The sequence below is a fragment of the Toxotes jaculatrix genome, chromosome 8 (assembly GCF_017976425.1).
Source record: "Toxotes jaculatrix isolate fToxJac2 chromosome 8, fToxJac2.pri, whole genome shotgun sequence".
NCBI lineage: Eukaryota > Metazoa > Chordata > Actinopteri > Toxotidae > Toxotes > Toxotes jaculatrix.
This window is the reverse complement of record NC_054401.1, coordinates 15,193,665-15,244,603: the sequence shown is the minus strand read 5'-3', so window position 1 is coordinate 15,244,603 and position 50,939 is coordinate 15,193,665. Positions and strand designations below refer to the sequence as shown.

At 43.9% G+C, this 50,939-nt stretch overlaps 2 protein-coding genes across 2 annotated transcripts; both read right to left on the bottom strand.

The window, feature by feature from the left end:
- Positions 1 to 1,426: 1,426 nt before the first annotated feature.
- Positions 1,427 to 39,070, bottom strand: LOC121186420 (transcription factor HIVEP3). The gene is made up of 9 exons (XM_041045146.1): positions 38,858 to 39,070; positions 11,750 to 14,111; positions 11,142 to 11,434; positions 8,938 to 10,965; positions 8,168 to 8,313; positions 4,738 to 4,913; positions 4,449 to 4,550; positions 3,023 to 3,669; positions 1,427 to 2,695 (listed from the first exon to the last, which is right to left on the bottom strand). Exons 2-9 carry the CDS (start codon positions 13,758 to 13,760, stop codon positions 2,036 to 2,038), a joined length of 6,063 nt encoding a protein of 2,020 aa, XP_040901080.1. The 5' UTR covers positions 13,761 to 14,111; positions 38,858 to 39,070; the 3' UTR covers positions 1,427 to 2,035.
- A 4,455-nt stretch (positions 39,071 to 43,525) lies between these two features.
- serinc2l (serine incorporator 2, like) lies at positions 43,526 to 49,942 on the bottom strand. The gene is made up of 10 exons (XM_041045162.1): positions 49,815 to 49,942; positions 48,838 to 48,999; positions 48,476 to 48,663; positions 48,277 to 48,356; positions 47,965 to 48,102; positions 47,662 to 47,831; positions 47,090 to 47,180; positions 46,047 to 46,197; positions 45,742 to 45,951; positions 43,526 to 45,355 (listed from the first exon to the last, which is right to left on the bottom strand). The coding sequence occupies exons 1-10, from the start codon at positions 49,851 to 49,853 to the stop codon at positions 45,217 to 45,219; spliced, it is 1,368 nt and encodes a 455-aa protein (XP_040901096.1). The 5' UTR covers positions 49,854 to 49,942; the 3' UTR covers positions 43,526 to 45,216.
- Between the last annotated feature and the right edge of the window lie 997 nt (positions 49,943 to 50,939).

Sequence of the window (50,939 nt, the reverse complement as noted above, 5' to 3'; positions counted from 1 at the left end):
ATGGGAGTGATTTACTTTATGTGAACATTGTTTTATTTGTTGATATTGTTTTATACTCCTTGATACACATCAAGAGCTGCATGTGCCAGCATGACTGGAGACTATTCTTGCCAAGAAAACGACACTTGTAAGTGATCAACATGTGAGAAATGAATGTGGGTGTATGCCTTTGGAAGTGATAGATGTATGTACATAATAAAAATGGGTGTTTTCAGGAAGCTGTGTTATAAAATGAATTCACAGTTGACCCACATGGCCAAGCATAGTTCCTGGAAATTATTGACATGTCACTTTAGTTCGTGTTGGTTCAGAGATGATAAGGTGAATGTCTTAAAAGGTGTGTGTCTTCTGTTGACTCCAATCAAAACTAAAACCAAAGAAATCCCTGTTGTCCTGACACCTATCACCCCCTAGGTCTTATGTCTCAACTGTAGTAATTATGATAGAAGGAAAATAGAAACATCATGTGACGTTGTTATACAGGAACAATGTCCACAAAGGGAGGAGGAGGAGGTTGGGGTGGATGGATGGATCGACAAAAAGCATTGAACAAGATGGGAGATCACTGTTAGCAGGGAGACAGAGAAAGGGAGAGAGAGAGGCCCACAGTCTGGACACTCAATTTTTAGTTGCCTGAGGGAACAAATAAACCGAAGGTTGGATTGATAGTGGTTTAAGTTTACAGTAATCTTGTTGGCATATGTTTACTGACAGGTGACAAATTAAAGGAAAAAGTGGAATAAATAAGGAATGCAAATGTTTCCATACACGGTAGGAGGGGTCAGAGCATAATTTGGTGAGAAGTGAATCATATGTTATGGCTGTGAGACTCACACGGGAGATTTTGTACCTTCACTTTCAACATTGCTCTCCACCGCCATCTAAAGGCAAATTGGGGGAATACCTATGTATATGTATCTATATATCTATGTGGAACAATTTGTCCTGAACCTCCCCCCACACCGTAAGGGAACTGTGGTTTCAAACTGTGGGGCTATGACAAAAGGAAAGAAAGGCACAACCTGAAGGAAGTCTGGTGCATTTTTTATTTCTTCAGTGACTAGAAATTTTGCTGTGTGTGAAATCTGCAGGGCACTTGATCCTCCGGTACCGGCCACACTCAATCCCTCCTCTTCTTTGTCACCAATTCAAGTCACAAGAACATCATGAAAAAGACACACAGATATAAAACAAAACATTTTTTCCAATAACAAAAGGTTAAAAAAAAGAAAAAAAAAAGAAAAAAACAACAACTTTGAAACAATGATCATTGTCATCAAATAACAATAAATAAGGAGCACTCTTCCCTGTACAGAGATATAATTCTAATCTAAAATCTTTTGTAATAAAAAATAGATCATCAGTGCATTTCCATTTCCATGTTTCTGCTGCTCCTTCAATATTTCCACGAAGCGACTCTCGGTTACCCTGGCATTAAAGCAATGGCCTTTAGAACAGAAACAATCAAAACACCAAATATTAACCCTCTTGAACAACACAAAAAAGCAGATATAAAATTTCACAGCCTTCTCTTTGTCTGTCTGTACTGCACATCTCAAAAAGCAAACCTGGACAGAAAAGGCACAAATAACTATAGTTTGAGTAACACTGGACAAAATCTGGACAAACAAAAATGGAATTATTTTCATTAAAGATTTTGGTCATTTACAAATTTATTTATATTCCTTTTACATATATTTAAACAGACATTAAGATTACCAGTATCAATAGAGATACAGGAGGGATATATATGTATGTATATATATGAATGTGTGTGTATATATATATATCTATATAGATATACATATATACACACACACAATTTATATATATTTAGATATATAGATTTACAGAAACATTATTTTCACAAAGGAAAAAGTGCATTTTTATAACAAACCTGAATGTTGCCAAGGAACAAACATTTAAGTTAACAATAGTATTGAAAACTGTATAAAAACAAAGCAATAAAAAACAAGACTAGTGTAGCGACCGATAAAGCAAAATGGATGCATGGTGCATCAAGGTGTAGACACTGTTAAGTGCTCTGGTCTGTTCTGGCTGAGTCTCCTTTAGCTCCTCCCTCCACCAGATCACTACCAGATGGTGGCTCCTCCCCCTCTGGCTGCTGTCCAATGACACGCGAGGCTACGGGTGCTGCTTGACTGAGGGGTGCTCTCGAACGACTGTCTCTGACGCAGCGTTTGGTGGTCTCAGCAGCAGACCTGCGGGTGTGGGCGGAGCTATGTGAGCTGCCATATTGCTTTGAGTCTGTGGTCTCCAACTCCGGTTTGGAACATGTTAGTGCCGTGCTAAGACCGCATCGCCCTGACTGGCTGGTTCCTGCTGCCTGGTGCTCTGACCAGTGGTCTCCAGGAGTCCTAAGCCCTTGAGTTCTGGGGGTCCCGCCCCAGTATGATTCAAACCTGGCCAGTGACGGCCCTTCCATGGGGGGAGACGTTGGGGACGAAGGGGTGGTAGGGTGGGACCTGGGTCTGGCCTGTACCATTTGGATTCCTCCAATGGGGATCATCAGATAGGGGACCTTGGCTTGTTGGGAGTGCATGGGAAGATGGCTGAAGATGTTGTCTGCTGCTTGGTGGCTGGGATAGCCCTCACATGTAGAAAGACGAAAAGCAGGTGGAAACAAGCTGGCTTCTGGCAATGATGGCCCTTCACTTGCTGTACCACCTTTCTCCTGTAGGGGGAGCAAAGACTTCACATTACATTTTATGGACTTTGTGTAATGGCTCTACCATTACACAAGGTACTGTACACTGAAGTCTTCCTTGGGAGAAAGTGCAGAGGAAATACATTGTGGTTCCTGTCTCAATTAAAATTTCTGGGCACAGATCTATGCAGACCTCCAATATATATATATATATATATATATATATATATATATATATATATATATATATATATATATATATATATATATATATATATATATATATATATATATTATATATTATATATATATTATATATATAATAATAATTAAAAAAAAAAAAAAAAGACTCACCGGTTTGACATGACTACCCTTTGTACTGGGACTCTCCCAAGGCAGGTATCCAGCAGTTCTGTGCTGTAACCCGAGTGGCAAGGGAGGGGTCCGAGCTTGTGATGACCGGTAGCAGCTGGGTGAAATGGGACGAAGAGGAGAAAGGGGTCTGATGGGAGATGGTCCTCTTTCAGGGGAGGGTGAGACATGTCGGCTGGGCGAGGATAGCTCGGTCCTGGGGGAAAGGCTGTGGATGGGCGAGGACAGCTCCAGACGGGGAGAGAGGCTGCGGCTGGGGGAGCAGCTCTCACTGCTGGGGGAGAAGGCTCTCGGTGACGCCTTCCAGCCCCGCCGGGAGAACAGTGCTCTCCTGCTGCCTGGAGAGGCGGCTCGTCTGCCAGGCCAAACTCCCCGTGGGGAGGACTCCTGACTGGGGCCTGGGGTGTGCTCAGGGTCAGGGGTGCCCTGCTGAGAGTGCCTACTGCAGCTGGAACGTCCTCCTGTTGACAGGTGGGTGTCTGATGAACATGAGGAGGGTGGGTCGTCATGGGATGCAGACTCCTCTTCCTCATCGTCATCGTCGTCATCATCGTCCTCAGACTCCTCCACGTCAGAAAACTGATGTTCCTCCTGTTCCTCTGAGCCACACACACGTTCATCACTTCCTGCTGTTAGTGCACAGACAAACATACACATCCTTTATATCTGTTGATATCCATATTGTGAACTTCAACAACCCCTGCACTGAATGTACAAAGTCATGACAAAAATTCTCAAAGAGATGAAAACCCATTAACAGAACAACTTTCAGGAACAAGCACAAAGAGTTAGGACAGAATACTGTATCTTTCTGACAAACCTCACCCACCACCCATCAAACCAATGTTATAAATAGACTGCGGATGAAAAAAAAAAACGGAATTTAATTGAATAGCACCATGCCTCTATTCACAAACCATCTCAACAGCCTTGTGAATGGAAAGACGGTTTAAATGGCACGTCCTTGGCTGTGATAAGCGTAGTCTGTAAGCAAGAAAGAGATGGCGAGGGGAGGGGTAGTAGAGGAAGGTTAGGGAGGAGATTGTGAGGTGGCTGGCTTTGAGGCTCTTTTGTGGCTTTGACGGGGGCTGGGGAGGGGGAGTCAGACGTAAGTCTTGGGATGCGTACTGTCATACGCCAGCAACATATCCTTGAGAACAAGGTATACTTGCCAGACTGCTGGAACTACTGTGGCATGCTCTGTGTTCTTCATTTATTTATCTTTTACTTTTTCATACTATTTCTTATGCAAGGCCAAAGGGAGGAGAATAGAACATGGTGTTGCATAAGCTGTCAGTGCTGAGCAACTACAATTCTTCATAGGCAGAAGTTCATCCAGCTGTGTACCAATATTTCTCTGCAGTGGTAAGGAAATATGTGAGATGCCTCCCCATTCCCTCTTAAGTACCTGTTTCCTCGCTCTCTGGCTCGTCCAGTGATGACTCAGATACTCCCATTGCCTGGCATTTTTTCCCATGAGCCTTTGACTTCATGTGTTTAGTAAGGTTTCCTAGGAAGGAACAAGAAAAGCACATTAAAATTGCCCTCAACTTACACAGGGCAAGGAAATTAGGATTTATTTATTTATTTTATTTTATTTTTATGTGATCACTGGGCATAAAGTAGATGGCTATAATATGATGGTACAAATAGAAATATGGTTCATGTTTTAAGTAACCTGTAAACTGTCCCTTTACCTTTGGTTTTGAAGGCAAAGTTGCAGTGTTTGCAAATGTACGGACGGACATCAGTGTGCGTTCGGATGTGCTTTTTCAGCATGCTGGGCTTCTTACAGCGGATGCCACATTCTCCACATATGTACTTTCCCCTACCGCGACCTCGCACATAAACATACTCTTCATTGGACTTATACCTAAGAGAGAGGAGAAAGAAACAGAAAAAGAGGTTTGGTTGCCACAAAAATCACAATTTAGGATTATTTTCCTATAGACCACTGATTATATTGTGTGGTAGAATTTAGGAGCTGAATGCACAAATGAAATGGTTCTTGGTCTCCACAAACAAAAATATGAGCCTCTTAAGCTGCTACAGACTCCACTGTGTTTACCTGCAAGATGCAGACTTTTACTGTCTGCTGTTTGGGTGGGTAGCATACAGTGGTTTCTCAGAGTTTTTTCGCTGAAAACAACTACACACAGCTGGTGGAAACTGGTGGTTGATGACAGTGGAAATTGGGCCGTGAAGAACCACAACAATGCGGTAAAAGACGAGGAGCTGAGGGGAACTGCAGGGCTGTGTGACAAATCTCCGCGGCTTCGTCACTACAAGTGACCCTCCTCACATTACACGGTCATTTGACCTATTGTTCCTATAAAAAATATTGATTTGTGCAGCCTGATTTGTGAATGTGGGTTTGTGTGTAGAACAAATATATGCACACTCATGCACCCGGAACACACACACACACACACACGAAACTGGGAAACAAGGCCTTCTTTATGGAGGCGGGCTGGGGAAGCCCCACCAAAACCCCAGCAGCACTGAGTCCCTGGGCTGTTCCTTCCACTACACCCTGGGCACACAGAGAATACCAGCTATTCTGCTGTGATCGGGCGGCCCTGCCAACAACAGCAGCAGCTAAAGAGGGGGAAGGGAAGCCTGGCTATGGCCAACAACCTAAAATAGATACTATATATAAAAATCAAGCAACACATTTAGTTCTAGTCTATAAAAACACTGTTTATACACAATCTTGATGTTTACCAAAAGGCTATTTGTGGACACAGTGGACCACAGACGTTTTATATCTGAATGAACTGTCCTCTATGAAAAACTCCCATCTGCTCTCACTACTCATGAAGAGATGTACAAGCCATTCTGATTTGTAAATATCCAATGTGTGCCGACTGTGTTTAATTACAGGATATACACCACATCTACAAGAACCCAGGCTGTGAATGCTCCCTGTTGTATAACAGAACCATCATCAGCAAATCATAACAAATTGTTACACAACTGTAAAATAGTCTCAACAGTGGCATTATGTTGTATTCATTCAGGGGCAGGCTACTGTTTACTGGCATGTATTTCTTGCTACTGCTAAAAATATCCACCCACATCTCAGGAAAAACAAGGCAGAAGTTGCACTTCACACATCGAGCACTAAATCAGCAGCACGTCTCTCAGTAAACTCAACCGTCAGCTTGTCCCTGCTTGTACTGTAGCTTCACGGCGGCTATGGCAGACTGCTGGAGAGAACAGGGCTACCACTTCCAACTAGACGGCGATTGTTTGATAAGGCCATTGAATTTCAAAGCGGCAACAGCTGAATAACAGCAAAAGACAATACTGCTAGTACCCAGAGATACTTGAGTCACAATTTAATCTGGACACAAAGGAGTTTGACGTAACTAATCTTTTTGACACACGCTGTAAACTCTGCTCACAGGATGACAATGCCCCGTTTCACCAGTGTGGTTTAAGTGTTATGACAAATCGGCAGCGCTGACCACTTCCACCAGGGAAATCAATCCACATGTTTTAACAGAATCCAGAAGGAGACAGTTCAGCTTGTGGTCTCTAAAGGAGATTAAAGCTCTTGTTGCACGGACTTTTGCTGCCACCAAGAAGGAACAGCTACACTTGCTTAATTGCTGAGACGTGTTATTGAGAAAAAAGGCTGCCTTGATCCCATATCTGTTTCTTTAGCTGTGTGATACTAATAAACTCTAAAGACCTCTTCACCCCTCTTTCTTAGGGATCTCCGAAATTGGATCAGGATGAAATTGTGCAAGTCACTGGAACAGAAACAAAGCAGCACAATGCATATTCATAAAAAAAAAGTGTTGCATGTTCTCCAGAATAAAATGAGTGGCACAGAGTTATGATTTCAAAGTGTTGACAAAAAGGAGACAGGGATAATGAGTCCTAACAGAGTCAGGGTGCAAAGAACTGAGCTGTGCTATAGAGTGAGTAGCTGTGCTTATTTGCATGCATGGAGAAAATACAGCAGGACATCAAGGGGCACAGGTACACAGAGAGAGGATGCAGGGGAGGTTGAGAGGGAATGAAGAGAAAATAATACACGGATAAGTAAAACTGGAAGAGCTGCCAGAGTGAAACAGGCAGAGCGAATAGAGGGAGAAGGGAGAAAGCTGTGGGCTGTGATGAAAATGTGTGTAATGTGTGCCTGCAAATGATAAAGACTGGTAATTAGTGCCTTATCTACTGTTAAGCAGACAACTCAATCACACTCAATCTGTGTGCACATAAACACAGAACACAGGCCTTAATGTGCAAATGCTGACAAACACATACATACATACCAGCAAAACTTCCTCTAAAAATCTCTAGTATCACCTCCCTAACAACCTTATAAAATATATTCCATGGCCATCAAAAGGAAAACCAGTCTGTTTGTCTTATTAATTGGGCACATTTTACTTCTTTCCACTATGCTACCATTTTCTTCCTCTCCTTTTTATTCTTAACTGTTTCTACTGTTTCTTGAGTAGGAACAGATCTACCCAGAATCAGCTGCTGGGGAATCTGTCAGCTCTAAACACAGTAAACCTGGGGAAGAAGACGGGTAGCACTGGAAAAGATCACTCAGACGTTTATGCAAAGCACAAATACGTGTACAAATGTGTACAGGTTTGAGGACAAACACACAAGCACACAGCTGCACGCAAACATGACAGTCATGACTAAGATTCTGATTGCTTGCACACTGCTCCATACTGTGTCTCTGTGTCTTCTCAGTAACTTATGTAACTGTAAAAACAGGTATCAATAAGAGCCTCACAAAGTGAAACTGGAGACAACCTTTTCCCCTTCACACACATACACGCAAACATGCACACACACTTCTATCTCTCCAAATTAGCACTTCTAAAACAGAGACTCAGATTCATGCCAACAGTAAGAGGAAAAAGCTTGGCTGCAGGTACAAATGAAGTCCCTTTGGGCTCCACTGCCTCCCATCTGCTACTGCAATTCTCTGTGCACTCCTGTCAGCTCTCCATAGTCCCTGTTATTGCTGTCATCAAGCATTGGTTTGTGACAGGAAAAAAATCAGATTACATGTGTAATGAGGCGCAGCCATTGTTCCCAAATATTGAATTTTGAATTAAAAGATGCGCATTTTAACAGTGTCACTCTTCTTACCCGCCTTCAAAGATGCGAACACGAGAGGGCTCGCCCTGTTTGGAGGTGGAGGGTCCTTCCTCCTCTCTCATCTCTTTGTTCTCCTCCTTCTCGTGCTGCTGCTGATCCTTTACTTCAGTGAGGATGCTGGGTGGGGTGGCATGTACCTACACTCAAAACAGACACACAACAATTCAAAAACAATTTAAAATAAAATCTTAACTGTTTTTCTGTTAAAAGAGTACTCCACCGATTACGCAGTGAGCTCCTATAACATTGTTATAGGAAAAAAAATCAAAATTGATGCAGAGGAGCCAGAGAAATTGTCATTATTGTTACCCACAACGAAACTTGGCCTCCAACAGAGGCCTCCATCTTGGTCAGAGATTTGGGAGTATTATGATAGTGGGGGGGGGGGGGGGCCTCAAGCAGAGAGGAGGAGTGGGCTACAGAGTTTTGGTAAACTCACATTTTTTTTCATTTTCAAACTTGTAGTTTTGAGCCCAAACGCTGCCTCATACTAGGACAGTTTATCAGATTTTGTGCAGCTCCCTCTGGAACATTATCCACATATCCAGTAGTATTCCCCAAGTCCTGTAAACAGTGTAAAATAGGTGGAGTCCCCCTTTAAGTACATTAATCTGGTTATATGCAAAACCCACATATATTAGTTTAAAAAAGATAATAGTGTAATATTCAAGAGAGGTTTAGTGTCTCTTTTATCTTTATCTTTATCTCTTAATCTACATAAACTTATCAATTTAGCGAGGGTGTATGGTGGTTATGTTTACCTCTGACACACGTGGGGTCCTGCTGGTGGCAGGTTCCAATTTGCTTTTGGCCGTGGCTGGGGCTGTGGCCATGGTGTACGTCTCTGTGCTGTGCTTTTGTTTGGAGCACAGTAGAGACAAGACCACTTTAGTGCTGAGGCCAGGCAAGTTGGGGTTGTGAGCACTGATGCTCCAGGTAGAATAAACTGAGGTGCGGGGCTCCCTCTGGGCAGATGGGTTGGGTTTGACATAGTTCAGGTAGCACCAGTTGACTGAGGTGGAGGTGTGGAGGCTGGGGTATGTAGGGGTGCTTGGTCTCTCAACCCTCTCCTCCACAACTGGCACCTCTTCCTTTTTTTGACTTGTCTTCTCAGCCGACTCCTCCTCCTCCTCCTTTTCCTCCCTGCAATGTGTCCTTCGTACTTGCTCCTGCTCCCGCTCCACTTTTACCGTTGTCACCTCTACCCTCTCTGCCCGCTTCTTCTCTCCCTCTTCCAGTTTTCTCCCCATGGCTTTACTTTCCTCTTCCTCTCTTTCTTTCTGCTCTGCATCCTCCTCTCTTGCCTTGCGTTGCTCCCCCTCCTCTTCCTCTTTTACCCTTTTCTGGTGACGCTGAGCCTCTGTGCTGAGTTCCAAACTGGCTGCAGGAGACAGCATCCGTTTACTTCCTCCAGCCCCCAGTGAACCATATCCCTCCCCAGATCCTGAGGCCAGCTCGGCAGGCAGAGACAAGGGAAGAACGATGTCTGGAGAAGGGACCTTCAAATAGGACCTTTGCAGCTTTTCCCGCTCCACTTGGCCCATGATGACCATAGCTGTGCAAGAAATGGGTTCCTGTGAGCGGGTGGAGGCCAGGATCTGGGACAGCGTGGTATACATAGCACTGGCATAGGTAGGAATATGTGTCTGGAGGCGCACTGGCACCACGAGGGACACTACTGGTGTAAGCTGTGCCAAGCATGTGGCGATGACCGGCCGTGGGTGGTGGTAGGAGATTGTTACAAAGGACTGGTGGGTAAGGTCAGAAGATATGGAAGAGATGGAAGGTCTGCTCTCTGTTGTGGGAGGGGAGGGAACATGTGTGGTAAGTCTTGGAGGAGCAGGCAAGTACAGAGCCTGACTAGCTCTAGTCCTGGAAGAGAACTGGAGAGGAACTATAGTTGGAAGCTGATGGAGTGGTATACCCAACTGTTCTCCCATGTGGATCTGTGCTGGGTGTATTTGTATTTGTGGAGGTCTTGACTGTGAATGTAAAAAAGCTCTGTGGATGATCTGGGTTGACAGTACGTCAGAGATGGTTGTGGTGGCAGGGAGTAGCTGGGCTAGTGATCCTGGGGGGAATGCTTGCTGGCCTCTGGGCTGCAAAGGGAGCACATCCTGAGGGGGCAGGAAGATCTGTGGCTGGAACACCTGCAAGGCTTTCCCAGTGTCTTCCAAGCAGAGGCGGGAGCTTGCCTCGGTTGAATAGAGAGGAGGAAGGATGGAACGGGAAGGCCCGGGCTTAGGACTCTCTGATTTGGACAACTGACTCATGCTGGACCCCTCCTCCTGTTCAGGCTCCCCCAAGGTGGCATGCTTCACAAGGAGACATTTTCTTCTTTCTTTCCAGGAGGACGTAGACTGCTGAGGGGACAAGGATCCATAGTCAAAGGACTTGCTTCTGGTCTCTGAGATCTGCTCTGTTTGCTGTGGGCTGGCTGGGGCCTGTTCTGAGGCTGAGCGCCTCATCTCCTTGTGACTTTGGTGGTATTGGTGGGAAGCGGGTGGCACCATCAACATCTGGGAGCTTTGGCTACTGACAGCCCAGACAGCAGGCTCTGATCTTGCTGTGTCCTCAAAAGAAGCAGAAAGGCTTGAGGAGTGGGAGATGTTGCTTTCTTGACTGGGGCTGCGAGACAGAGACGCAGACTCAAAGCTAGACTCCCCAGAGGACTGGGCTGCTTCTGCCAGGCGGAGTCTCTTCTTCTTTGGTGGCAGCTTCTCTGCAGGGAGCTGGGCCAGAGTCTGGCTACGCTGAGGCCACTGGAACTCCTCCACTCTCTCTGCCTCCTAGAATAGATAAATAGTTTACCAACTGATCCTGTATAAATCCTGTATAAACATCCTGTGTAAAATGAAGGGACACTGACTTCTCACCTGCTCAAAAATTTTCTAAGGATATGAAAGTAAAAAAAAAAAAAAAAAAAGAATTTAAGTCAAAAGGGACACCACCTTTAAATCAGTACCTTGGATGAGGATGCTGTCACTGGCGGTGACACAGATGGCATGTCAGCATCAGGCTCCACAGTAACAAGGATCTCTGGCACTTGGATGTTTGGCTGGCGGATGAGGCGAGATGTAGAGGGTGATGGTTTTGGCTCGGCTTGTTGTGTTTGCTGAATCTCTCTGAGGTCTGGTTCCTGACTTTCCATGGATATACTCTCCTGCTTCTCAAAAGAGCTTGTGTGTTGGATGACAGACACACCCTTCCTGTCCTGCTGCTGCTGCTGTTGTTTTGGCTCAGTCTGTAAAGAAACACCTAGAAACATACAACACAAACAACAAACTGATCATTATATTATTTTGGTACACTGCTTTTGAATGATGACATTTAGTTGTTTGTGGATTTCATTCCCTAATCTGTTGTGTAGTGTCATTTAACACAGTATGTTTTTCTTTTCTGTTTTCTTTGCTCAACATCAACGATGCACATGTTGAATTGTGGTGTATTTCCTTTTTTTAGTTATTCGGGTTTCTCGGGTGTTAAAAGAGGATAAATAAGTATGTAAGAAAAGAAACTTATTGCTCACACAGTTATAATTTTATCTGCTGCTAGAGGGATCCATAAACAAACCTGAGACGGCCTGGCTGTGCTCCGACCTGCTTGGCACTGGAATGAGGCCTGCAGAGCTGCCTGACACGGCTGCAGGCCCAGGGCTGGGAGGGTCCTCTTCTAGGCTCTCCTCTTTCCTCCTCTTCCTCACAGCCATGGCCAGCGCCCGAAATTTATAGTGCATCATCATCGGGGGACGATCCTCCCTGCATGTTTTACTCACATCCCCGCTCTCATGTTCCAGTGTTTGCCGTCCTGGGCAGATGCCTCTGTGAGCCTCGTAGCCTTCACTATGTTGGAAGCGAGCTCCACATGTTTCACATTCAAACAGAGCGGGACACTTTTGTTGTTGCTGCGCCTGCCTGGCTAGTTCAGTGCCTCTGGCTGAGGAGGAGGAGGAGGAGGTGGGACCAGCCTCCTCCAACATTACTTCAGCTCCCAAGGGGACTTCTATGGCTGGCTGGCGCCTCAGCATACGCTGGGCATGGCCAACCCTCATCTCTGCTACCACTGCTTGCTGCTCATCGAATGACTGGCAGAGACGGTAACCTCTGGGAGACATGGTGCCAGAGGTGGAGGGCTCTCCTTGGCTGGTAGATGATGGCATTGAGTGGCTTCTAAGCAGAGGCACTGATGACACCTCCTGGGTACCTGAAGGATCTGCCTCAGGATTGTGGTGGTGCCTCAAACCACTGGGGCCGGGGGTTTCTCCTTTAGGATCAAATGTGTAGGGATCTTTAGGGGCGCTAAATTTAGGCGACTCCATGCTACTCTTCCTGGATAGAGAGGAGCGTCGGGGCTTTACACTGTCAATCTCACTGGTGTCTACAACTGCTTCATTGATAGTGATGAGCTTCGTAATGTGTTCTATTACTTGGGTTTTGGGTACAGCAAAGGGAATGTTCTTTTCCTCCGTTCCTGAGGGTGATGAAAGTGAAGAATGAGGCTGCTGCTGATGGGGACTGCGCTGCTGCCCTCCAAGCCTTCCATATTTCCCTAGAATAATTTCTGCGTAGGTTTTGGCACTGGCACTGGGAGGACTAACTTGGGACAGGTCAGTGCTGCCTGATCCGGAGAAGTAGCCAGACTCTGTGCTGCCTTTACTGCCAGGGCCTAGAGAAGAAGATGAGGTGGAGAAGGAGGAAGGAGGGTCATCTGAAGAAGCCATGGGTCCACGTTTCCTTTCACTAAGCCTCAGTGCCAGCCTTTGCTTGACAGCCTGGGAGTCTTCAGGTCTCTGGCCCTCTTCTGAGCCTCCCAGCACCTCCTTACCACCTTTCCTCTGCTGACCCAACATCTCCTTAGTGGAGGACTTTCTATGTTGGCCCGTCTCTTCTTCAGACTCTGTGCTTTCTCCCTCTGTGTGTTCCTCAGGGTCTTCCCCAGGGACACTGCCCTCTGGTCCACTCAAACTAGGCTCCTCACGACTGGATGCCAGGCCTGCCTTAATGCGATGAGCATGGGACTTGCGATGCTTGTACAGGTTACTCTTGGTCTTGAAAGAAAAGCCACAGGGGGCACAGGGGTAGGGTCTTTCTCCTGTATGGGAGCGGATGTGTTTCTGAAGAACGCTTGGCTTGGCACATGGACGGCCGCAGTAAGTGCACACATATTTCCCTGGTTTTTGGGGTTTCTTCTCCCCTACTTTTCTGGGTGAACTGACCCCTTCTAGGCCCTCTTGGCTGGACTGAGATGGGACCCCATGACCATGCTCACCCCGGGTGGAGGAAGTAGAGCGGAGGGATGAGGTTGATGAGGAAGCTGGAGAGAAGAAGCTGCCTCCTGAGGGACCTGGGTTTTCTGACTGCTGCCATGTTACTGCTTGCTGCTGCTGTAATCGAAGCAGAAGGTCAGTGCGTTTGGGTTGGCGATTCTGCAAGCGGCCCAGGGCTCTGTGTACAGGACGAGGGTTAGGAGGCTGCTGGGGTTGCTGAGGTGGACAAGATCCTAGTGAGGATTCAGCTGTCACATGTTGCTGCTCTTGCCTTCCAGAGCGCTCCCCATCAGCCGGACGGCTGGGCTCAGCCTCCATAGAGTGGGGAGGAGGCCTCACAGACACGCAAGGAAGGGCTCTTGGAGCCTCATGGGGCTAACCGCATGGCAGCAGAGAGGTCAGAGGCAGGGGAACATCGACAGACTGAGTTGTAAATCAAAACGGAGGGCCTTTCTCAGTGTGGGCCAAAAGTTATTCAAGAGGACCAAATGAGGCATCATTAAAAGGTGCCCCGGAGCTGCATGGATGCAGGTAAACATGGATCATTTCTCTGTACAAAGCAGCTCTGCTTCTGTCTAGCCTCAGCCATTCTAACAGCCCTCCCAAGGTCTTCTCTGCATCTCCTTTGTTGCTTGTCAAGAGTGTTAGCCGTTCAGCTTCTGAATGGGTCTAAAGGAACACAGAAAAAGACAAGGAAGCACTGAGTCATAAAAGTGGAAACATATTAATAAATGTATTAGATTCTCTAAAAAAGGTTTTGTCACAAAGAGCTATGGCAAAGTGCCAGAAAAATGTCCCCAAGTTCTGATTTTTTTCCTGTTCACTTTGCAATAAAGGCAGAAATGCAAACAGGGGTAATGAAGAAAGGTCCTGCTCTGCTGACTTCAGTCAACCTCACGGCTCATTACTGCATACTCAGAAACAGAAAACACACAGGACCTCGTGAAAACGACTTAGACTTCTTGACATCCTAAGGGTTTCAAAAAGACTGCCATGCAGCATATGTTGGTAGAACAGAAGAAGAAAATCATTAATGTCCAATTATCAAACTCTTTATTAAAAAATGCTCCCACATATCTTACCGTGACAAATAGGGTTACGTTTCTTGGTGTAATATTGAACAGGGTTAGTGTAGCAATGAGGACATTAGCAAGGTAATTGCATCAACAACATGTTATTGCTCTCGTCTGTCCTGGCTTCAACTCATTATGAACAGATAGTGTGCAGTGATTCAGGAGACATGGGCACACCTACTGTAAATCTATTTAAAAAATGTTAGATATAGGTCTTCTTATCGTAACTCTTTGAAAAGGCATAACAACTGTCTAGTATTTGCATGTCCACATACTGTATAACCACTTGTGAATTTCCTTAAAGTTTAGAAAAACATTTAAACTCCCTTCAAATCAAGACTTCCAGACATATGTGATTCAATTCTGACCCATGACTGGCCGACTCCGCAGGAGTCAGCACGGCTCAGGGCCAGCCAGGCAACATCCACAGCACAGGCACCAACAGAGGAGACCACAGTGTCAGGGCATGGAGTCAAAACAAATGCTGGAAATATAGCCTATGCTTATCTGATCTGGCACAAAAGCTAAAGGGGGTAAATGGAGGGGGACTGTTTTCTAGTGGATAAGAGGACTTGACAGCAACTAGGTTCCAGCCTAAACCCCTCACAATCAACAGTTGCACAGCCACCAGAGTGCAGTGTTTATGAGGGGCCAAGATGAGAGTGGTTGCTTGTGTGTTGTGAAAGGGGACGGTGGAACCTTTTATCAAAATGGATCTATTGTAATATTGCCCACACATACAGACACTGCTAGAAAGCTGTGTTTATGAGCATAGCTGATTGTGAAGACTCAGCGATGAGGATACAATGAAATCTCTTCCTTTATGAAGATGTATGTTGTGTAATATTTCCCACTTACTACAAATCCTGCACTCCGTCTCAACTCAAGACACGGGATTCTTGTACTGCAGCCAATCAAAACACATTCTGGGAATGGATGGGGCCAATCATAACATTTTCACTGAGCAGCCATGCCCAACTGCTGACAGTCCCAGCACAGGCTCATCCAGAGTATCAATCATCGTCTAAGACATTGACAATGCTCGCAACCCCCTGACTCTGGAGATCAGTGCTCACTGAAGGAGGACACCGTGTATGTTCAACTCACAGTTGTTAATCTCTGTGATGGTGTAGAGAGTGTGCACCACCTCTGACAGCTCTAAGAACATACCAGGACACAAGACAACAAGGGGGGTGGGGGGGGGGGGGGGCTTCTAATGCTTTGCACTGATGCAGAGCAAATGCACAAACTGACTTCAAGGAGCTGAGAGACAGAAAATGCATAGATGTTCCATATTACTGGATATTTGAATTTGAAGTAGACGTAAGAGAGACTAAGAAGAAGTTAGAAGAGGAGGGGAAGAGAGAAAAGACTGAAGCAGTGATCCAGTGGCTGAATAAACAGGCCCGGCAGAAGACTGCAGCTTAAGGTGCCAGCGGTGGCAAGGCAGCAGTGACAGTGTTCTTTTTTTTTTTTAATGAGCCACACTTGCTCTCTCCATATGTCTAAAACACACACTGCACAGTCAGCCTTCACATCTGTTAAGGGCCGACTGTCATCTGTTCAGTATGGGTTTGTCCAAGCAGACCAGCGCTTTGATTACAGCAGACTTGTGCCATCACCACTCAGCAATTAGGCAGCATAGCAAACCGAATCAACACCATTAAAATTCACTTCTCTGTTTTCAGTCTACCACCTTCTCAGCTGTACAGGAAGACTTCTGTATCTTCTGGCAGCTAAAGATTTTTCTGTCTTGAGCTGCTGAGCCAGAGACACATTACTCTCTAGAGTTACACGTGGAGAAGTTAGATCAGGAAGCAATGGAGCTTACAGAAGAGAAACATCAGATCCTGTCTGAAGAGGGTTGTTCCTCGCACACTTGAATTTTAGAGAGAAAAGTGACATGACAGTAAAAAAGCGTGGATAAAACAGAAGTATGTGAGTGGGTAAAGATGGGCAAAAAGCAAGTGGGTCTGGATGTGAAGAAGGATGATGCTGTGCATAGAAAACAGAAGGACTGAGCAGGAAGGAAAGCACAAAGCGCAAGAAAAATTGTCTCCCTCAGCCCCCCCTGTAATAAATGTCTTTGTTCATGTAGTTGGTTATCAGAGTGTAAGTTTAATGATCTCTGGCATTACTGTTGATGCAGCCCTTAAACAGGGCGATTAGAAGGTTTTAAGGTTGAGGGAGAGCACTGCTTACATTATTCATGGCAGTCTAGACTGCCAGCTCTGAGCGGGGAAACACAGAGTCAGGGCCTTGCCAGGAAGATGAGGGAAAGGAATGCCAGAGTCTAGCCTACATTAAACCAAAACACACACATGCACACCCTACAGTACTACTCTCCCCAGAGCAATGCCCACCGACACACAGCAGCCAAATCCACTCTGACTCAGCTCCGATCAGCCAATCAGCGCCACTGCCCTGAGGTGACCTACCCTGGTTCCACTCAGTCGATCCTCCTGCTGTTTGACAAGGGGTTTTCCTTTCTCATCATCCTCATTCCACAGGGATGCCTTGTTATCAACGGCAACCTATTAGACACAACCCTTCAATGCTCCAGGGGCTTATATACACACCTCTGCAAATTAGTTGCTTATCAGTGGAAATTGTATGACTGTAATAAGAGCGCGGGTAAAACATACAGGTTATGTAAATTTGGCTAATCTTATTGATGAGGGTTGGGCAAGGGCGTTCTTCACTCTATTTTTAGGCTGAGGTGCGAGCAGGAAGCCACTGATGCAGCTGTTATACGATGTTATGTTATGTTCTTTTGACGAGAGGTGTCAGATCAAAACCACAAAGCTGGGAGGTGTCAGATCAACTCCCCCTCTCCAAATCTCCAGTTGTCCACCTCTAGTTTGTCTTGAACCTCTTTATGACAATTCACACAACAGTCTCACGGTGTGTGCGGTGATTTGTTGTGTGAACTACTTTCTGGTGTCTGCGCCTAAAATGTGATTAACGACCGGTCCACAGAGAGGAGAGGACAGGATGAGTGAGGAATGTGTGCAGAGGTGTGAGAGTGTGTGAACATGCAAAGGGGCTTTGTCAGCAGAAACAGGCACTGATGCAGGTACCCAAGGGAGCCCTGACACACGGAAGAGCTCACACTCCATCTCTTTCACACACACACACGCGCTGTCACACACCGTCACACACTGTCTCCTTCCATCATCTCTGCTGTGTCTATTAAGCCCGGCAGTTATACTTCTTAAAGTGTAAATCCCATAAAACAAACATTAAGCTCAAGTCCTGCTCAATAAGTAGCGCAAGGAGCTGTGCAGCAGCTTTACAGTTAAAAATTCATTATCATGCACAGGAGAGAGTGGCCGGCAGAGTTAGTGTTCATTTCCTCATCAATACCCAGACGTATTCATGCAGCTGGTAATGACGGATAAAAATATGGGCTAAACATTAAATTACCTTGTGCCCTGAGAACAGATAAAGCCTCTTAAGTGCTTTTTAAAAAATCTGCTGTCATACTGTAACCCCCCCCCCCCCCCCCCCCCCCCACCCCAAACTCTCTCTCACACACACAATCACACACACACCTCTCTCCATTCTCTCTTACTGGCGGTAGCCTGGTGCAGGTTCCCATGGAAACCAGCCTACTCTGAGCAACGGCAGATGGAGAGGGAGCTGGAGGTCTAAATTTATCTCCCAGCATCCTCTCTGACTACAGACACACACTGGCAGCAGGAAGTGAGGAGGGGAAATGCTTGGCCTCTGCATACATTGACAAGCTGGCATGACCCTTGACATCTAACCCCCTTTGAGTGACAATGTTTTTTCGTCACAGCAGATGAAAACATGCAGAACAGCCTGCGACAGCTTGAACTGCAAAACCCATAATCTCAATGAAGCAATACAACATTTGATACTGTAGAAGAGGCTCTGCAGCATTCTCGAAGAATAAGGTGAATGGAAAGTTGACTCAGTCCTTCAACCGCCACCACCACCAAAAAAGAAAAAAAAGAAAGAAAAAAAAAGAGCTGTCAATCAAATTCAGGCCCCAAATCCAGTAGACAGTAACAAAGCAAGCACACAACCAAGGCGAGAAACACTTTGGTTTGGTAAAAGACTGAAAAAAGAAACACAGACGACAGAACAAGACGCTAGATAGAGCATAAAACCTCAGAGGCCAAGACTAACTCTCACCCAGGAATATCACTGCTGTCAGTAGGAGCCACACACTAAGGAGGACACCGTCTGAAAAAACACCACATACCAGAGCTCTCACTCATTCTCTCTCAGCTCTGTGCGGGATGCATCGGGATTGCTGTACCTCTGAGGCGAGAGGGTGTAGAGAAGGATTTCACAGGGCTTTGATAAGAATGGCAGTTCACAACCGTTGCAGTGTTCACTTTGATTAAACACGAGCCAGTGAACTGCAGGTCAATACCGGCCTTTAAATCAAACACGAGTGGCATGGCAAAGCCGGGTAATGCACACCTCGTCGACAGGAGAAGATTGCACTCAGAGTTTTAATAATACCCCTGGCAGCGGAAAATCTGCTCCTTTGGCCACATAATCAAGTGAAAAAAAAAGAAAAAACATACTGACCACAACTTGGACTAAATTGCAGGTTGCTGGGTTTTCTGTCATTTTATTTGTGGCCAGAAACTTCACAGATGGAAATTATCTTTTTTGTAGTCACTTAGTTTGCCCGTTTTAAATTATATGCCCTAAAATTTGTCTCAGAAGGCCTTACCTCTGATTGGAGAGGAACTCTGTCCTCAGACCCTCGAGTACGATAAAGGACAAATTCCACTAACTTTCCACGAACTTCCAACTTCCAGGACAGATATGCAATAGGTGTCATATACACAGTCTTGAATTGCAAATTAGACCCTTTCCTATTTTAATTAAATCTGTGCATTTGAATCCTAATGTCCATACAGTTCAGCAATACCCTCTGACATGCTAAAACACCTCAGGTATGTCATCCCTAAACCAGTGAGAAAGAGTCTTTGACACTGACATAACAGACAAACTTTAAACTTTTACTCCTCAGGGTGCTAAGATGCTAGATTATAGTGTATCACACAGCAAATCTACATTAATAAACTATCAAATGTGTAAACAATTCCCAAAAAATTGGACACAGCAGCAATAACTAAATGATTAACTTGCCATAACTGACAAGTAAAGTAATGATAAGGAGGGAAAGAGAAGGGTGAAAAGATTGAGGGGAGAGAGAAAGACAGAGAGAGAAAGACAGACAGTGAGGGGAGGGAGGCGCGGAAGGGAGAGAGAAACAGACAGAGTTTAGATTACCTGACAGAGCAGTCTGGTCTTCCCCCTCAGAGACGCTTCACAGGCACTGTGAGACAAGCAGGGAGAGCCAGAGAGTGAGAGCGGATATGACTGTTTGAGTGGGTGTGTTGCCGAGAGAAAGAGAGAGAGTGAGAGAGGGAGAGAGAGAGAGAGAGAGAAAGAGAGGCTGGGGGTGAGGCAAGGCAAAAAAAAAAAGGAATGATGGAGTAAGAGGGAGAGAGGAAGACACTAAATGAATGTTTCTACTGTACAAATGAAAGGGGAGGAGGAGGGAGATGAGGTAGCAAGAAGAAACTAAAAGCGACTCATAATCTTGTAGCATGAGTAACATAAAAAAAATCACATCATTGTCTCTAAAAACACAGTAATAGCATCGGTCGCCATGTGTCTTACTGCCAATGCGAGCAAGAGTGCATGACAAACCAGAACAGTGAAACCAAAGACATGCACCTACATATTCAGAACAGGAGCATCTGCTGCTGTTTCTTTAACTCACACACATTTAGCGGCGGTGGCACACTGCCGACAGATAGGATTACAAACAGGTCTTACACGGGGTTTTCCCCCGCAACGCAGAACACTGGAGGCGATTCCTTGCAATTATCACCTCCTTATCAGCAAAGTTATCTTATTGTAGCAGTGGTCGAAGAGACAGGCCTACTGCCTACATGAAGGTGTCTTGTTTACGTAAATCTTCCAGTTCCAGCCAGAGTGCCACTGTGCTGCATCTGTAAATGAATTCCAGAGTGGCATCCATTCAAGCAAGCCCCCGCATTACGCAGAACTCAGGCTAGGCCTATCAGCAGTGCAACACGAGAGAGAGAGAGAGAGAGAGAGGGAGAGAAACAGAAAGAGAAAGAGAGAATTGAGAATGAACGGAGGTCCTGCTGTTCCATAGAGCTTTGCCTCACTGGCAGAGCACAGGAAGTGTGAGTCACACTCTCTAAAATAAACACACTCACACAGTGACGAGCCGGCACACAGAACGAGCGGATGGCTGGGCTACTGATCAGAAGGCAGGCAGAGGGAACATGGATCCTCACAGGCCAGCGACACGTGGTGGCCTGGTGGGACTCACAGCCAGATGACGGGATGAGTCAAAAGGAAAAGATGGTTCTCTCCTTCTCTAATTGCTCAATTGCATTTCTGTTTTTTTCTTTCTAACTTCATCTATCAGACACCTGCTTATTTGCTGTCATCCCGTGTGCTGTTCCTGTGTTGTCCACATGTCCCCCTATTCTTTCACTTCTGCTCTGTTTCCTCTTTTATTTTATTTGCTTCCAGTCAATGGGAGTGTTGTTCAGGACTTGGTGATTACCCCTGGCTCCGTGCGACTGCTGGCTGACTGCTGTAGGGGACTGTGCTGGCCTGATGCTGGGATACTCTCACAGGCTGCTGGCTTCTCTGGCCGAGGCACTGTATTGTGTCTGCCTGAATGTGCTCATTGTCACCCTTTACAGCACACACCTTCTATACTGTACTTCCCTGTGAGGGACCTTCACCCATCCGTCATCCCTTTGTCCTCTGTTCCTCAGACTGAGGGGTTCTGACGGGAAGGTGGTGGGGGGGAGCAGAGGCCCGGGAACAAAACTGCCACTGTGGCGATGATTGACAGGAAAGTTGCTCTACACAGACGTAACGATTAGCAAGGCTGGGGACTGGGCCACAGACACACAGTCTGGTAAGAAGCTAGAGTGAGAGATAGGAGGTGTTAAGTTGAACAGTCTTGCACGTGACGACAGAGAGGATAACAATTTTGAAGGCTGGGATCAAAATGGGAAGTGCAACAGTCGTGAAGGTGTGACAGTGAGCTTTCATGATGCTATAATAAATGGCCGTAAACCGTATGCTACTCACTGGCCCCCAAGCATGTCAGGCTCGCATTATGCAAAAGCTGTTCTCATTTACAGTAAATGAAAACAAGGGCTCCCCTGTGGCATGGTCACATGAGGCAATTTCACGTATATGACACACACATACCTACACAATATAATGCAGAGGCAAGCAGCACCTAAAATGCAAACATCATGCTTTATAAGAAACTTCATGTTGTTTTGGAGCAGCCACAGACTGTAATTTAGACCAAATTAGTGGTTTGTGCATTTACAGACAACCATACAGATGACATATTTTTGGACTTTCACCCCATAAACTGCAGACACAGGCAGTAAAGCAGGCAAATATGGGAGTATTCAGAGAGGGTTTGCTCTGTTCTGAGGGCAGATTATTTCAGATGTGTGGTTTTGTAAACTGACCCCACTCTGTCCATATGACTGTGGTGTTATGACAGAAACAAGATCCATTTAAAATGGGGAGCCCACCTAGTGTATAAAAACCACTGTGGCTCAGTGTTGCTCTACCTGTTTGCGTTTATTTGGATGAAAACACTGTGTGCAAAGAAGACATCCATCCAAGACGGCTGAGTCTTCTGGCAACCAGTAAATCCACCCATTACTCGGGCAAATGTAACCATATCATCACGTCATTCACGCCCTCCACCTCAAAATAAAACTTAAACACATCTTATCCTGTCACATGAAGTTAAGTTACGTGAAGTAGCCTAAAAGCTGGTTTACACTGGTTTAATAAAAGACCATGAGAAGTGGAACATCTGTTGATGGTCTTGACTGGGTGGCACCAGTAAACAGTGTTCAGACACTAATGAGTTCACTGAGCAACAAGTGATCATTGTGCGGATAATGTCATATCCTGTACACTGTAGACCTGAAGAATGTCCAAATGTTTCACAGAAGGCTTTATACAACTTTTTTTTTTCTTACAGATGTAGTAGAACAGTGAACAGACTTGGGACCCCTTTAGACTGGGGCAGGCTGGCATGGACTCAGTCTTGTTTAAAATAACAAAATATGCTAAACTTCAGTTTAATGCCTTTAAGTGAACTGATCACATAAGAACGTTGCGCAGACAAAATTAAGTTTAAAATTACAAAAATTAAGTTTAAATCAGAAAATTTCTGATCAAATTCGGTTGGTACTGAGGTTCAGCAACCTCAGTACAACCAAAGTCTAGAAGCACTTTAACAAAAACCTATATACCCCAAGATGCAAAGTACTAAAACTTGTATTTTCAGTCGAAAAGATATAATACAGCTAGTGGAGCGCGGTTCTTAGACATGCAACCAAGCAGTCAGCTAATGGACTCTAGCACGCTAGTCTTTTGTTAATGCCAATCGATATGTATCCTCAGCAGATGTGATATCTGATCCTGTAAAGCACTGACAGACTGACCACCCTCTGTTTCACTCAGCATCTCTCTTTTTTTTTATCTTGAGGGGTTTCTCTGCCTGTCTTCTTTTTCTATTTCTCTCTATTTCTCTGAGGCACACAGAAATGCACAGATCTTTCTTTGCAGCCACTCTCTCCCCATTCAGTTCTCAATTTCAGCCTTGCAACACACTCATTATCTTTTTCTTTTCCATGGTGCCGAAGCATTAATAAGCGCCACTGTCTTTATATGCAGCAAAGTAAACGTCATGTATATTATGAGGAAGGCTACCAGGAAATAATGTCTCCAGGGTTGCTCTGGGTAGTGATTATGGCCTGGGTAAAGTCCCTGATTGGAAAGTGATACCGTATATAGAGCTGATATGTCATTAGCAATTTGCAGTGGTAGTCTAAACCCAGCTATTACAGTTACACAGTATTAGTATTTCCTGAGTTTTAAGAATTAGGTTTGATTCACTGCCTCAAAGGCTAGATGGTCTTTTGACATGAAACAAATATATTAGGGACAGCACCAGTGAACAGAGACTCTCAGGCCTCGCAGAGAGGTACTGTAACTGAAGTGAAACAGATACCGAGTGTCCGTCAAAGAAATTTCATCTGCCTTTGGACAGCTCAACACCAAACATCCAAACAAAGCATGAGTGGCGTGCAAATGAAATAAAAGAGTGACAAAGCAAGGGGGGCAGGGGATAAATATAGAAAGAGGAACTGACATTTTCAAAAGCTGTCCTCCCTGTGCCCACAAGTTTCAGTGATGCGTGGATATCAAGATCACAGTGCAAATTCTCCCACGCAGCTTACTGTACCCGTCGTTCACAGTCGACTGCTTTATATTTGCTCTCTCAGTTGTGGTGCAACTGAAAAGAGTGGTTGAGGCAGACCTGTGATAAGATGTGCATCTTCATTTAATTGACTGGAGAGTGGACAAATAGACAAATACACAGCTCACTGGTAATAAATCTGTGTGATGCAAATATTCATTATCATGTTAATGATTAATAGGACCTAAGTTTTCTTTTACTTTTTGGTAAGGTTAAAAAGATTAGAAAGTTTCATTATATACAACAATGAAAACTTGATATTTACTTCAATTTTCTTTACCACATGAATTAGAAATCTGCTTCTACATGCTGCTCAGTGACAACTGTCATTTTACACCAGCAATCGCTTTAGTGCAGCTATTTCTGTTTTTGCTGAAGTTATATATTTTTCTATGAAGTCACCCATGTGGATTCCTCCCCAGTGATAGGAAAGCCTGTGCTAGTTCCTCTTTCTGCAGCTGCTGTACTGCATCCTGTGTCAAGCTGGCTGCAGCAGGTACAATGAGCACTGCTGTAGCACTATACAGGAGCCGGTGCCATGCCTTATCTGCACATCGCAGTAACCTGTGACTATGTTAATCTGAGCTGTTAATTCAGAACTTCTGGTGCTTTTAGTGCTGCCTGCACAAACACAGACATGGGGAAGAGTCAACAGGTGGAAGCTCAGCCTGAGTGTGTTCAAACACGAGGACCAGGCCGCAGAATGTATCAACACGGCCTCCGTCCCCGCCTCCCTCTTGCGGCCTGGCAGAGGGGCACCCTTCTGATCAGGGAGCTTACTCAAAGCTAGGCCAGTCCAAGTAATTGCTACCTACAGTGACAAACAACTCCATTCAGCCTAAGTGTCGGTTTATAGTTTACTCTCCTTCCTCCCCTGTGAGCCTCCACTGCCCATTCTGCCCAGTGCCACGCTGCCTTAGTGGCCTGTCAACAGAGACTCTACTCTCCATCACCGCCTCGTCAGCCGCCCTTCAAACCCAATGCATGTATACAAACACCATGCGCCATAACCCGTCTGTTTGTGCATTTGTTTCTCTGAAAGTGGAGGTGTGTGTGAGCGCATGTGATAGGGAAAGAGAGGGAAAGAGTGCGAGACAGAGAATAACAAGATACAGGAGAAAAACAGTGTGTGCAAATGCGTAGGAGAGAGACAGAGACATAGAGAGAGAGAGAGAGAGAGAGAGAGAGAGAGAGAGAGAGAGAGAGAGAGAGAGAGAGAGAGAGCTCTTGTATATGGTTATTTTGTGTCCTCAGCACACAGCTCCGACCTACGGGAGCGACTCTATCTGCCATCTGAGACAATCTTATAAAAGGCTATCAAATGTGTATGCGGTGTGCAGCCTCTATATCTTCAGACTGCAGCCCCAGGGCTGAATGAGACAGCTCATCAATCACGGATGACAATCAAGTGCAGCTAAAATAGTCTCTTAGTAAATATGTGTGTATGTGTGTGTCTCTGTGTGTGTGTGTGTGTGTGGTGTGTGTGTGTGTGCAGGAGCTGTGAAATGCTGAATCTACAGTATGCATGAAGACGTCAACCATAAATTGCACTGCATGCATTTACTGTAGGTTTTTCTGTGTTTCTCTAAAATAATTATGGACAAGACAACTAAAGAGGGATCTGGTTCTTGATTTTTGTTGCTGTACTTCATATCCTGAACACAATCCTCCAACCACCTCAACCCCAATGTTCCAAACATTTCCTCTGGATATACCCTCAGTGGATCAGTTCAGGTAATACAGAACATATTTTATCACTGATCTGGTCCTGCTGATATTTTTGGCTTAATCGGTGCATGTTTTGGGAGATCCATCTGAAAATGTAAATACTTTATAGCAAAGAAATAATCCCTATGGAAACCCTAGAAAAAAGTTAATATTTTGAACATGTTGATGAACCTTAAGCAGCCTTTTAAGTAACCTCACAGTTTACCACATATATGTGTCAGTGTCACACATATATTCTTTATCTGTTTGTTTTTGCCCCTCCCTGAACCTGAAAAGATTTTGGGAAATATTAAAATGGGCCGAACTCTTACATTAAATGAAGAATTCTTGATGTTTTGCTGATTAATTCATCCAGACATAAATATTCATTTGGAAACCTGACTATTTTCACCAGAATTTAAAATAAAGTACTGTCGGGTCTGCACAACACAAGCTGGTAGTGACGGATCCACTGAAGGTTTAATGGGACCATGTTAAATCATCATGCTGATTCCAGCGTGCTAATCTTATTTTTACAGTAACAGTTGTCAACAAGAGAGAGCTAAAGAAGCAAAACCTTACTGTACTGTAAACACAAGGTCGAGAAGGATTAAGATGTCAAGACGAGTGTCAATACCTTCATGCTGCTTAGTAACAAAGCGCTGGGAGACAAGCAAACAGACACCGGCCTCCAATTTCTTTACCAAAACTCTCACTACAAGGAAAAAGGTGTTGTAAGCTGTAAGAAGAAGCCATTTGCTATGACAAGTCCTGTAAGTCAAACATGGTCCACTCTAAAGCAAACCAACTGGCCCATTTTGCATTACGACAGAAATGTGTCACTGGCTGCACTCATTGTTGCTGGGAGGTACAGTCTACTCTGGCCACTAGGGAAGGCCACACACAGCCACACCGTCTGGTTCCAGGGTACAATAAAAAAAAACTAAAACCCTGTATTCCTGCAAACACACACATAGTGTGTGTATACAGTATGTGACACACACGTTACAGATGCACATTTTTCTCTCCCCTGACCACCCAGACTGTTCGAATTGCTCTGGAAGGTAACCGAGCCCCAAGGTCACGTGACCCATATTAGGGGAATCAGCGGTGCATTCCTCCAGCTGTCATCACCACCTAAAGATCTGGTCAGGGAGAAACCTGACTCCAAAAGCCGACCTCGCCACCTCTCATCCCTCCTCTCCAACCATCCCACTCGTCTTCTGAGCCGCATCCTCCTGCCTGTAAGCCTGATCATTTGAATACAAAGCAGAGAAACAAAAGAAGTCCTTAAAATAGCGATGCTGTGGCTTTCAAAGAAGCACACTGCAGAGACAGAATGAGAAAACAGGGAGCGGGAAAAAAAAGAGACAGAAAAACAAGAAGGAGAAAGACAGTCAGATAAGCGGGCTTATGGCGAGAAAGTGAGACACTGCACTGATGTAGGATAGGTGGCTGGATACATTGATTTCCTGTTAGTTCTTGCCCGGTTACGTACGGCTGACTTGTCATCCAATACAGGTTGAAGCACTGTCCCTGAACATGCCCCGAGCTGGGATTCACTGTCTTCTCTGTATAGATATACAGAGGATCACAGATATACACACACTGGATCATTATGTTACCTGAGAGAATGTTTCCCCACTGGGAATGTACACTGTAAGAGCTATCTGTCATGCCAGGTTAGTAGATAACGCTGCAATCTCAGCGTAACCTCAGGTACATGATTTGCTCACCTCAGGACTGCAGATTGGGTATCAAGCAGTCACTTGATGAACTGGCCGTTGTAGAGGAGAAATCACCAGTGATAAGTTCTGATTGGTGATACCTGTTTGAACCTGCTACAAAATATCCAATACAATGCACACCTGAAACAACATGGTTATTACTTTAATATTAATAACCATGTGGTTATTATATATAATATAACCATATTACATCTAATTGTTTAAATGCAGGTAGTCATAGAGGTACATGTGGCAAAAAGGCAGAACAGCCTAACAGGACAGAGTAACAGAGGCATGTAGCTGAGTTTCTGTGGAGAATTAACACTGAAAGGAGAAACCAATGGCTTGACACCATTTGGTTTCACAAAACAAGGTGTTGTTGAACAATCAAATTCAATGCAGAACCTTTTAAGGAAAGTGAAACTAAAACTGGAAAGTTGCACAACGCCAGAATATAAGTAACATCAGTCTGGGTTTTATGTAGTGACAAGTTGTTTACCGTACTTCTCTGTGGGCGAGCATTTGTACCCTGGAGATATTCAGGACAGGAACACCCTTTTATGCATCCCAGGGCAAGTTTTCTGACACAGTTTCATTTTTTTGATGTCATTTCAATAGTTTTCATGCTTTGAATTCACTGCCTCTGCGGTCAGCAGGGTCCAATTCACCCTGCACCAGCTGATTCAGCTGTGCCTGAAGAGTGCACCTCTTGTATGGATCTCGGTCAGAACACAATACAAATTCTCCAAATTGACAAAATATGAATTTGACACAGTTTTGAATTGGAGCTGGCTTTCATATTACCATGTGGAATATGAAAAAAGTATATTTTTTATTCACCAAATAGCCTGTGCAACTGTACAGCTTACTGCGTGATGTGAGTAACTTTACTTTCACACAGCCTCTTGAGTCAAGTGTTAGGACATAATGTCTGATTTTTTGCTTTGCTAATGTAACTGAAAGGTACTGAAACCAAACTGATTGGCAAAGTAACAATATCTTGAGGTAGAAGAACAAGGGGAAAAAAGGTGGTTCATGAAAAAAAAAATACTGACGTGATTTCTTCAGGGGACAAATTCTTGTATAATCCCACAGTTAAAAAAAGGCTGTTCATTCTGCAAACAATATGATCAACGTTGAAGATGATTCATTTCCTAGAGAGCTGAGCAATAACAGAAATCTGAATGGCACTCGTGGTTAACAAGCTTGTCAGTCGAGTTTTTGTGGTCAAGAGCAGACTAATTCAGTTATTCGGTTTCTCCAAGCAAGTACAAAAGTTTATTATAGTTTACACAAACTTTTCAGTTCTCCGTAGCATTTTTAAAGAAATAATGCTCAGAGAAATGCTGCATTCAAAGTGGGGATTGATGGTATAACTGAAAATGACTGTTTTTCAGTAATTTTTTTTATTATTGAGAGCTAAATAAAACTTTCAATATAGCTATGATATAGCTACCAACCAAGATATTGATGGAATATATCTTACTCATACTACAAACAGATGAAATAAATACAGCAGGTCAACTACTTAAGGAAAAACTACAACAGAACTCCAAAAGTCCAACAGACTTTTCTGGAAGAATGGAAATGTGTTTATAGAGCATTTAAATAGAAGATGAGGAAGTCATAAGCCTGAACCCACAAAATTTAAACAAATGGCAAGACGTGCCCTCCAGTGAGCTGCTAAACTGAGAGCGGAAATCTAATCTAAAGACCAAGAAAATCTAATCTGGGGACTGGCAAGTGGGATAACTTTCATTGCTGAAGCAGTCTGACAAAAAATTGTAGAAAACTCAAACTGTGCATACCATCAAATTTAAACACCATCTGAAAGAATGCACCAAAGTGAAAGAGGTGTGGTAAAGCGCGAGTTCCACAGCTGGGGTCTGTGATTAGGAAGACGGAGAGGCGGACGTGCAAATCAGGACCAATTCAGTGAGAACACTCCCTGGATTTTATGATTTTATGGCACACACATGCATACGTGCACACACTGGCACCTAGCGAAAACACAAACTGTCACAAACACAAGAAAATTACGTTAAACAGGTCTTGGCAGACCAAAGTTTTCATTTTGCTCATTGTGGTCTGGCAAGACTCAACAGGCACTTGGTTGCAAAAGACGTCATTTCACGTAGGCTGTACACGGAATGATTGACAGGCCTCACCTTCATTCAAACATAAACATGAACCCTCTCTCAGTTTATGGATTTAATTCACCCGAGTATATTCTGGGTTTGTTGAATTTGATTCACTGTGTAAAATTATATTGATATCATATTAAACAAATGGTTTAAATGTACTAATGTTGAGTGGTTATAATTAAAAGCACTAGATTATATAAGACATTTGAAAGAGATAAAGTTAATAAAGTAAAAATATTTAGTGACCACAAAAAATAATGAGTTACTAAAGTAATATTTTCACACTAAGAGTCTGCCACAGCCATGGTAGCAGCTGCGTGAGGCTGTAGGCAGAGCAGTTCTATGAGATAAATGCTAATGTCAGCATGCAACAGGTCAAAATGCTAACATGCTTATGTTAGCAGGTAATATTTACCATGCTCACCACTGTAGTTTAGCCTGTTAGTGTGGTGATATTTGCTTATTAGCACTTAACAAAAAGTGAAGCTCAGGTTGATGAGGATGTCATCAGTTTGGCAAGTATTTGGTCAACAAACTTAAATTTTGACCTGATGACTCCAGGGACTATGAATATCTGTAACCAATTTCACAGCCATGCATCTGTCAAGATGTTTTACTCAAAATCGAAAATATCAACTTCATGATGGCACTAGAAAAAGTCAGGTGATCACCAAATTCAGTAAGATTCTTGATTTGGAGACCACACATCTGTGCAAAATTTCACGGCAATTCAACCGACTGACATATTTGGACTAAAGCAATGGGCCAACAGAATCACACTGCTATGGCTGACAATGGCTGTCATTAGAGAGAGGATAAAAAACAAACACACAGATAAATATCACCCTGAGACTAAAGGCCTGGTCTGGCTTTAGAAGGATAACATTTTCAGAAATCTTTATACAGGCTTGTTTGAAGACACACAAGCTAAAGTAGGTAAAGACTTGGCAGATGAGAGGCAGATTACAATATAACACACTGTTCACCATGAAAAACCGCACTGACGATAATCTGATAACGCTGTAGTTACACAGAAAAGCAATAAACAGTGCATTACATAGATTGATGGGATGAAACTGATATTCTCGGCAAAGCAAAACGGCAGCTACTGAGTTTTGCGGCGGCACTTGAGCAAGAAGAAAAATGAACGTTTGAACAAAAAAGTCCAGGAAATGCATGCTATCTTTCCATCCTCGCACGCCCTCAGCCTGGTCAGTAATAAACAACAACCAGCCTATGACTTGTGTTTCTGTGATGCCGATAACAACATGACCAATGATGCAAGTAATAAAACACAACTATGACCAATGAAAGACAGACTGTTGCTGGCCTAGCAACAGGGACAGCTCTCGCTCTCACAAGACCAGAGAGACCATCCATCTCACGGGCTGACAAAGAAACATTATTCTTTCACTCTGACAAAAAAATCTGCCACTGAAACCAGCTCAAGACATTAATGCAAGATTTACAATCTACTTACATTGCTTGCCATAAAGACAATTTTGAAATCATGTAATCGCACGCAGAGTTTCTTTTCTTTTCTTTTTTTTTTTCTCTTTACCCCTGGAAGAATGAGTTTGTGTGTCTCATGCTCTTTCGCTCAGAGACAAATTGATTTCTCCACTCCACACCCTCCACCCTCCTCCTCCTCGTCTCTCCAAAACTCTCACTAGGGTTTCTCCTGATCTCCTACTCTGTGTAATTTAGGCACTCCCACGGTAATGGACACCCTACTCAGGGGCAGTGAGTGGGAACCAAGCCCCGCTGCTCCAGCTACTGTACTCACAAAGAATCCCAATCAGCCTTTTAGATTGCTGCCCACATGCTACTAAAGCTTGGAGTTTTTTTTAGGGAGCAAGGCAGAAAAAGAACGAGAGAGTCTTGGAGAACAAGAAGAAGAAGAGTCAAGTGAGCCGATTCCTCTGTCTCCTCAGCTGGTCACATGCTACCAGCTGTGCAGCTCCTGGTTTCCCAATGGGAGTGAGTGTCAGGATGAAATATGGCATCCAGCCTTGAGCCGGGAATGCACCGTGTGCCCCCCATACCTTGTTCTCCTTCCCCTTCCACTAGCCTTGTCACTGTCCACAGCAACCTGTCAATCAGCTGACACCTGAGCAAGGGTGGTGGTGGTGGTGTGGGGGGGCGGTCCTCAGAGGACAAGCACAGTGCCATTAAGCATATTAGAGTTGCAGAATGTTGATGAAAAATCAAAGTCTGCAGTGACTAAGCTGGGGTTGCACCCTAGCACTGTGCTGACAGTGCAAAGCTGGGGAAAAAAGGAAGGAGGTGGGGGACTACCTGGGTGCAAACACTGGGACTGCTGACTGTTTGAGGTTGTTGAGGACAGCAGGATTACATAATAGAAAACACTGTAACACCTCTGGCTGAGGAAGAGCTTCCTACAGCATTCTCTGTCCTTTTCCCCAAAACATATGTGCCCATGCCTTTCTCAGTCTAAGCTATCGTCTTGGTAATGACCGCAAATCGAATTTCATAGGAACATTTATAACATCCCATTAATTTTAACTTTACTGTGCAGATCCCATGACCCTGCACAGGATAAGTGGGTAAAGCACAGAAAAAAGATTGCTGTGATGGACCTAGTGTGCAGGATTTTCACATTAGCCACAACTATTTACCTTAATTCTGCCTCTTTCCTCAGCTTCACCCACAATCCATCCCACCTCATCCATCCTCGCTCCCCAAATGGTGATGAAAACCTTGACTTTAACATCCAGCAGCTGAGGGTAAACATGCAGTCCTATGACGAGCGGCACGCACTTTTTTTCATCATCTGTTTATTTTCTCAATTACACTGGGTGAGTCTGTGTCAGCAGCTTTGGGGTTTTGCTCTGGCAAGAGGAGAAAGTGAGAGAGGCAGAGAGGGATGGGAGGATCCTTTGCCGGGGTGCACATGTTCCAAGAGGAAACATGGCATACATGATGTCTGAGTGAATGGCACTGAAAAGCAATGGCAAGGCCGGAGGGGCTAGAGAGGTCGACACTATCGTGTGACAGAACATCTACAATATCAAACTGTTTTCTCCTCCTTCCATCCACAACTTCCCTAACAGAGTGATTCATGCCGAGCAGCACCGTTACCTGACCGTTCATCTTCAGCTGACCAAAATCAATTAGCAAATTCTTAAACAGTATAGTAGACAGTATATATTTATACATTTTGTATATATACATTTTGGTGAATTACATGACTTGTTTAAAGACTTTGCTAATAGAATTTTAAGTCTCACAGAGCTGACAGAAATCAATAAAGCTTAGAGCAGCTGGCAAAATACAGAACATTAAATTTTTCTAAACAGAGTGGCACAGTTTACAGAATGGTTTTTCTGTGACGTATAAGTGATTTGTACTAAATGTGCCAAGTCACTAGTATGGTCCTGAAACTGATTCCTTAATTCGTGTATCTGCTGTGACAGTACACTCTGCTCTGAACTACTGCAGCATACAGTAGAGCCAAACTACCCAGACTATGACTAAACTGACTCAACAGATGTGGATAAACTGGAATAAGCCTCACTGGCTGGCTATTGATTTGGTCTTCCTCTCCTTTCTGTCTTCTAGTTGCTGTTTTCAAAGCCCTTGTCTCTGTAATAAAACTCGAAACTTTGCAATCCAATAGGGAAATTCCCACGTTTGCTGAATTTAATTAGCCATGTGCAAAATGTTTCTCAGAACCATACCCCAGCAGTATTTAGAAAGAGAATCTTCAAGTTTTATTTATGAGTTTTGCAAAGTTTTGATAGGTTTAACAAAATCAAACAACCAGGAAGGTTTTTTTCCATCATTAAAGTACAGTGGTAGCCTGTGTTCTGTCTAGACCAAGCTAGGAAAGTTGTCTGTTGGAATGCTCATGCAAATATTGACCTTCAATTAGGTGAAACAGACGCCCTCGCTTAGGAGCCGCAATATGGAGGCATCAGCAAAAACACTGTGCACATAAACATTCATGGAATATACATAAACATGCAGAGACATACCTACACAGTGCACACAAACACATCCTACGTAAATAGACCTTCGTTTGCAGTGTGAACAGACATCAAATAGAAGACAACTGCAAAACCTGAAGTCTTTTAAAGGTAGTTTTAACCTCAAACAGGATGTCAGCACAGCATCAGTAGCATTGCAAAACCACAACAAAAATGAACAGTTCTATCCTAAAGTAACACACAGACCAAAATCTGTTAGTTTTGTGCCCTTTAATAGGGTGAGGAGCAAATGACCTTCCCAAGTGATGGCAGTCGACCACACTCCTGCATAATTAACAGCATCTAAAATGAGGCGTTCTTTATATGACCTTACCTGACAATGTCAGGGCACAGCTTGCCTACAGGGAGTCAGTGGTAAATAACAAATGCACATGCATGTGTGCTACCCACAGCCCACATACACAGCAACATTTCAATGCATTTCTCACACATCGGATTATCCAACGGCAGGCATGGCTTTCAAAGAAAGAGGGTATGCCCCAGAGCTCTCCGCAACCCAACACACTTCACAGCATGAAGGCACTCCAGGTAAGAGAGTGTTCCTCAAGTATGAACACGGTACACCTCAGACTGACAGAACCATGAGAGAGGCAAAGCACATCTGGATTGTACCAAAGGCAGCTGCAAAGATTTCACAAGGTTTTTAAAGAGTGCAGCTAAAGGAGGGGGTCCAGGGGTTAGTTCAACTGCTCTGCTTCAGTGACAGTGACATGGCTGGGGAAGCTTGTGCTGGAGCATCGCCTGCTGCCTTGATTTGCTCGGTAGATCCGCGGCAGGGTTGGAAGGATTTTCCCCCAAAGCCCTCTTACCCTCCCGCAGAGCAGAAATCCCCTCCAATCCTTGCTCGCAGTTGCTGCAGAGACGCCTTACATGCTGAGACAAAGGACTCCAGAGAAGGGGGAAAGGAGAGGAGACTAGGACACAGGAGGAGAGGAGAGGAAACAAGAGGAGAGGAGAAAGGAGGTGAGGCAATAAGAGAAGAGGAAAGGAATTGAGAGGAGAGGAAATGAGAGGGCAGGAGAGAAGGAGGAAAGGGAGGACACAAGAGGAGAGCAAACAAGAGGACAGAAGAAGCGACAAAAGGAAAGAAGAGGAGAGGAGAAGAAAGAAAAGGAAAGGAGCGGACAGGAGAAAAGAGGAGGGAAAAGGAGAAAAGAGGAGTAAGGAAGTAAGAGGAGTTGGAGTGAAAATCCAGCATCCAGCATATTTTATTAGAAATTAGTTAAATTAATAAATTAGAAAAGTATATTGTCCTCTCTTCTTCTCCTTAATCCTCTCTCTCTCACACACACACACGCGCAGACTGTGATATTTGTAGATGCTGTGTGCGTGTGTGTGAGAGTGTGTGAGAGTGTGTGTGTGCTGAGGGGTGTGGGGTGTGGTCAGAGGGGTATCTTGGTATCCACAGAGAGAAAGCAAGAAATCTGGAAGAGGTGGAGATATCTAGTTGTGAAATATAATACCTTGGCTGCATCACAGATCAATACACACACTAGGCATGCATCCATAGCTAATCTTCCAAAGCAACAAAGAATCCTCACTAGCGAGTTATGTGCCCAACCTGCAGAGGGTGAGGTTCACTTTGATTGTTCAAATCAGAATATCCAGTCATTGATAAGCTCCTGTACTATGAGTATTATCATTTTTTTAAGCAGTCATCAACTTCTCTCAAGTGTTACACAAATCTCAGCAATGAGACTTGGGCCAAACCCTTTCCAGACATACCTGTGGTAAGCAGCACAGAAGCTTACACTCACACTACAACAATCACTATTACACAACAGCTGGCCACTGTGGAAAGTGAACACATGCACAAAAATGCCCTCGATGTTGACACAAGGAGAAAACACATGGGTCATAATATATATAACAGAGGAGAATAACAGAAAATGTAAATGTAGTCAAAGTTTCATATCATGGCCTGGATAAAAAGTTGGAGTGCGTTGTGATGTAATAATGAACTTGTGGCCTATTTTGAGGGAGGATTGCCATTACAAACAGCAAAACCCCTGCGACATTCCACTTGGCCACCAACTGTGCCAAAGTGGGTAATGATTAACTCTTATGAAGGGAGTGTTTGAATGCATATACCCTCTGTTATGCATCTTCTCCCTGCAGAACCTGCCTGGCTCTACATGTACATCATCGTCCACACATATATATATCTCGTTACATAACCCGAGCTGGCACACATGGGAGCGGGCCAGGCAGCCACACTAACACACATACAGTACTAACTCTTGCTCCCTGGCAAACACAAGGAAACACTATCTCCATTTGAAGGGGCAGCCAACACACTGGCCTGGGTGAGAGGTTGAGTCAAAGCCAGACACTGATAGACAACCTCAAACCCCCCCCCCACACACACACACCCAAAACACACACGCTGACCCAAATGATACAAATACAAACGCAGAACCACTGACGGCTGTGAGACTAAATAACTGAAAACATTTCTTAATAAAATAGATCTATTCACAATACACTACAATGAGACTGACTGCATGCAATAAAGTTATTAGGCTAGTGGGGCATTTGTGAAGTTGCCAGACTGGCACTCCTGGCCTCCATTTTGCATTGTGTGTGTGCGTGTTTGTACGAGTGTGTATCCAAGGTCTTGTTCCTGGTTCACTCTGGTCTCGCAGCACTACAGTGGGTCTATTCTTCTCTGGCGCTCCAGAGAACAGGATTAATGACCAGCAGCAGGGACATGAAAAGGTTGTGTCCACCAGCCACCAGGATTTTACAGCCTGGGTGTGTGTCACTATGTGTTTGTATGTGTGTGTGTGTTTATGCTTCTTGCAGGAGAACTGATAATGCCATCCATATAACATGCTCTCTCAAAGAAAACAAAACTTAAACATGCTCACACATGCCATTCAACACTTGGTGTAATCTGCAGAGACAACAGTCATGCGTGAAGCTGAACAGACGGCAAACTAACACGCTTGTTCGCTTTCTCTCCGGTGTTACAGGCATCACACCATCCATATAACACCTAGGAATTTCACATCAAAGGTTCAGACAAAACTGTCACTCTTACAAGAGAAAAACCTGCTGATCATCTCCTGATCCTTTGCTCCAGTGTTGCCGTGCTTATCAAACCTTGTTATCTGGAGGAGGTGTGTCTGAAGGTCTTAGCAGGAACTCCACACGACCCTCTCACTGCCGATGGCATTTCATGCATTTAAATCAACACGTTGCCACCTGCAAGGCTGACTCAGTGTGTGAGAGATGGAGAAGTGGAGAGGGTATGCTAGGTGAGTGTGTGTGTGTGTGTGTGTGAAAGTAGGGATATAGTGTATAAGGTGTTGAGTGGTTCTGCGTTAATTGGCAGAAAACGGCCCTTTTCCATCTGGAGTGTTGCTTGTGCCAGGGAGAGATATAGACACACACACACAAACCTGCTTGACTAACTGAGTGAGATCTTCAGTAATCAGCGTTAGACAGTTTTCTTTCATTTTATCGTACCTGAACAAACTTTCTACAGCTGTGATACTGAATACCAAAGCTTTTTGTAATGACCTGGCATGGCTAAACTGTTGACTAGTATGAAAACAGGTTCTACAGCTATACAGATAATGGAACATTCACTTCCAGCTTTAAAACATAGTAATTATTCTTAACAAGCCACCTTCTAACATTTCTGCCAAGTTACAATGGTATAAAAATATCAAAGTGAGTCTGACTAGCCAGCTTTTATCCCAATTCTTGTTGAAACCATAAATGGCAGTAATCCCTAAACCCTCGATTTCTTTCAACGATCAAATGCTTGAGGATGTCAAACAATCTTGGAAATTTGCAAGGAAATGGAGCGGTGCTCTCCTTGGGTGCCTGCTGAGCTAGCGCCTTTCTTCAGCCAGCACCACAAGTGGTCTTGATCCAGGCCAGAGCGGAGCACTGTAAGGCTGCCACTTTGTGCTGATTCAATAAGAAATAATTGCATATTGGCCTCTCTCCACTCATCCTCCTTCACCACCATGGCCTGACACTTCACTGTATTTCTGTGCTGTAAGTTACACTACAGACCCAGAAGTAGGGAAGGAGACTGCAGCACTGCTGCTACTGTTGCTTTTTTAACATCCACATTCCTCTGAATTGCATGGCGAGTTGTATAGATCAGTGTATTGAACCTCCACTTACACAGATCTATATATATGTAATATATATATCAACAGCACCTGGCTTTATAGCAGACAGCTGTGCAACCACTGTGGTCTTCATCTACATAAAGCAACACATTTCAAGTTCTATCCTTACCTCACTTCCTGCCAAACTGGCATTAGAGCTGCAAAGAGTGCAGTGACTGCGCCTCATGTCACTTCTTATTTATTTATTTTTTTTCACAATTTCTTCACCTGATATAATATTTTCTTTATACCAATATGGTCCATGTTACAGTATTAAGACAGACAGATAGATAGATAAATAGATAGTATTTTCAGTAAAATTGGTGCTAATAAAAAATGAAAACAAAACTGCAGCTACTTACTCAAGGTGATTTCCTGCCACTGTTGCTCAGAAAACAGAAGGGGGATATACGGTTTGTAAGGAAACTGTTTTGCATTCTAAACATGCCAGACAACAGTCATACAGTCATTCATTGTGTCTCTATGCAAATGTGATACTAAACTAATATTGTCATTAGGTTGCTGAGTAAAGGTGAACCCTGTGTGGGAAGTCTGACAGTAAAACAGCTTAAATAATGGAGGGGCTTAAGTTGAAATAGGGGAGGTGTTACTGACTGAACAGCCGCCAAAATAAACCTGTTTTGGTCAACTTAACCCATCTATCATATAACAGCGGATCAACTGAGTACAAAAGCATGATGTCATCCTCTAAAAATCTGGCAAGTGTAGGTGTAGCCCATTAGGAATAAGTTCACAGGCCCCGATCGTGAATCTTACATTTGTGCGTATAGCCTGCGTGTGTGTGTTGAGTCACTGAGCACTGTTGCTCTCCTCAGCTGGCTTGTTATTAAGGACAAACGGGGTGACTGAAGGTACATGATGAAGCATATGCTGTCAGCTGTACGTGCAGCGCCCCCGCCGCTTCTCCAGCTTACGATGCTGCACGTACTATAGTTTGGACAGCGACAGTCTCCCCCCCTCAACCCCACCCCACCTCACCTCACCTCACCCCCCCCCGTCCAGTTACACTCAAAATCCCTCTGAACTGCTGCTGTGGTGGCGCGCTGCACGAAAGCCCCTCTTCACCCCCTCTTTCACTTCATTTATCATTAAAACACATGACGAGTCAACTCAACTTCATGTCACACTCTTACTGTGGAAACACGGGCGGGATCCTGCCCTCAACTTCACACCATACCACTCCTCCCTGTGACAACCACTGCAACACAACCGAGACTCAAGTCATAAACGGGCAATAATATTAAGGTTCATATTTACCAGCTTGCTACAGTACGGGCGCTGCAGCCATTTATCCCGTAGCGAAAGGGCCAGAAGTCCGCCGCATTTCCTGGATTGTGATGCGCTGGATAGAGCTGCTCTCGGTGCCCGCGTTCCTGTGGAGGGAGAGCCGGAGGGGCTCGGGGTGCTTCCCACTGTTGTGTCAGACCGGACAGCGATGCCACATTCAGCTGATCGCCACAACAAAACAACATCTCGCCCTACGCAAAGCACACTCAGCTGCTCCGCACCACCCCGCACGGCAGGTTCGGCGGGCACCGCCCCCCCTCTCAGGCTCCACCAATGGTGTGGCGCGCCGAGCCCGCCTCATAAATAATCATAAGGTGGAGGAGCCAGCGATTGGCTGGAAGAAACAGTTCCTGGTTAATGCTATTAATTTCAATTAGCCAGGCAAACTCATGCAGTCGTTTGCATGAGAGTATGAGTTTTGCAGACAGATGTGGGTAATCATGCACCCCCTGATCTGAGCTGGGTTACTGTCAAAAATTTCACTCAGTCAGCAGCAATATTTAATCTCCACAGACTGGGACACCTTCCTGCTATACCCCAAGAATGAATAGCCAACCTAAAGTGATGCTGACATAGCATCACACACAGGAGAGACATAATGGAGGTCAGGATCTGAGGCCACAAATCAATTAACTTCTCCCAGATGACTGGATGAACTGTTACAGGGTCACCGGCAGTGTTTTGAATTTTATTTTATTTTATTTTATTTATTTATTTATTTTTTGCATACATCTCAGTGCTCAGAATACATTTCCCGCTGATCTGATGACCCTGTCTGTCTGACCTTGTCATACTTGAGAGATGAGGGTCAAATACAGTTAAAGGTCACAGAGAGGGAGGCAGGCCTGACTGTAGCTGTGGCTGCTGCTGCTTGCCTTGGTACCCTGGAGATCAAATGGTGCTCTAAAGGCCAGTGAACATCAGAGCTCGCAGGTGGCGGTGGTGACTGGCAGCGCGCCTCATCTTTTCAGCTCACATCACTGTCATGGTGCACAGGTAACCCACAGAGGACTAAAGCTGCTCTAAGGACAATGCAACAAGCAGCAACAACCAGCAACTGGATTACATGTCTCATGATGTCTAGCAGAGGAGAACCCCACTAGGAATAACATTTTGTCTTCTCTGCACATGAGCTTGCAGTTCGTCCCACTCTTTTGTGTCTCATATTTTCAGACCTGTCTGTGCATCTGCATCCAGCACGTTCAACTCTTTGTTCCCAGTGTAGAGAACAGCGCCACAGCAAAGAGGAAAGGGAAGGAAAGGAAAAGTGGAAGGGAGGGGGTGGTGGTGGTGGGGGGTGGGGGGGGGGATGTAGAAAAGGAGGAGAGGATAGGGAAGCAAAGAGAGACAGTGGGAGGAAGTGAGACATCGAGCAAGGAGACAGTGGAAGGAGTGCAGGGACATGCTGTGGTGTGAGCGCTCCATACTGCTACAATATGACTCTGACAGGCTTATGTAACCAGACTGGCCTGGCATTTGGCTCACAGCAGACACCGGCTGCACTGACTGTTATATAACTGCATTAGCTGCTCCTCTGAGCTGGGGGAGAGCATGCGCACAGGAGAGCTCTACACACACACACACACACACACACACACACTGAGACTTTTAGACTTTCATACTTCCAGCTTAGGACAGAGTGGCTGCATTGCACTGCAGCCAGAGTGAGAGGATGGAAGTGAGTGAACAAAATGAGGAAAAGCTTAAATGTCCAGTGGAAATTGATTGGTTTATAATAAACAAGCAGATCTATTATTGCCCACATTTTTACTTGCCAGAGACAAACTACATAACGAGTCTGACAGGCATCAGCATCTTCTCTTCCCATCACCCAGCAACAAGTTTCCCATCCTGAAAAGCCTAATTGGGGCTTAATGTTGGGTAAATGTTTCCAGTGCACATGCAGTATGCCAGCAGGGCCCAAACTCAATTAGCTCCCCTGCATGCAGCACATAATTTAATGGGCCTGGATCTCACTCTTAAAACCCAATTACACCTCAGACAGGCATTTCCAGTCATTCTGTCAAATAGGTGGTCAGGGATGCGCAATCTTCTCGCAAAACAATGCCTATCCAAATCAGCATCAGGAGCAGTTGTGCCATTCACGGTTCATTTATTGTAATAATAAACACTGAAACAAAGCTGAGATATTGTAATGACCTATGTAGAGAATCTCCTTATTCTTGAGAAGCGAACGTAAAATGCAGCTAAACGCTGACATTTCCCAACTAATGTGGGGGAGGAAAAAAAGAAGCGGAGATTAAGGTCAGGGACAGCACTGCAAGTGATAACCATTGTTTCAGTCAATCTGCAATTAAAAATCCCAGGATGCCTAACCAAGCATGGCTGCAGAGCTACACTAAGTGGTTCATAATCAGCACATTACAGCCTCTGATCTCTTATAACAACGACAAATTGCATCTGATGATAACAGAGGAAATGAAGGTGGGATTTATGACACTGGAGCCAATGGCCAAGGACAGAGAGTGTCTTAAATCTATCCTAAGAGAAAAATTGAGCTCACATTTGTACACCTGATGATAACAGGGGGAAATAAAAGTGAGATTTATGATGCTGAGCTAATTTGTGCTCAGATGCTGCTGGCTGTGTTCAGAGGCTGTTAAATTTCAGATGGGACTAATGGAAGAAGAGTATAGTGTGAAGAGTTCTTTAGTCGCATGAAACTAAGTCTGGTACTTTTATAGAATAAATGCTTCAATCGCTCAAAGAGAATTGAAGGAATAAGAGGTAAGTTTGCAAGAGTGAGGGCATTTCTTCAAAGAGTAAAGACTGAGACTATGTTTAGCTCGGTTGGAGCAATAAAGCTGAAAGAATAAGTATCAAAACACCAGAGAATTGGAGGAAATGCTGTTCCTTTCCCATCACAACTTTTGGTTTGGTGGTGAGTTTACTATAATGTCTGTGCTTTAGACGATGATGATTGCGCAAGACTTGACGAACACCCCCCCCCCCCCCCCCCCCCCCCGTTTCCCCCTCCCGACTCCTCTGCACGTCTAACCCATGAAGTGAAACCATGTGTCAGGCCAGTGTGCAGTGCACTGCTGCACAGAGACAAGACAGGACTTCCACTCTGCAAAACACTCACCCGATGTGGAGTGCTCCAGCTTTACGGCAAGTGCGGCGCAGGAACACTGAGAAGGGACAGAGTTTATACAAAACAAGAGCAAGTTCCTACTTTCAGTGCTGTAGCATTGAGGAGTGTTTGTAGTGGCAGACCACACTTTCATTATATTCATTGCTCTAGTTTTACATAATTTGCATCGGTGCTTTTTTTGTCTTTTCAATGAAGCCTTGTTGAGGAACCACATTCTAACTGGCACACAATATTGGCAAACAAAGCAAAATCATGTTTTAAATTTCTTGTGTGGTTCTAATTCAAATTTTTTGTCACACCTCTTATTTAGACATATATTTGCACTTGCAACCCCCCTCCCATCCCACCCCCATGCAATCTCTACAATCTATATTCCTGTTGTTTAAGTCGGATATGTTTTTGTTTTTTCTTTACTGTCTCATAGTTGTTTCTTTCATGGTTTTACACTTGTACACACACGGGGAAAAAAAGAGAATTCAGAACCACAACTACATTGTGACACAATCCTTCAACTCAGGATTGTCATGGACAGGCTGAGCGAGGGGTGGTGTTGTGGGAGGGTGGAAGTCGACAGGAGGTGGTGTGTCCTGAGCGGTTCCAGACAGCGCCAACTGGATTGAGGGACTGTAACAGCCAAAACCAACATGTCCCGTCTGCCAGCCAGGCAAGAAGGAAATAACACAGTAGAGGCTTTAAGCACTGGCACACACTACTCTGTTTCTGCAGCAGCATGTGGGACAGGTCCCATCCATATACTGCTTCCATTTACATTTACATTTAGGTAAAAAAAATTAAAAAGGTCAAGTCCGGTCAGAGCTATACTATTTTGTCTACTGATTACACAAGTCATGTACTTTCAATTTAGCTTTGGACTTCTGTCACAGGAAGCTACGTGGCAGAGCAAACACTCGACAAAGGATCAAGACATCAGTAGCTGATGTGAGTGTGTTCCCAGTCACACACAACTGCTGAGGAGAAAAACAGTGTTAAGAATTTAAGAGGGGAAACAGGGAAACACAGAAGGGGGCATGGCAGCAGAAGGCCAAATACTAAGACAACCCATCAGACATGAAGAGCTTGCACTGATGCAATGTGTCAAGCATATGTTATGCTTGTCTTGGAGTGTCATCTACACTTGTTGCTTCAGAGTACAATTCATTCTCTAATGTCTATCGGCCCCTCCTCAGTCCGACAATCTGGCACTGCAAGAACTAAATCTATGAACTGATACACAGAAACGAGAGGAAGCGCTAACACACTACTTGAACCCTGGTGACCCATTTGAGATAAGATGTGTGCAATCAATAACATCCACAGGGCACTTAAAGCACCATAAACATATTCCCTTACTAGTAATTACTGTTCCTCAGTATATCAATGGTAATACATCATCAAATGTAAACAAAAAGGTGGCTTCTGTCATGCTTTTATCACTTTGTAGGTTTTACTCTCAAACCTTCATCTACTTAAACATTTTTCATGGAACACAACTGTTAAGCCTCACTGAAGACAAAGACTGAGGGAAAGATTGAAATCTTTATTAAAAAACAATGTTTATACATTAATTACAATATTAATTTATGCCACAGGCCTATGCCTTATGGCATGCAATGACTGACTCACTACAATGTGTAAGGCAAGGTATAATAAGCACATGTCAGCATTAGTGATAAACTCTTTGAAACACAGGACTACAAAAAGGCACTTAATTTGAAATTGAAATTACATGTTATGATCTAACATTGGCAAATCTGCCTAAATAATCTTCTTAGTAGGGTGATCAAGGCAAATTGTCAAATAGATTTGACGTGTTTGATAAACAAAATTCATATTAAACAAAATTAATATTTAAAAAAGAAATCAATTTACCACAACACTTTGAAAAACTCCATTCACAATATTCACATGCAGCCAGATAAACAGGAAGTCTGATTCATGTGTGTGGGTGTTGAAATGTTGGAAAACAACATAACACGGATAAAGGATAACATTTTTTTCAGGATTGTACCAAAATCATTTTTCACAAGTACAAAATATACTGATCTTATTTGAACTCATTCCATTCAAATTGAGGTAACTACTATATAATGCATATAAGTACTGTACCACCATGACAACCATCAACATATTATGAAAGTCAATACCATTTAACAGCAATTTATCACTTCTGAAATGCTTTGTTATTGTTTTATACATTGCAACATTTAAAAATCCCTTTTATCTCAACGGACTAACACACTCTGCAACCTTCTGGAAATAATGGCATTTGTGTGTGAGCACAGGTAGTGTGGAGTTCATGCTATCACCTCCTGAACCGTACCACTGCACGCTGCATGATGCTGACTGCTATGGATCAATACATGTCTCCCTGCAGCAAACAGACTGCTATACAGGTACAGATTGTTGCCCGTGGCTGTACAAGGCCAAACACAGTCAGACATGGAAAGGCATAGCACCGGAGATAAATTAGCTTAGGCTGAAGAAGGTGCGGAAGAGCTGAGATTAGACTGGTTGTCAATTAGGACTCTCTGATGCAAGGTGCAGTGACATAGATTTGCATACAGCCTAGCAGCAAAGGGGAAGCCCTGTTATGATCTGTGGGCGTGTCATATTACTCTTATCTAGCTCTCACACTCATCTCACTTTGGGGCTCCTAAACAGGGCTACCCTGGTTACCCCAGCAGTATAAGAGGCCAGCTAATCAGGGGGACTCCAGACCTGGCCAATCAGAGACGTCTGATCTCACGGGCCTTCAAAAGGTTCTCTGCAACTGAAATGTCTGAGGTATTGAAAAAGTGCCTTGTTGCTTTGTGATAGTCCAGTAACTAAAATTCAGCAAAAATATAACGGAGCTCATCATATCACAATCATACCACATCAGACAGACGGTAGGGAACAGCCTATCAAGATGAGTCACAGGCAAAGAAAACAACTTCTTGTGGCTAAAACCATCATCAAACAAGCTAACTAAAAAAAAAAATCCACTTCCATCTTCAAACATCTGTAGTGATTATTTCACACAATTAACACACTGAGGAGTAAATCAATAGAAACATGATAAGAGAAAGAAATTAAAAGTATTTCCTTTATAATATCCTTCCTATTTTCTTTGTAGCATCCTTCACAATGCCTGATAAGCTAGGCATGAAAGCAAACAAACAAAAAAAAAAACCCAACCAAACAAACAAAAACACAGCCAAAAGACAAGGTGTGCTCAGCTGAAATCCCTGTCAGGGAAGATGAGAGGGGCGATGAGGGTCCAGAGGTACAGCCCAAGGCCCAGCCAGCTGGAGCTCATCTTCACCCATACAGCTGGCATACTGCTCTGCATGGCTTGGGTGGTGGTGTCTGGTCTGAGGGAGGATGCAGAGGGAAAAGTACAATTTAGAGAAACCAACTCAACATAACACATACAGAAATGTATCTACATATAATTAATAATGAAGGCATGGTGGTGGAAGAGGTTCATTTTCTTTCTTTGTAAAATGTGGGGATATGGGAAATATTCCTGCTGTGCTCAAAGAATGACAGAACTTTCAGGTGAAGTAGTTTGCCCTCTGGTGGCCATAGTGGAGGCCTACAATGCTAGAAACCTACCTGATTTCATTTCAAAACATGTGTTTCATGCACTTTTACTTCTCCATTAGGATTCTTTCCTCCAGTCACAAGCCTAACTGTTTCAGTTAAGAGACCAACTGTGTCCCTTATGTCAAACAATATGTTGCAGAGAGAGACTTACTGGTACCAGTTGGTGAGAGTCATCATGATGTACAGAGAGGCCAGGCAAAGGTGGAAGTGGAAAAAGGAGTAGCTGTATGTGACTCCCTCCTCCTCATTGTCCACGGCTCTGCGTATGCCATCCTCGCCCACCACAGCCTCTCCCCCTGACCCTCCGCCCTCCTCTGTCTGCATGAGCTTGTTCACCTGGGTGTTACTGGATGAACGGATACTAGGGGAGAGACGGAGAGAGCCCGTTTTACAAAAATGAAAACAATACAAAACAGAGCAGAAAATACCATCTGTGACAGGCACTGCTAGACCTACCTGGCATAGAGAGTGCAAAAGAGGAAGATGACCAAACCAACAATACCCTGAGCATCCCACCACTGCACCTGTCCTGAAGTGCTGTCCCCAGATGGTTCAGTGGTGCTGACGTTCGACACTAGACTCAACAGGCTGGGGTTGCACTTCCGATCTAAGACAAAGTACACACACATATAGCATTAGACGTCTTTTTACACTTTAATGGCTTATTAAAAATACATTACTACAGAATGAGTCTGTATACACATAAACTTGTTTCTCTGAGCATCTGAATTCAATTTTGACCGTAATGTCAATGCGTGTTTTACAAATTCTTAAGAAAATTAACTCAAATTTTTTTTTGGTAGTGACGATGCCAGAAACACTTTAGAAGGTAGTAAAGCATTTGGCAGTATTAATATATTAATAAAAAAATGTAAATGTTTTCCAGTTCATGAACACATTACTCCTTGTAACACTGAGATAAATTTCCATGTTGAGCAGCTCACCCTTCCATACTAAGTAATGTTTTCAACTGGTATGTTGGCTATGACGTCTAGCAACAATAAAACGTGTGTGCAGTGGTACAACATCCGTGAAACACGAGAGAGACAGCTCTCCCAAAGGGCAAAGACAATTTGCATTTTTCAAAGCAAAGTGAAATCCAGCTCCAAGTTGGTAATTGAGATCTATTTTAAATGTCATGTGTAAATAGATCTCAGACGCCGACATGTGTAGATAAAACTAAATCTCACACATGACAGCAATTGTGCAGTCTATACAAAGGCAACTGAACACTAATCCTAGAGGCACCACAAGCTTCCCCACTGTTGCAATTCACTTGGAAAAGGCAGATCACACAACATGAGACAAGGAAGGTGTGCTAACTAGTAGCTTTGTCCCTAGAGCATGCCATGAAGAACTCACCGGTACGATCAAAATGCTGTAACAGATAAACAGCAAGTACATATATTTAAAGAAAACAGAATAATCACAACTGAACATGCAACCAAAGGCTACAGAGGAGACCTGCAGCTGCCAAATAAAAACCACAGGAGACTCACTTGGATTGTTGGTCATTGCAGACCAAGTGACATACATGGTGTAGAGGGAGATGAGTGAAGCTTGAAGCAAACCGGAGTGTGGCTGGGCTTCCTGTAACACACAGGATTACAAGACTTTGATGCTGTAAAACTGCACCAAAGATGCCATAAAATATAAATTCTTTATATCAGATGGAGCTGATGCATGTAAATAATTTATACTTTGACTTAATTTATCTGGTTATAAAAATGTATGACCATATTTGTGGAGTGGAGAGACCCATGACAGTAAAAATATCAACAAAGCTGCAAGAAAATTGTTGAAGTAACTAAGTGGGGTTGGATGTTAGTATTTCTAATAACAGCTCACATAAGACTGTAAGGAAACATTCATAATTTGAAATTTTCCATATTATATATTACTGACTGTCAAATCATTTTTCCTCGAAGGACTGAATGGCAAAGACAACCATAAGCCCATTTGCCTTTTAAAAAAACAAGGGTAAGAATGAACTGAAGGTCCCAAACTGAGACAAATGTGTTTTCAAATGTATCTGCATTAGTGTGGCTGTGGCCTAAGACTGGTGCTGTACCTGTATCTTGGGTAGAATGGAGACTAAGGAGATGATGACGCAGAAGATGAGGTTGAGGCTGATGAAGACCTTGTGCTCTGTGCAGTCATCAGGTTGTGTGTAGTAAATGTAGAAAAGCACCACAGCAGTGATAGCCAGGGCGTAGTGGAGGAAGGTGAAAGACAGCAGACCTGTAATTTACATAACCATATATTAACATCAATGGCTTAAAACCACAAGTATATTAAAAAATGAGTTATTGACTTGGGCAGCAAGTCAAATGAAACATGGCAATAAACGCCCCTTTTTAAGAGAATGCTGTACCTGCAAACCAGCATTTGTTGTCACTATTTTCAGCATTTTCTACCCACACCTTGTTCCAGGAATGGGCAAAGTCGATGAGGAGAATAAGTTGGATGATAATGAAGATGAAGGATCCCACCACTCCAAAGTAAAACCATACTGAAAAGTGAAAAGAAAATGGAGAAAACTGACACAGCTTCCTAACACTGTTGATCAGGAGCATACATCGCTACTCTGCCTGAGTCACTGATAAACCACAACTTTGTGTCTGCTCAAAAAAAGAAAGATAGAGTATATTGTTATTTATTGTAAGTCAACAGAGCATATTAGTACCAGTATGAAATGTTCCGTCAGGGATGAAAAAAGCTCCAACTGTTATGCCAACCAGGATCAGAAATTTAAAGAACCAGAACCTGGAAAATAAATAGTTACAAACCCACCATCAGTACAGCAGATAGACGGAAGATGCACATGCAAATATGCCTCTATCCCTGAACCAATGCATCCCATATTAGCCCAATAAAGAACTTACCCATTTTGAATAGCTGCACGTGGGTCTTTGCTGCTGCGGACACGAATCATGATGGCGGAGAACAGAAAGAAGAAGCAGAACATGGCAAAGCACATACGGTACACAGACTTGTAGCCCACAAGGGCATCACAGTTAGCCTTGTTTTCAATACCAGGAATAACAGTTCCTCCTTGGCAAAAACCTGGGATCTATGGAACACAAGAAAGTCAGATAGAACAAACCTGTCACCAAGCTTATTTAGAACATATGTACCAGAGAGACTATAAGTACTTTGATCTTCAGGACACATGACTGAGAATTTTATGTGCAAATGTTAAATTGTAAAATGACCGCAGTAACAGCATTTAGCACTCCAATCTCACTTTGCGGAGCTGCGTTTCCATTCCAGGTAGGATCATGATGACAGACACCATGGTCCCCAGCAGCAAAAAGAAGGAGAAAACCAGCCGTGTGACGGTGGAGTTATTGGAGGAGGGACAGCAGCCACACAGAAGGCATGGTGCTGAGCCACACAGACAGGAGGCCTATAGGAATGGGCAGGGTGGGAGTGGGAGGAAAAAAACAGTAGACAGTTAAAGCTTTGAGTAGTAGAGGCTTTAAAAAAATCAGTATAGGACTAAATGGATGCAGACAACTGTTCTGGCAGAACGCCAATTGCAAATAGATTGTGTTCCATTAGAAACACTGGGCTGGTAAACTATAAGCCGTGACAGTGAATTTCCAATACTGGATTGAAGTGGATAAGCATCACCCACACCTCAAATACAAAACGCAATCTACTTACACGGGCCTACTCTCTTTCCAGTCAGTAAATGTAGGGCATACCTATCCCCTGACTAACTGGCCACAGTTAACTAGATAGTCACCAAGAGATAGACAGACTCCGCCTTTATTAGTCTAAGGTTATTGACAGTGATCTAAGTAGCCAATCCTACACTAATCTAACCATAATTTGTGTCTGTAACTCGGTAGCATTAGCGTAACTATCTAATCTAGCGAGCTGGGTTAAGTTTGTTTACATTAGTGCCAATGTCCTGCTGGCACTTCCTCATTCTATATTTTTTATGATTCACTAGCTTGCTAAGCTACCGTCTTAGATATCCCTAGCGTTAGAACTGTTCATAGAACAGAAAGTATCTGGGGTTAATTTAGCGACTAATTATGATAAAAGCATTTTAGATTAACTACCACGTAGTTAGCTCTTAACCTGATTCCTCAGTTATCTTATGTTAACCTTATGTCACCTCATCTAGCTAACAGCTAACGCCTGGACGACAAGAGGGAACAAAAACGTTCCGTTGATATCTAAGATACAATCGTATTGGGATTAGGTACTTACACAGCTGGCTATAGAGCACAAAGCCAGGCAAGCCCCCATTTCGGCATTAAAATGTTGAAAGTAATGGCAATGAACTGACGCCTTCGCTTTCCCGTAAAAAAAAAACAATCCTACCAGTACATACAAACAGTCGGAAGCTTCTCTGTGGTTTTTCAAAATAAAGGTCTCTAACTTTTCAAGAGGACCTAAAATGTTCTAAGATGGGCACACCAAAAGACGTTAATGTGAGTAGGATGAAAAGCAAATTGTTTTAACCACAGTAATTTCATCGTATAAAATTATGCTGCATTTTTGACAATGATAACACATATTTCTGTGCTTAATGGATTTAACTTATGTTCTTGCCATTTGTAGCGCTGTTCATTTCCGCCAATCCAAAAATTAGTGGTCTGGTGTCCGACTAGGTGGATAACATGACAGTAAATGTGATGACTTCGAAACCTACCATCTGTTCTCTTCTCACCATCCCAGGAGCTGAGTGACTGTTGTTTAACGGATGCACAGACAGCAAAAGATAGTCTGTCAGGTTCTGGCAGAAGCCTCTTCAAAGCCCCTGCTGTTGGTAATGCACCAGCACAGCAGGGAGCCAACAGTGATTGGGTTATTAATAGTCCCTTTAATACCTAACCTGGAACAACTAATATTTCAGTGCCAAATACTTGAGAGCAAGTTGGAGAGTTGCTAATCGGCTGAATAAAATTAATCAGCTTGGGCATTTCTCAGTTCACCAAGCACTGAGAGGAGACATAACGCATAACGATAAAACACAAAATGACCATTGCAACATACCATGAATATGTTCAACATAAGTGGGTTTTGCTGTTAATTTTTAATACATGCAGTGAACAGTGTACAACAGGAATCATTTGGTGTTATGCCGACTCTTGTAGTCCATGTTTTTTGTCTATGAAATACACACTACACTTTTTTTTCATTATACCTGGGTCTACTAGATATTGCCGAATAGAAGTTTGTTATCGTCTCAACTGAATTTTCAACTCAATAGGTGGGTTTCACGTGACGTCACGACGTAGCGACGCGAGGGGAGGGCAGGAACAGGAAGTATTTCAGCTGACTGACGCACTGAGAAGCTACCGTGTGGAAAAATGCCTATGTTTTGTGTAG

What these genes read in the sequence shown, in the direction of transcription:
- serinc2l (XM_041045162.1), bottom strand. Translation starts at nt 49,853, where the DNA reads ATGGGGGCTTGCCTGGCTTTGTGCTCTATAGCCAGCTGT. An exon ending in TGGAAACGCAGCTCCGCAAA is followed by an intron (nt 48,664 to 48,837) that starts GTGAGATTGGAG and finishes TGTGTTCCATAG; the next exon opens with ATCCCAGGTTTTTGCCAAGG. An exon ending in CGTGCAGCTATTCAAAATGG is followed by an intron (nt 48,357 to 48,475) that starts GTAAGTTCTTTA and finishes TTTATTTTCCAG; the next exon opens with GTTCTGGTTCTTTAAATTTC.
- LOC121186420 (XM_041045146.1), bottom strand. Translation starts at nt 13,760, where the DNA reads ATGGAGGCTGAGCCCAGCCGTCCGGCTGATGGGGAGCGCTCTGGAAGG. An exon ending in TGACAGCATCCTCATCCAAG is followed by an intron (nt 10,966 to 11,141) that starts GTACTGATTTAA and finishes TATCTATTCTAG; the next exon opens with GAGGCAGAGAGAGTGGAGGA. An exon ending in GGACCCCACGTGTGTCAGAG is followed by an intron (nt 8,314 to 8,937) that starts GTAAACATAACC and finishes TTTTGAGTGTAG; the next exon opens with GTACATGCCACCCCACCCAG.